This window comes from Vanellus vanellus, assembly GCF_965231255.1.
Source record: "Vanellus vanellus genome assembly, chromosome: 10".
Lineage (NCBI taxonomy): Eukaryota > Metazoa > Chordata > Aves > Charadriiformes > Charadriidae > Vanellus > Vanellus vanellus.
Window position 1 is genome coordinate 2,795,696 of NC_138915.1, and position 69,687 is coordinate 2,865,382.

At 55.0% G+C, this 69,687-nt stretch overlaps 2 protein-coding genes across 3 annotated transcripts in view; one reads left to right on the forward strand and one right to left on the reverse strand.

Moving 5' to 3' along the window:
• Nucleotides 1-12,784: 12,784 nt before the first annotated feature.
• On the forward strand, nucleotides 12,785-48,319 carry SLC16A2 (solute carrier family 16 member 2; the record flags this gene model as incomplete). Its single annotated transcript, XM_082488243.1, has 6 exons — nucleotides 12,785-13,106; nucleotides 39,988-40,132; nucleotides 43,980-44,442; nucleotides 44,907-45,050; nucleotides 45,580-45,808; nucleotides 47,575-48,319. The coding sequence occupies 6 exons, from the start codon at nucleotides 12,785-12,787 to the stop codon at nucleotides 47,793-47,795; spliced, it is 1,524 nt and encodes a 507-aa protein (XP_082344369.1). The 3' UTR covers nucleotides 47,796-48,319.
• Nucleotides 48,320-64,268: 15,949 nt separating this feature from the next.
• Nucleotides 64,269-69,687, reverse strand: part of RLIM (ring finger protein, LIM domain interacting) — a 16,328-nt gene continuing 10,909 nt past the window's right edge. The window contains exons 2-4 of one of the 2 annotated variants that reach the window (XM_082488011.1): nucleotides 69,608-69,687; nucleotides 68,672-68,755; nucleotides 64,269-67,365 (exon numbers count right to left, since the gene is read on the reverse strand). The exon at nucleotides 69,608-69,687 is cut by the window's right edge and continues 109 nt beyond it. In XM_082488011.1, coding sequence (XP_082344137.1) covers nucleotides 65,831-67,365; nucleotides 68,672-68,755; nucleotides 69,608-69,687 — 1,699 coding nt within the window. In that variant the 3' untranslated portion in view covers nucleotides 64,269-65,830. The remainder of the gene's footprint in view (nucleotides 67,366-68,671; nucleotides 68,756-69,607) is intronic. The other variant, XM_082488012.1, reaches the window with a different exon arrangement.

The following is a 69,687-nucleotide window of genomic DNA, read 5'->3' on the forward strand; positions in this document are numbered from 1 at the left end:
CCCCATCCCAAGCGAGAAGGGTCAGCGCGTCTCGGGGAAAAGCATCGAGTGGCAAAATGCCTTGGGGACTGAAATGCCCCAGGACGTGGGATGCTGTTTCTGGTCCCCCATCTGCAGGCTATGGGCTCGGGGGAGGCTGGAAGCCGGAGCTATGGACCCGCTGCTCCCGCAGCACACGTGAAATGAGTTGAGAGGTCTCAGCCCTGATCCTGGGCGGCACGGAGGGATATTTGCTGGCGGCAAGAACGGATTGGGGCTGAGCTGCAACAGCAGGGAAAGGGTCAGGCTCTCCAGCCAAAGGGAGGAGGGAGCGGGATGTCTGGTTGGCCCTGGGGTAGAGCTGCATCGTTCCCTGGGTTGGGGCCGAACTGGTGACCTGTGCCCCGCCGGGAAGGCGCATTGCCCGCCCCAGCCGGGAGCGCTGCCCGCACCTCTCCTCCGGTCCATCTGCAGCTCTCCTCCTCTGCTAACTCAGCCAAAGGCAGCTCCGCCACGGCGAACAACTGCCAGGAGGCTTCAGCAAGCGAACGCTTCACAGCAAAGTGCAACACAACGTCAAATCACAGCTAAAAATATTCCTAAAGAGTTTTATTAGTAAATGCCACAGTTTTTTGGTTTGGTGGTTGTTTTTTTTTTTTTTTTTTTCACCCCCTTCTACTGCAAAATGTTTCAGCTCTAGGAACAGCACTTGACTAAATTGCCTCTAAATCACAACCGCCTCTGAAGGCTGGGCTCCGCAACGCCAACCCTCACCAAAAAGCCTGCTTAGGAGGATGCCATAAATGCAACTGCCTCGCTGCCTTGGGGTTAGGATAAAGAGCTCGTCCCGCCGGGTGTCTGGTTTAAAACAAACAGGCTCCTTAACGCTTTTATCTAAACGGTGTTTCATTACAGGTACGCGACTAGCGAACGCTGCAAATTGGCAAGGGGGTTTGGGGGCAGTTGTGTCCCTTGGCTTTCAGTTGAGGCGGGTTTTGGTTCTGTCGTTTGGCAGAAACGGGGAGCCCTCGGTGCCCCCCGGCGCTGGTCAGGGAGCTGAGGGAGACGTCAGCGGGTCCTTCCCATCCCACAGAAGCTGCTGACAGCTCCCGGACGGCCCCGGCGGCACCACCACCACCTTTTGGCTTCATCTCTGCTTTGGGTACAAACTAAATCCATGCAGACGCACCACCTCAGATACTTCTAAATGCGGAAAGGAGAAAGGGGTGAAAAAAAAAAAAAGGTGGGGATGAAACTACGCGTGATCCTCCTCCGGCATCCTTCGGCTGCTCCCAGGACCGGGCAGCCGCGATCTTGATCTTCCCAGGAGGAGACAGGGGATGGGGCGGTGGGAAACAGCAGCACAGATCCCGGCTCTGTTTTGGCTGGCAAAGATCCCCTCTGGCCCAGGAATCATGTGTTGTTTTTAAGGATTCTTTATCACCAAAGGAAAATCTTCAATGACATTTTTTTTTCCCCCCGCTTTTGTGCTCAGCTCATTAACAGAAGGAACTCTCTCGCTGGCTGGCGGTTTGTGAGAGCGGGACGCTGCTGAACAAACCCGCCTTATTCTCCCCGATATAGAAGGCGCTTTGATAAACCCCGGAAACCCTCGGCGAGCAGCAAGGGTCTTTCTGGAAACCCGGCGCTCGCTGCCTTTGGGAACAGCCGCAGGACCGGCATCTCCAGCCCCAGAGCTCTCCCAGCCAGCTCAGACGTGGTTCCCTACCGGGGCTGCGCCGTGTGCCCGGGGGGGTCCCTCCCCAGGCTGCGTCACCGCTGGTGCTGTACGCGCAGCCCTGCAAAAATCCCGCTGGGACCTGGGGGAGCGGGGTCAGCTCCCGCCTGGGGAGCCGGTTGCGTCCCTTGCGCTCCGAGACCTGCAAACCGCTGCGGCTCTGGCCCGTGGGGCGCAGCTCAGAGGGTGGCATTTTGGATGAGCAGTTCTGCAAAAAAAAAAAAAAAAAAAAAAAAAATTCTTGCCTTTTTTTTTTTTTAAAATTTTAACACTTTTGGCTCGAGGGCTGTTTTTCGTAACTTGTCAAGATCTTGGCATCCGCGGCTGATTTGTCATCCACCATAAAATGGAGGATGAGCCTCTTCGGTTCAGAACTGGGCCAAGGGAGATGACAGCACGAAGCAAAATATGCTTCATCTCGAGTTTTCTCTGCGGGCTTCAGCTCCTCGGGAAAGGAGCGGACATTTGGGGACTAAGTTGCATCACAGGCATTCTGTGCAAGAGCCCTTAGCACGCTCTTACGTTAACCTTCTAGCTGCCAGATGAAGTTTTGCTGGACTGATGCTGACTTCAACCTCCCCTAATCACTGAGCTGCTCAACCTGTCATAGAGGATGCTATTGAGATACAGAGATGCCATCAAAATACCTCTCTTTTTTTTAAAAAAAAAAAAAAAAAATGAAACTAGCAACCTCTCTAAAATCCAGGCAACGAGATGCAGCAAATGAGGGGTGTGCCTTGGCACACCGAAGTTTTGAAGATGAATTATTAATTCGGCCATTGCCGATCCGCCCATACATCCAGGTCCTGCGTTCTCCTCCTCCGGCTCGTGTCCGGCAGCGTATCCGGCAGTTGGCCGCCGTGTGCCGGGCAGCTGCGGACAAAGCAGCCACCAACTACACTATAAAAGCATCTTAATCCATAGGTATTTTATGGCGCTGACACCACCACGAGGCAGCAAGAACTCGAGTTTTAAGCGATAAAATTAAAGCTTTCCTGCAAGTAGCTGAATCACCGAGCGTGGAGGCCCAGGCTCTGTGCCCGGCGGGGGGGTGTGCCTGCCTGCGGGGGTGCCCCGGGTTGGGGGGGACACCGCGGGGGGCTCCAAACCCCAGGGAGGGCTCTAGGCTGGGCAGGGGAGGGCAAGTGCATGGCAGGTGCCACCAGGCTTCTGCCCTGCTCGGCCCTGTCCCCTTGACTCCCCCAGCCTCACACCAGCCCCCCCCCCCATGTTCCCCGGACAGGGGGTGATGAGCCCTGCCCTATGCTGGCTATAGGTGTGTGTGTGTCCCGTCCCCCCACAAGCGACCGCGGGCCCAGCTTATCCTCCACACTGATGTACAGATGAAAAGCAGTGGTGGACCCTCCCTCCCCAAGATGGGAGGACGGAAAGTGATGTCGTGTCCCCCCCTCTCTAATGCAAGGGTGCAAAGCAGCTAGGTACCCCCCTCTCCATGCAGGAACGCAACATGACAGCATACACACACCCCCCACCACCACCATGCAAGGGTGCAAAGGGGCCTGGCACCCCCTCCCCCCTTGCAAGGTTGTAAAGCTGCTAGGATTGCCCCATAGGAGACGCAAAGTGACACCCCCCATTCCCCCCCTCCTCCCCCCATGCAAGGATGCAGAGAGGCCCAGAGCATCGTGATGCAAATGTGCTAGGTGGTCCGGGCTCCCCCCCACCCCCACCCCCGATGACAAGGTGCAAAGCAGCCTGACCCCCTCCCCTCCACGCAAAGGTATAAACCGGCAGAGAATCCCGTCCCCCGTGTCCCCCCCGTCCCCCCCCCCCGGATGAATAGATGCAAAGTGATGAGGGTCCCCCCCCACGCAAGGATGCAAAGCAGCTCGGACAACCGCCCTCCCAACGCAAGGATGCAAAACGACAGTACCCCCCCACGCCCCCCACCCCCCCACCTCCCCGGCAATGCAATGGGGGCCACCCCTGCAATACAGGGATGCAAAGCAGGCTGGACCACCCCCCCAGTGAAAGGATGCAAAACGCTGAAGACATCCCCCCCCCCCCCGCCCCTTCCCCCCCATGCAAGGATGCGAAGCGACCTGGACACCGACCCCCGCCCCGGCAAGGATGCCGAGAGGTGGGGGATCCCCTCCATGCAAGGATGCGCCCCCCCCTCCCCCAAAGGATGCAAAGCCATGGGGGATCCCAAAAAAAAGCCGGGGGGGTCCTCCAAAAAAGCCGGGGGGGGGCAATAAAAAGCCATGAGGGGCCCCAATAAAAGCCGGGGGGGGGGGGGCAATAAAAAGCCATGCCTCGCGATGGGGTACCCCCATGCGAGATCATACATGGGGGGGGAGAGACACCCCCCCACCTCCCCCGTGCCGCATCACTCCCGCATCCCTCCTCCGCTCACTCCCGCATCCCTCCTCCGCTCACCTCCGCCGGTTATTTTTTTTTTTTTGGGTGGGGGGGTGTCTCTCCCTCCGCGGCGGCCCCGCGGGGGCTGTGCAGGGCTGCGGCGGCCGCCGCCGCGCTCCCCGCTGCGCGCCTCTCTCCGCGCCTCTCTCCGCGCCGCTCCGCAGTGCGCGCAGGGCGCATGTGTGTGTGTCCCCCCCCACCGCCACCACCGCCACCGCCTCCGCCCCGCTCCGCCCCGCTCCGCACGGGCGGACCTGGAGCAGCTCCTGAGCTTCTCCTCAGGGATGTTCTTCATCCATTCTGGCCGAGGAGAGACACGAGTGGAGAAGAGAAGGCTCCAAGGGAGACCTTAGAGTCTCTTCCAGTACCTAAAGGGGTCCTACTGGAAAGGGGTCTTACTGGAAAGGGGTCTTACTGGAAGCATGGGGAGGGAACGTAGCGATAGGGCTACACCCCACCTTGGGCTCCTCTTGATCGGGGAGTGGAGGGGTAGGAGGAGAGGTAATGGTTTTAAACCGAAAGAGGGGAGATTTGGATTAGTTCTTTAGGTTGAGGGAGGGGATTCTTCCCCTCTGCTCCGCTCTGGGGAGACCCCCCCTGCAGCACTGCCCTCCAGCACTGGGGCCCCCAACAGAAGGAGGACATGAACCTGTTGGAGCGGGACCAGAGGAGGCCACAAAGGTGATCCGAGGGCTGGAGCCCCTCTGCTGGGAGGACAGGCTGGGAGAGTTGGGGTTGGTCAGCCTGGAGAAGAGAAGGCTCCGGGGAGACCTTAGAGCCCCTTCCAGTATCTAAAGGGGCTCCAGGAGAGCTGGGGAGGGACTCTTGATCAGGGAGTGGAGCCATAGGACGAAGGGGAAGGGTTTTAAAATGAAAGAGGGGAGATTTAAGTTAGATATTCGGAAGAAATTCTTTCCTGTGAGGGCGGTGAGCCCCTGGCGCAGGGTGCCCTGAGAAGCTGTGGCTGCCCCATCCCTGGGGGTGTTCAAGGCCAGGTTGGACGGGGCTTGGAGCAACCTGGGCTGGGGGGAGGTGTCCCTGCCCAGGGCAGGGGGGTTGGAACGAGATGATCTTCAAGGTCCCTTCCAACCCAAACCATTCTGTCATTCTACAAATGACTCGCTCAAGGATTGGGATTGCGGGAAAATTGTACGGCTCTGCCTGTGCCGGCTGCGTGTCCGTGCTAGGGATGGCAGCGGAGCCAGGGCAGGCTCTGGTGTCCCCCTGCCCCCTGCCCAAACCCCTGGCCGTGCCCCTGCCCTGCCGGGGTGGCCAAGGGGCAGCTCGGGGCTGGCGCTGCAGCGGAGCAAAGCACGGCACAGAATGAGTACATTGCTGTAAATCTCAGCCGCTACTAGAGGGCAGAGTGAGGCAGGCGAGACAGGTTTTTTTAGCTGTTGGAGGAGCTGGGATGTGGGAAAATGTGTTTGCTTCCCCTTTCCCCTTCCACTGAGGCATTTGGGGGAAGAGGGAGAACTTCAGCCGAGTGAGGGATGATCTGTGATATGGTTTGAGGTTTGGAGTGGGATGATTCATGCTTTGATTTTTCTTTTTTTTTTCTTTTTTTTTTTTTTTATTTTACAGAGCGCTCCAGGGCTGGATTAAGCCGTGTTTGTAAGGAAGGCACCGCGGCGAGCGCTGTGCAGGCAGCGGGGCCAAGCTCCCTGGTCCCCTGCACGTCAGGGTGCTGCACCCCCAGCCCTGAGCGCTGCTGCCACCGCTCCTGGTCCTCGTCAAGAAGAGAAAAAAAGAACGGATGCATGGCGGGGGCATCCTAAAAGGAACAGCTATCTCCTGCTAAGTCTAGACAAGTGGTCTGTGTGGTGGGTGGTAAATAGCTCTTTTTCAAACTGGCAACCTGTCACAAGTGGGGTCCCTCAGGGATCGATACTGGGGCCAACTTTAATGTCTTCAGAAGTGATCTGGATGATGGGATCAAGTGTACCCTGGCGAAGTTTGCGGATGACACCAAACTGAGTGGGAAAGTGGACACTTTAGAAGGGAGAGCCACCCTGCAGGAAGACTTGGACAGGTTGGGAGAATGGGCTAACGAACCTTACGAAGTTTAACAAGGGCAAGTGTAAGGTCTTGCACCTGGGAAAACATAATCCAGGAGTGCAGCACAGGCTGGGAGCTGCCTGGGGGGGGGGGAGCAGCTCTGTGGAAAGGGCCCTGGAGGTCCTGGTGGACGACGAGCTCAATATGAGTGAAGAGTGCGCTGCTGTGACAAAGCAAGCCGAGGGGATGCCGGGTTGCACCTGCAAGGGATGAAGCAGAGATAAAGAAGGCATTATCCCACTCTGCTCACCGCTTGTCAGGCCATACCTGGAATACTGTGTTCGGTTTTGGTCACTGCTATACAAAAAAGGTGTGGACAGGCTGGAGAAGGTCCAGAGAAGGGCCACCAAGATGATCAAAGGAGTGGGAAGCCTGCCGTACGAGGAAAGGCTGAGAGAACTGCGTTTCTTCAGCCTTGAGAAAAGAAGGCTTCGGGGAGACCTTGTCACCGTGTTCCAGTATTTAAAGGGTGGCTATGAAGATGGAGACTCCCTTTTTACATGGAGTCATGTGGAAAAGACGAGGGGTAATGGGTACAAGTTACTCCAGGGGACATTGTGATTAGACACAAGAGGACAATTTTTCCCAATGACAACAATCGGCCATTGGAATAATCTCCCCAGGGAAGTGGTGGATTCCCCAACGTGGGACGCTTAAGACTCAGCTGGACGTGGTGCTGGGCCGACCATGCTTTTGCGAAGAAAGGTTGGACCAGATGATGCTTGAGGTCCCTCCCGACCTGCTCTTCTAGGTTTTTATGATTCTACGAACTCTCTAGGCTGGACCTCGGGGTCTGGCACGAGACTGCGTCCCGTCCCAGTGCCCGTCTCTTTTGCAGGCAGTGGTGTAAGGGCAGCTTTGACATTCCTGGAGGTGCTCAGGCAGGTCCGCAGCCCTCACCAGCCCCGGCTGCTGTGGCCTCACACCAACCCCACCTGTGGGTGTCCCCAGGGACCACCCTCGGGTGGCCGGGGCAGCTTGGCCACTCAAGCCGGCTGCTTTGGATTCAGCCGGGACTTCCTTGGCGGGCTGCGCTGCCCCTGTGCTGCTGCACGAGCTGGTGCTACCGGAGGCGATTTTATCTCAAAAAAATGAAGTGAAAGTTTTCCCTGACCCTCACGAGGCCAGATGTGCAGCCGCTCGGGGCGAGACAGGCTGACGCTCCTCGCAGGACCGGCGCAGCCTGCGGCCGACACCACCTCGCTGTGGGGACAGGGGTTCGGAGAACTCACCTTCAGCCGGGAGATGTGAGCGGCCCCTCTGCCATGTCCCGTTGTGTCGGAGCCGAGAGCTCCCCGACCCTGCCTGGAGCTGTTGGTCGCATCCAGCCCTTGCTGGAAGCAGCTCCGAGGCTCTTTGCGCCGCCGGGGCTGGTAGGAGCAGGTCGGCACGTCAGGAACCCGCAAACTGCCAGGAGCAAATCCAATGGGTGTCACAACCACCTCGGGCCTCAGCCCCAGGAGACCCTGGACCACTTCCCCTATCCTCTGGGCAAGTGCGCTCGCAGCCCCCGCGCACGCCTGAGCTGGGAGGGCGCAGGCAGCGTGCCGGGGGTGCCCCACGCGGCTCGGCCATCTGGTCCACACGCTGCGGGGATGGGCAGAGAAAGGCCGTGTGCTGCTGCTGTCGCAGCCAGACGGAGAGCCGGGGAGCACCAGCTCCGCTCCTGCCTGCGGGGGGGGGACCTGTGTTGTCTCACCGCAGCCTCAGGTGGTGGCCAAGCCACCTGCTAGGGGACGTTTTGGCAGACGGTCTGTCAACAGGAGGTCCTTGAAGCTCTTCTCTGCCTCTTTACCGACTCTACAGATTAGGAAATTCTCTTTCCGTGGCCAGACCGGAGCGGTGGGAGGGGGTGCTCTGTGCCTGGTGTCTGCCAGTGCCGGGGGTGCTGCCACGGGGTTCGGGCAGGGTGCGGGCAGGGTGCAGGCAGGTGGCACCCGCGGAGCTGAGCAGCACACTCATCCCGGGCTCTTCCCAGCTCTGTGTAGCAGGCGTGGGGTTTTTACCCCAGCTTTTTTTCCTTTCCCACTTGCAGGTTGGGTCTCAGACTGGCGGTGCCCTCCTGCTGGAGCTCAGCTGCGCTGGTGCTCCTCTGCCGCCGGAGCAGCTCGCCCCGGAGATGTTTGTGCTGGCTTTGCTCTGGGCCATGGGGCAGGAGGAGGAGCAGGCAGCCCTCCTGGCCGTGCAGCTTACGGAGATGCTCCGGGCTTGCCACAAACAGTGTGGGGCCAACCTCGTGCCGTGCTGGAGCTGGGATGGTACCCCCAGCCTCCGAACTGGGGAGCTGATGGGGAATTCACTCTGTCCCCAGATAAACTATGCAATTATCCGTTACTACCGCTAATTAACGAATCACAGGAACAACTTATCCTGGGGGCACATCCACCAACTTCTCTGCTAGCGATGCCCTGAACACCTCGGGGTTTTAACCGACTTGGAGTCAACAATGGCTCCCACATCAGTGGCACCGGGCGCTGGCACGGCGGCGCCGGGGGAAGCACCCAGCCGAAAACTCCGCCACTCCAGCCCTCCATCACACCCAACTCAGCAAACCACGCGCCGTGCGTCTGGAGTTGGATGCCGGGAGGCTGCCAAAAGCCGGGGCCGCTCTTGGGTTTGGGTCGCAGACCCCCAGCCGGCGCAGGAGGAGGTGCCAGCTGCCGTGCCGCCGCCGCCGCACGTGCTCGCCTCCCGCACAGGCTGCTGCAAGGAGTGAGGTAATCCTGGGTAATTCCATGGAAATGCCTCCAGGCCGCGATGATTATCGCTGTAATTAGCCTCTCTGATTTTTCTTGGTGTTCTATAAAATATTAATTTACAGCTGGATCCTTGCCTCCTTTGTGTGCCGGCTTGAGCTCTTCCCGTCAGCAGAGCATCTCTGGCACCTTTTGCCGAGGTCCTGCGGGGTTACGTGGCAGAGCCGGGGTGGCCGCCGGCGGCTGGACGGTGGTTGGGGCTGGTGGCTCCGACCAGGAGCTTCCACTTCCCTGCAGGAACATGCCCGTGTAGCTCCTGTTTCAAAGGAAAGACGCAAAAACAGTGGAGGACTCTCAGAAAGTGCCCTTCACGCTTCTTCACCTGTGCAGTGAAGGTGAACGGGCAGCTAAACCACTCCAGAAGCCCTTTAATATGACGCAGAACCATCTCATTGCTCTGTTTGGGCCAGAAATAGCATTTTTGCTCAACTGCATGGTAAATCGGACAGGGCAGCGGCTGTGGCTGAGCCGGACCGCGGTCCCCATCCAGCTCGCAGCTGCTGGAGTGAACACAGTGCCGCGATTTCCACCACCAAAATGAAGCCAAACACGGAGCTCGATAGGACATGGTGCCCTGAAAACCCGCTGCTCCCACCCAGCACTTTTCAGTTGCCTCATTTTTTCAGCCGAACTAAGTAGAATCGGCTTTAATCTCGCTAACGAGGCAGAAAACTCCACCTCTAATATTTTGATCCCGACCATTGGGGAGGCCAGGCAGAGAAAGGATGCTCCGGCGTGCGTTTTGCCTTGGATGGGGCTGACAGGCGGCAGCCCCGCGGTGCTGCCCGTGGCCCCACTGCCCGCCGTCGGGGCTGCTTTCCTTTGAAGGCAGCGTGGGCATCACCGCGAGCCCCGGTACTCTGCCTGCCTTCTCAGCGTGACAAGCCTTGGGCACCGGACCCCGTGTCCCACCGACTTTGCCAGTGGGTGACCGCTGCCACGTCCCTTCAGGCTGCCCCGGCGTTGTTTATTCCTCTGGGATAATGGGTTTGGCGTCTTTGTCAGGCCAGATGTAATGGCTGTCTTAACCACGGCTGAAATCTAAAGAGCAAAGTGTGGATAACGACGAGCGTGCAGGGAAGGGGTCGCGCCCGGCATACGAATGTCTCTGCCCGGAGCTGCTCGCTACCGGAGTGGTTTTTCCCGGTGCTTTCGGCCAAGCACCAGCCGCTGTCAGCGATGTTTTGTCCTCAAGGGTTGCCCAGGACAGCCCTACATGTCCCTGCGCTCTGGGCCATGCCACTGTGCAATGCCTGCCAAAACAAAGCCCAGTTTCAAAGCTGCCGGTGATGAATTTGTGTTCTCCTCCGAGGCCACATCCTGCCACGACGCTTCCCAAGGTGTTTGCACGAGATATACTTCCATTCGGTCCCTCTTCCCCTTCTGCAAAACCGAACGGACACTTTTTGTAGCTGCCAATTCCTTCGGCAGAGGCTCTGGCACCACGTTTCGGAGACAAAGCAACACGCCACTGGCAGCGATGCTTTGCCTGGGCAACAGGAGACCCGGTGGCCGCAACACAAGGCACTGCCTGCCACCGCTCCAGGGACGTCATATGCGGGTCCCGGAGAGCCTGGCTCTCCCACAGCCATCCACCGCGTCCCTTTCAGAGCTTTCACACTCCTGGAGCTGAAGCCTCCTGAAGTCTCTACACACCGGTGCAACCCACCCAGCTCTTTAACCCCCCCTTCATTCCAAATCCCCTGGCGACTTTACCCCCGTCCTCCTGGTGTTGTCCAGCCCAAACCAGAAAGCTGCAGCGACACCTGGCACAGCCGGAGCCAGAAAACACTCCGTCAAGGTGCCCATGCAGCCAACATCCAGGAGAGATGGTTCTCAGTGGGTTTTGTGTCTGGCTCGAGGTCTGCAGTAATATTAACCCCCCGCTTCCCACTCCGCCAGAGCCTTCTGCAGCTCCGGAGGGGAGAAATCTCTGTGAGATGGTGTGTGCTATGGCAAAGGGCTCTCCCACCTCTATCTCTCTGCTCTTTTTAATCCAGCCCCAGCGCTGCTGCTGCTGCAGGAAATTAGCATTTTGGGGGGCAGCTCCCCCACGCACAGTCCAGGGTACCCCAAACCCTTTCCCTCTCAGGTTGCCGGGGTTTAACAAAATAAAATCAGCAGGCCAGCAGCCTCAGCCGGCCCTACGGCGAAATGGTTATTAAAATTCAGCACTGCGGCTGCTTGTGTCGGCAGAGGGCAGTGGAAGATGCTCCCAAACCTCCCAAGCCTGCAGAGATGGGGATCCGGGGAGGAGACTCCGCCGGGGAGGAAGGGAAATAAAAATGCAGTTCCTCCAGCGGCGAGGCTGACCCGAGCGCGGCGTTACCGCCGGGCACCCCGCCGGCTCGGGGGGATTTGGGCTCGGCGATCGGCATGGCGGCGAAGGGGGAAGGCGAGGGGAGGAGGTCGCGTCTCCCACCGTCACGCCCCACCGGCTCAGGTCTCGCCAGCACACACAAAAGGCTGCTGGGAGCCAGGGAGAACCACCGCTCATCCCCAGGGTGGGAGGAAGCGGATGGCGATGGAGTAGTCTCGGAGCCGACAGCGATTCCCGGCCGGGAGCGAGCAGGCAGGCAGGCAGGCCGAGGAGAGGTTTTTCTGGCTGTGGCAATGTCCCAGAGGGTCTTCGCCAAGCCTGGCGAGCCACAGCACGTAGGCAAATGCGTTCCCAGCCCGCAGCGTGCCCGCCCATGGCTGGGTGCTGCTCTCCGGTGGCGGGAGAAGCGGGGAGAGGGTGCCGGTGGCGCGGCCCTGCCTGCCGCCTGCCTGCCGGCTCCGCAGCCGGCCCTGCTGCCTCGCCAGGCGCTGGTAATTAATACCCCTGGAGGTAAAGAAAGAGCAGTGTGAGGTTGGGAGGTATTATTTTACTCTGATAGGAATCTGACACTGACACAGCCATTAGGGTAAAGAAAGAATAATAACTTAGACTTGGCATATATTAAAGTGTAAATACCTTCCGCGTGTGAAAAGACAGGCTTTAATATATTGGTGGGTTTGTAACTATTTATTGAAAGAAGACAAAAGGCAGAGCTTATTGCAAAACGAGGCAGAGGCGAGAGAGCAGCTCCCCGCTGGGTTTCTATCGCCTCCGCCAGCCCCTCCATCCTGGTCGGCGAACCCCAGCGCTGGGGTGACACGGGGTGACCTCCGGCCCCGGGGAACATCCTGCATCAAGCTGGGATCCAGCTGGGATCAAGCCGGGATCCTCGCCACGGCAGCGAGAAGCCGGCCTGCCTCCGCGTTGGTGTTCCAAAAACGCTCGCAAAACTTTTTTTTTTCCGGGGGTGGGGGATGCCGGCGAGCCCCAAACCCCACCGAAACGGACTAAATCCCTTCTCTGGGGCCGTATTTTGCCACCTGCACCCCGCTCCCGGGGCTCCGCGTACCTCGGCCGGGGGTAGCGGGGAGAGACAGCATCGGCCCTCCGCGGCCATCGAGGGGCCCCCATCGTCCCCCCCACCAGTTCCCCCCGCCCCGGCGGGATGCTCCCGGGGCCGGGGGGGGCAGCCGACGGCTCCTCTTCGCCCCGGCCGGGCCCCGCGGGGGCGGTGCTGGCGGCGGCCCGCCCCGGGGCTGCGCCCGCCCGCAGGATGCGGTGGGGGCGGCCCGACGGGCGATGCGGGGCCGCGGCCGCCTTTAAGCCCGGCGGGCGGGTGGCGAGCGCGGTCGACGTGGGGGAAGCCCCGCCTGCGGGGTGGGGGTGGGTGGGAGGGGGGGGTGCGGGCGGCCCCCGCCGCAGGTAGGGACCCGGCGGCCGAGCGGCGCGATGGAGGAGGAGGAGGAGGATGGAGGCGGCGGAGGGGAGGCGGGGAGTGAGGCTGCGGCAGGAGGGGGCGGGCGGGGGGGCCGGCCGGGGGGGGCGGCGGGCATGTGGGACCGGCTGCGGGGCAGTCGGGCGGCGGGCGGCGGCCGGAGCGCGGCCGCGATGGCGCAGCGCGGCGAGAAGGAGCCGGCGGCGGGCGAGGGAGAGCCGCGGGCCGGGGCCGGGAGCGGAGCCGAGCGGGGGCCGAACGGCGCCTCCGCCTCTTTCCAGCCCCCCGAGGGCGGCTTCGGGTGGGTGGTGGTCTTCGCCGCCGCTTGGTGCAACGGCTCCATCTTCGGCATCCACAACTCCTTCGGGATCCTCTACATGATGCTGCAGAGCGACCTGGGCGAGGGGGAGAAGGACCCCGCGTTGGAGTTTAAAACAGGTACGGGGCTCCCCCCGCTTCTTTCCCGAGGCGGGCAGGGCGAGTAAGGGGTATCCCCGGGTCGCCGCTCGGGGCTTGCGTGAGCGGAGGGGGCAACCCGGGCCGGGGGAGCCGGGGAGGGAGGGGGAAGGGAGAGGGGGGGAAGGTGCGGCGGTTCGGCCGGTTCTGCCTCCCGGAGCGCGGCGGGGAGGCGGCGGGGCTGGAAGCTCCCGCTCGGATGCGTTGAACCGCGATTGCTCCCTGCCCCCCCCTCCATCCTCGGTAGCCGTGGCTATATTTATCTCCCGACAGCATCATGTGTTTCTAAGTTGCCGTGTACTCAATTAAAAGTAATTCATCTGAAAAGCGTGCCCTGAGCTCGTCCCGCCTGGTGGGTTTTGGAGGAAGGAGAGCCACTGCGAATCAGCTGGTGTGTGTGAACCACCCCCTTTATTTTTTATTAGTATTGTTATTTTGTTACGGGTTTTTCAAGCTGGCTGGCTGGCTGCCTTATCTGCCGGGGGTGGCTGCAGGAGAGCATCTGCTTCGCCGACGCGATTCCTCGTATCCATTCAGTGGGAAACCCTACGCAGGGCAGGTCTGGCAGCGCCGCCCGCACCGTCCCACCGAGGGCGGTGCGGGGTCTCGAGTAGTTAACATCCTTTGGTAGCGAGACCCACAAATTGCACCCAGCTGTGTGTTTTGGTAGGACCTACTGGCTCAGCCGGGATCGAGGCTGCGTTGTGTTAACACGGAGAAGGGATGTTGCTTGCTGCAAAGACCCCACTGGTTAGGTAGACTTGGCTGAGGGCCACCACCTTGCCAGGGCGGTGGTCCCAGCAAGTCTGGGACAGACACCGGTGTCAGAAGGCCCGGCCTTGTCCCGGGTCTTGGTATCCTGCCCGAGAGCATCATGGCCATCCCCATGATGGATGCCCATGGCCCACTTTGCTTTTATCTGGAGGGTAGAGACGAACACTTGGCGTTGAGGGAACCTTCTTGTGGTGGTGTCCTGACTCTGGATGGGACCAGCAGTCAGAAACAGAAGTGGGAGTGTGCTGCGGAGAGAGGCAGTCCGGGAGGGGCACGTGAGGACCTGAAAGTCTTTTTTTGGGTGACCGGTGTTGCCCGCGCTCTGTCTGCTCAGCTGATGCATGACTGGTGATCGCGGCGATGCGTGCGCCAGGATGAAATCCGTTACGAGATACACCGCATCCACAGATCACAAATTAACTCTGTGATACTGTTACCGGAGAAACGATGTGATCGTGTAATTACGGGCAGTAACGGAGTGCTGCAGAGAGCTACGGACGTGTGGCCGGTTGTAATCAGGGTGATTGATGGGCTGTATGAGTGTGCGTGTGATCCCCAGGAAGCTCATCGCGTAGCTCTCTCTTTCCTGCTCCCTGTGATCGTATCTAGAAAGCCTAAGGCAGAGCTCTGAAGGTAGAAGCGGTAACAAAAGAAATTAAATACTGCAAGATCTGGTGGTTTAAAGGCTCCATGCCCAAGACGGAGGTTGTAGGAGTCAGCATCTGCCTCTTGCTCCTGCGATCTATTTATTTATGGCTATGACCGCACCGAGGCCTCGAAAAAGAAAGGCGTGTGGGTGTGCGAGGTGAACCCAGGCTCGGTAATTAAATTGCCTGGGTGACGAATATATGCATTTCGGTCCGGGTGCTTAATGAAGAGGCAGTTAATAACCCCCGCGCCGCGATGCAGCGACTGAGTGCTTCTTCCTCTGCCTGGGAGGCTGCGGTGCCGGGGCTCGGGCGGCCGCCGGCAGCGGCGGCGGGGAGAGGTGGCGGTGATGCAGCCCATCTGCGGCGGGGAGCGCGGTACCTTGGGGGCCGCAGCTGCGCTGGCTGGGGCCGAGGGCAGCGGGGTGCAGCGGTCCGTCCCCCCCCCCCCTCCAGCCCTTCTTCCCTCGCTCCCACCCCTCCCCGCTCAGGGTTGCATAATTTCCCCGCGGCGCTCGTTTGCGTGCAAACATAATCAGGAAAATATTGTAGCTCCTTTCCAAGCGCTAAGTGATATGGCCTTCCTGAAAAGACTGGTGCTGTCTGTCCTCCCGATGTCGGTCTGCTCCTGCCAGCTGCAAGCTACAGCCGCATCCCGGGGTCCCCCTGGTCCGCTGCCCACCGGGAGCAAGTTAGGGGGAACAAGGACCCGCTCCGTCACCGGCAGTCGGCACAGTCGTGGGCGCATCGCTTAGCCCTTTGGCTCCGCTGTTAAATCTCCCCTCGGTTCTCAGGAAGGTGGGTTTGTGTCAAAGAGGGGGTTTGGCGGCAGAATGGGGAGTAATGTTGCAAGGCGGTCAAGCATCCCTTTAAAAATAGGGTTATGTTTATGCTAAAGCGGGTACTAGTCTGCACTAAACAATAGCCGCCCCAGCACACGGCTATAATTATCAAGGTTTATTTCTTGTTTGCATTGGTCACGTTTTCTCGCGTTTGATCTTGAGAAACGCAGGATCCGCGGAGTTCAGATTGGGGGTCAGGCTTGGAAAACAAACCCTCTCGCAACAATGCATCGAATGCATAGGCTCCTTTGTTTAAAGAAATATACTGCGCCGCGTATGTCAACAAGCAGCGCCGGGCTGAGGCGGGCTGGCTGCTGGGACCACCGCGTGCCCCTTCGCCGCGGGACGCCAGAACTGGGACTTTTGTAAGGCACACTCTGTGCTTTCGGGTTTGTTTTCTTTCGGGGGGGAGCGGAGGACTTGCCGCGGGGGGAACGCTGAGACTGGAATTACAAAAAAAAAAAAAAAAAAAAAAAAAAAATATACATGTGAGCACTCAGCCAGGAAAAAAAATACTGGTCTCCTCTGCTGGAGAGGTGTTGAGTGATGCTTGAAAGAGTTCGCTGGGAGATGAATGGTGGCGTTTCCCTCCGGCTGTACAAGGCTCATTCCGGTGCCGAGGGATCCGCGGGGCACGGCCGCTCCGGTGCCGTCCCCGCCAGGCGTGGGCTGAGCCGAGCCGAGCCGAGGGACGCATGAGCCATCCCGGCGTGCTCATCTTCCCCAGCTCCAAAAGCCAATTTGAGTGGCAGAACGGTCCTGGTAAGCATTAACTGAGCATTGACCCTCTTAAATCTGTTAAGTTTGCTCTGCTGCTGCTTGGATGCTCTCCCAACCTTGGGAGAGGTGAGCGCAAGGTGAGTCTGGCCCCAGCCGGGGCTCTGCCCTCAGCCGAGGAGGTCCCGCTCGTGCCTGAGCCTCCCGGGGGTCCCGGTGGGCTGCTCCGGCTACCTGGGGAGAGCCAAGAGGGTGGCACTTCTTGGTGCATCTTGTTCCTCCAAATACATCCTTGGTGCCATCCTCGGAGGTCCGGCACGCACCGATGGCGCAGCCTGGAGAGGCGCATTGATTTTTTTTTTTCTTTTTTAAAAAAATCATGTTTATTTATCTTTTTCTTCTCCCTTCCTCCGCTTTGTGTCAATATCCCGGGTATAGATTAACCTCTTTGCTTAATATTTAATGTTTCCGTTGCTGGGAATGGGAGCTGCAAGCACTCAGGGAGATGGCCTGAGGAGCTGGTCTGGTTTGGCCATGGCTCCTCCGAGTGCGTCCGTGTGTCGGGCAGCATCCTCTGGTCTGTGCGTAGGAACTTGGGGAGCAGCTCTCCCCGCTTTAGCCCAGCCCCAACCGGGAACGGAGGCTGCCGGAGCGCCTCGTGCCCGGGGAAGCCAGGCTGCTGCGTGGACCGCAGCCCTGGGCTCATCGTGTCTCGTACCCACGAGGCCAAGACATAGCGGATGTCGGCCAAGACGTAGCTGATGTCATCTTTATTCCTGAATTCTCATCTGTCTCGGTGGGGAATTTCTTCGTGAGTGCTGATTTCACATCCGTAGGCCAGGCGAGCTTAGCTGGAAAAGGCTATTTTTACCCCACCATCGCATTGGATGCTTGGTAAGAAAGAGTGAGTTTGTTTCCTGGAGAAAATAAAGCATTTCAGTGCTAATAGTCATAGTGAAAGGTGGGGAGGAAAAGCCATGGACTCCTCTCCGGGCCGGAGAAGAGTCCCAGGGCAGGTGAGCGTGGCTGGAGCACCAGGAGCTGGGAAGGGACACCCCAAGGAGAGCGTAAGTGGCAGGAGGCAATTCTTGGGAAAGGTCCCAACTAAATTTCAGCGGTACTCCGCGGCCCGGCTGAGACCGAATAGGGATGGCCGCCATGAAACTGCACTTTATTTATCCCGCTGCAACGAAAGACACCTACCCCAGGTGTTCGGTGTGGGTTTGGGGACTCTCGTAATACAAATTACCGACCGGTGAGAGACCTGTGATGGGTGTCATTGCGCAGTGCTGCTGCCCGGGAGGCTCCTGTCTCCCGAAGCTGATACTGCGATTATCATCTTCTTACTCAAATCCACAGGATTTGGCACTTTTATTAATTGCCAGGACACTTTTATTAATTGCACTGGCCCCATTTCACAGATGCGTTGGTCGAGGACGCTGTGAACCTCGGCGTTCCCGGGGGCTTCCCCACATCCATCCATGTTTCCAGCCCCTCTCCGTGTGTCCTAACCCTGCGGAGGGATGTGCTGTCGTATTTACATAGCCTGGATGGGGATTTACATCCAGCAGGATGGGGATTTACATCCAGCATCCAACAAAAAGAGCCCCCAAAAAAGCCTTTTATCACCCAGCCCTGCTATCTGGGGAGTGCAAAGGGCACCGCGGAGCTTTCCCAGCTTTACTGGGGCGTTCCCTCGGCTCTTCCTCGGCTCTTCCTCGGCTCAGCTCCCACCGGTTTGGGAGCTGGAGCTTGTGATTGCGGCGGAACGGGGGCGAATTTCGGAGGAACTGGGTTTTCGTCGCCTGAGCTGAGTGCAAGGTGCCGCGTGAGATAAAGCAGCCCGAGAAGCCGACAAAACACAATCACGTCATTAAACCTGGTTCGTGGGGCCGTCGGGAGCGATTAAGGTTATCAGGAGGCCGGAGCACTCTTTCTAAGGGAGATCCTTGTTTTTAAGGACCGCAGGGGCCCTCTCAGCCAGCACACTTGTCATTTTAGTGGTTTTTAATTTATTTTTAAGTGTCCTCCGCCAGCCAGTCTCGGTTGTGTTTCCCAGTGGCCGTCATCCTGGAGTGGTGGCAGCTCCTGTGACTTCGCTGCGGTATATGAAGAAGCAGCGCGTGGGGTTGTGCGGTTGGTTTTGGGGGTTTTTTTTTTTTTTTGGTCCTTTCAGTTACAACAAAACAAAACCAAAAAAACCCAACCCACCCCGCCTTGCTGGGATTCGGTTGTCGTTTAAACTTTGAAGGCACCGGGTTTCAGCTCCATCGCTGAAGGGAGGAGAAGGGATGGACAGGCGAAGGGGGCGGATGCCGCAGAGTGCGGGGCCGGGATGGATGCGGAGGCGCGAGGTGAGATGGGGTGCGATGCGTTACAATGCCGTGGGGCTGAGGGATCAGCAGCAAAGGAGCAGTTTCATCTCCCCTTTTTTGGGGGAAAATCCAGGAGTTTGACAAGTCACCCTATAATCCCATTAAAAGCCCTCGGCAGCTGGAAGCCGACCATCAGCCGGGGCGGTTGACATCCAGCACCTTAAAATAGACCTCACCCATCAGGTTGGGTGAAACCCCGTAGCCGGGAGGCGCCGCTGACCTCGCTGGCAGCGCCCGTGGGGCCGGCTGCGCATAGCTGGCGTGGGAGTTGTCACCAGCATCTCGCCTCCTGTCCCCAGGGCAGCTCCTCCGGCTCCCTCCCTCCTTATCCCGCCTGTTACGGATACGGCTGTTCGTGGCGCTCATCCCACTTGCGGGGCTGCACCGTCAGGCACCCCGTCCCGCCATGGACCCGACGAGTGGTGGGAAAAGCCGTCTTCCCAAAAATCCAGTGGCGTGGTGGAGACCGCCAGGCGGGGTGGACGCGGAGCCGGGGCTGCCGGCTCCCCCGTGGGCTTTGTAGGGCTGCTTGGGGCAGGATGCGGTTCCCACCATCCCGAGGCTGGGCTTGTATCCCGTGGTGGGCGGCGGGAAAATCCCACCGGGGGCACGGGTGGCAGTAAACAAGCCCTGCTCCTGCCGTGCTAACGGGGAGCTAATCCCAGTGGGACGGTGGCACCGGTAGCCACTGCGCCGGAGCGGGGGGTGGGTGGGGGGATTTGGATCAGTCGGCACCGTCTCGATATAGGGCCCGGGTAACCTTTTGCTTTTTGATCTCGGTGACTCCTTGGGATCTCTGCCAAAGCAGCCCGGCGTGCGTGCCAGCAGTGGAGTGACAGTGCGGCTGGGCGAAGCGATGTGCGGGCTGACGGGGACCTCGGCGGCGTTTGGGCCGGTGCCACGTGCACTTGGCTCTCACCCCCTGTCCCAAAGAAATTCCGCCCCCCCCCCCCCGGAAACCGCTGGGGCTTCACCCCAGCTCAGTAATTGGGGTTTTGCCCACTTTTGGCTGGCGTCAGGGTGCCGTAGGGAATTTTCTGGCACGTCGCCAAATACCTCGGTCTCTGCCGCTCACTTTTTTTTTGGGGGGGATGGTGACCCCTCAGGGGTTTCCTATGAGCCAGGCAGGGCACGGAGGGGGATGCTGGCATTTGCCAACCGGAACGGTGGCCATGCACCCACCTCTTGCAGCCAGCGGTTTCCCTGGGGAATCACTTTTCCCCGGCTTTCCGCAACCACGAGCCTGTGTGTCCGTGGCGTAACCATACCCACTCTGGCCACGGGGGGCAAGAGGAGTGGGCACCCCCGCACCACTGTAAAAACGCTACTGCATCCACTGCAGAAGGGATTTGTTGGGTTTTCCCTTCCTCTTCCTCGAAAGGATTGATTATTCCCTATTGCAAGGGAAGGAGATGCTGCCTTTTGGCATTCATCCCTGCAGAAAATGGCCCGGTGGAGGACCACGTGCCGAGCCGGGCATCACCCGGGGACCCCGCGTGGCTCTCGCGCCGGGGTATTGCCCGTGCCCGCCGCGGGCGCTGGGGAGCTCGGTTCACTCCGGGCTCTTTCCGTTCACCCACCCCGAGACAGTTGGGGCGGTTGCAAAACCCCACATGACGTGTGCTGGGAATTGCTGCAACACGCTCGCTCGCGGGCGCCAGCCATTCCATTCTCTCCCAGGCACCTCGTACAACAGGTCCTGCAAGCCGCCGGGGCAGGCGGGATGCGGGGCTGCCCGCGGCGCCCTGCCTGCACCGCCGCCTGCCCGCGGCACGGACCAGCAAAGCTCCTACTTCTGCGTCACCCTCCGTCGAGCACACCCCGCGCGCGGGGCAGGGATGCAGCCGTGGAGGGTGGCACAGCCCTGAGTCCCATCAGTGCGTTTTCAGGCTTTCCCCTCCCTATTTTATTTGTAGATCCCTAAAAAAAAAAAAAAAAAAAAACAGAAAAGAAAAATAAAAATACCCGCTGTAAGATCTCCCCGCCGCCCCCAGCACATCCCTCGAGAGCCGGAGCGGGGCGAAGCGTGGGGGGAAGCCCTCGGGAATGGCTGCCAGGTCGCAGCCCTGCACCCCGTGGTGGTTTGCTTCGCCGGGACTCGTCTCGGGCATGCCGAGGAGCCGTGCCGTGCCACGCTGTGCCGTGCCGCCCTCCGCACGAGGAGCCGCTCGGGCTGCCCTGAGCAACCTCCCGGGCTCACCCGGGACCGGTGAGAGGATGGCGGTGGCAGCTCGGCCCCGTCACCCCTTTGCACCTTCGCTTTGCATCCCCCAGGGGAGCTCCAGCCTGGTGGAATCCCGCACCTCCATCCCTGCATCCCGCAGGGCGCAGGCAGAAGCGCGTTGCACCACGCCGCTGTAAAATAAGCTCCCGGCGCTGTGTCCCGGTGCAGGCACCTCCCTGTGAGGTGGAGACAGTATTTTGGGGTCGGCGCTGCCGGCAGCGCAGCTTCGGGAGCATCCGGTCTGCAAAACCCTACCGTGGCGGAGGCGAGCTCACCGGACCCGTTTTTTCCCCTATCTTTGGGGCTTTTTTTGGGGGTTTAGCAGCTGAGGGATGGCTTTTGGCTGATGCAGAGCAGAGAGCAGGGGAAGCCCCGTGTGCTGCCGGAGCGGAGCGGCGCGGGCGCTCGCTCGCTGCATGGGCTGACTTGTTGGGGTTCGCCCCGGGCCAAGGTCGGGGGCCCTCCTCGGGGAGGAGAAACAACCCTCCCGCGGCGCCTGCAGTGCAGGAACCTGCTTTGAGCACCCACCCATCGCCCCATCCCTGGGCACCAGCCGGGACAGGGACCCCTGGGGCACACGGCCTCCTCCCCCCCTCTGCGCCCAGCGGCACCCCCAAAAGCCCTTTTCTTGGCCATCTCGCGTTGGGCACCGAAACAAAGCGTTTGTTTCAGCCTCTTGGCCTCAATCTGTCCGCCCGCAGATCCTGCGCGTAAGAGGGAGATGAAATCCTTCCCTCTCGGGGGGGGGGGGGTGGGGGGGGGGCTGTTGCGCGAGCGGCTGTGTCGGCGCTTGCCAAGGAGTCAGGCGTTGCGGCCGGAGGGTGCGTACGAAAGCCGGAGCCCGCCGAGGTGGAAATCAAATCTCCTTAAAGTGAGGGTTGTGCCTCCCGTGCGCCGTCGGAATCGGGTCCGATGGGGAGCGAGAAAAAAAAAAAAAAAAAAAAACAACCAAAAAAACAACCAACCAACCAAAAACTCATCTGTGATTAAAGATTGACGGTAATTACATAATGGGTATTCACCAGATGATGCCCAGACAAGCTCCCTCCTGGGATTCCCCAACTTTTGGAGTGTTTTAACTTTGCAATCATCCTAAAGTGCTTCTACCGTGAGGGGGGTAATTATCGATATTGCGGCAGCACCCGGTGCGATTGCCCACGGCTCGGCAGCGGCCCCGCGGCCGCCGGAGCCGGGCTTGGGGGCGCACCCGCCTCCTCTGAAACCCGGGGCAGCTTTGGGGCACGCTCAGGCCCCAGAGATGGATGTCCCCGTTCCGTACCCGGCATTGCAATGGCAGAAACAAATCAAAAAACAAGAGAGAAAAGCTGCTTTTTGGGTCTATGGGCGAAGCGAGCGGGGGCAGCCGGGGCTGTGCGCTTGCCGCGCGGCCAGCCGGTGGCGAAGAGGCAACGTCACGACGTTCGTGACGGCGGGCCAGCGATTAATCCACGTATTTTAACAAAACCCCATTTATTGCTTCAGGTTCGCGCGAGCGATGGAAGCGGGGAGCGCTGGGGGGGGGGGGGGGGGGGGGAGCTCGTCTGGGATTAAACTCGCCTGAAAGCCAAGCACGCCAAGCTCGCGAGCCTGGGGAGAGCTTAATTAAAGTCAAAGGAGAAGCGTTTCCAAGAAAATCATACGGGGTATTTAAACGGGATATTTTTGTTCTGGGCCCAGAATGTCTCCTTTCCCCTCTTCGGTGTCAGCTTTAATAAAACAAAATGAGATCTCCAAGAAAAACAAATTGCAGCTCTTAAAAGGCGCTGCGGAGATAAAAATCAGTAACACTGTTGCTGGTAACACCTTGGGTTATTAAAACGGAAAGAATGCTAACGATGCGATTTGCATCGGCCTTTCTTGTGGCTGCGCCCCGGCAGGAGCCCGCTGGCCCTGGGAGGGGGGCGCGGGCACAGCCCCTCACCGTGGCCTCTGGGCTGGGGCATAGTGGAGGAGGGGGGGGGGCCACAAGTGGCTTCGCTGGCGGGGTGGATTTGGGAAACGGTCACGCGTGGGGGGATTTTGGAGGGCTTTGTTTTCCTTTCCCAAGGCGGGCGAATACCTCTCTGCCGACAGCTGGCGGGGTCGGGAGCGGCGCTGAGGTCAAATATTAAAAAACATTGAAAAAACGGCAAGAATCGGGATTCAGGGGACAGCAAACTTAAAAAAAAACAAAAACAAACAACAACAACAAAAAACAAAAACCAAAAAACAACCCCAACAACCCGCCAAAGCAAATTGGAAAGGATGCTACAGCCCACCAGAGCTCTTTCAGAGGTGTCGAGCGCGTGGGTGAAAATACTAAGCTGGAGTTATTATGGCCTGAGCGCCGCTGGGAACGGCTTTGCTCGGCACGCTGGTGGCGGGGGTTGGCACTTTGGTGCCTCGACCATCCGCCTCTACCTTCCCGCGGGAAGAGGGGATTAAAAGCCGCCCCTTTTTTTTTTCCTCCCGTGTGCTTCCATCCTCCCAGAGCTGACCGTCTCCCGGTGGGAAGCCGGCGGAGACCACCGCTGCCTTCCCTGGGTGCCCCCCCGAGGTCTGCGGGGACGGAAGCGGGGTGGCACGCAGGTATGGGGTAGGGGATGCTGCCCACCCAGGTTTCGGGATGAGGAAGCCCAGCGCTGCCGCGGGGTGCTGTCTGGCCATCCGTCTGCCAAGCAGGAGGATGCTTTTGGACAGGGTGGTTTTAAAATGCCCGGCGTGATGCCGTCCGCCCCGTAATCCCAACCCGCCCCTGCCCGCCAGCGGGATGGGGGTGCGGAGGCCAGCTCCTGCCTCGCTGCCGTGGCTCCGTCAGATAAGGCAATTATAGCTTTATCGCTTAATTGCAGGGTATAATAATAGCAGAGTGTTATTGAGATAGGACGTTGCCGAGGGGGGCAATATCGGCGTTGTTGGGTTTTTGTTTAGTTTTGGTTGGTTTTGTTTAGTTTAGTTTGGTTTTTTGGTTGGTTTTTTTTTTTTTTTTTTTAAATAAACTCGGCGGGGCTTTGGCGCTGCTGGAGGTGTGAGGTCTTCATGGGGCTCCTCCTGCCCGTACCCCGCCGCGTCCCCTGCCCGCGGGGAAATGCAGCATCAAATAAAAGCCGTGCCGACCGCCCCCGTGCCAGGGAAGCTCTCACCCGCAGTGGGTGAGAAACCAGCCTGGGAGGAGACGGGGCGAGGACTGACAGACACGTTGTCAACCGCTTTCTAGACGGCTTTCCCCTTACACCCTGGGAACGCGGTTTCCATCCCTCGCAGGTTTTTGCCGTCCCCGCTCGGCAGGTTGCGGGGTGCGTGCTCGGGGAGCCGGATGCCCTCGGGAGGGAGAGCCGGGTGCGCATCCCAAAGCCCTCGCTCCGAGCTTCTCCGCTCTCGGTGTCGCATGTGAAACGCTCCACCGGTGCGGTGCCCCTGCGCCGAGGTGGGCAGAGGAAAATTTCGTATTTGGCAACTCTTCCCCAGCTGGCGTGGGAGAGGTGAGCGGGGCATCGGACCCCATACCCAGAGCTCTGCTCGTCTCCCACCCACCGGTCCCAGTTTTCCGCTGTCCCCGTTGAACCCTGCGGCCATTGAGGTGGCTGTGTGCTCCCGGCGTCAGAATTTGGGGCATTTCCCTGCCCAGACTGGCCTAGCCGGGGATTTTCAAGACCCGTGTTGGTGCAAGGTGGGTTTTTCGCCAAGAACTGAAGTTTTGCCATGTTTGTCCCGACATCTGCAGGGTAGGGTGATAAAAACTCAGGACATCTGGGGACAAGGGATGGTGTCGTAGGCTTTTAGCTGGAAGAGCCTGGCCCTTGGGATCTGCGTTTTGGGAGAGGGCTTTTATTAATGGAGATTCATATAAAATTAAATGTGTTGCCCAAAGCTAAGAAACCGTGGCAGATTGGGTTTTGGGTTGTTTTTTTTTTTTTTTTTTGAGCTGTTAAACTCTGCCCTGCTTCAGTTCATCAACCAAAGCGTGAACCGAACAGTCCGGAGTGGAGGTACTTCAGGTCCTGATGTGACCTCTGGCTGGCTGTTAACCCTCGCTGGCCCATCCTAAAATAACCCGCAGATAAGATTAGCCCCAATCTGGATGTCGGAGCTTGTTTCCCTCCCTTGGGACAACATCCCCCTGACCCCAGGTTTCCCAGCCACCCCGTCTGCAGCCTCACACCCCCCCACCCCCCCCCACTCCCCGGCCACGCTTTGTGCCCCACTGGCCTCGTAAAACAAAACGCGCCGCAGGAAAAAAGCGGAAAGCGGTTTTTACGGCAGGGGGGCGGAGAGGTTTTCTGCTCAATGAAGGCGGTTGCTTAGATTTTTAGTGCGGGATGAAGGAGGAAGACAAAACCGAACGGAAAAGCTGTTGGGAAGATGATGCCAGGCAGGGCGGCATGAAAAGCAACGTCTTCGGGGGCTTTAGTGTCTCCTCTGCTTCCGAAGGAGGGATTAGGTGTTGCAAAACATCAGGTATTGCCGGGTGGTGTTGCCCCCCCGGCCACACACTGGCACTTTTTGCAGCAAATCGCCCTTTCTTTTGTCACCGGGCTGTGCCGGGGCAAAGCTCAGGCTTGGTCTGAGCATTTAAATTTGGGAAGATGATGAAGAGCCGAAAGAGCAGGATTCCGGGGCTGGTGTGCAAGCGGCAGGTTGTTGGCTGGTTTCCCCGTTAGTCAGGGCTGGTGACGAGTCAATCTCCTTTTCCATTTTCTTATGAATGAATCAGTTTTGGCTCAGCCCGATGGTCAGACTGGTTAAGCGAGAAGCGGCTGATATTAGTCTCATTAGCAATCGAGACAGAAGCGAGCCTCTCCCCGGCTCTGCAAACGCCGCCTGAGCCTCCGCTGGCCCACAGCAGCCGTCCCGGTGCCCGGCCGGACTGGCAGCAGTGCGGCACCCCCCCGAGCCCTGGGAATTCGGCTTCTCCATCACCCTGTTCCCCTACACCTCCGTGCGCCTCCCGGCCCCTCGACACACTGAAGCTTCGTGGCCAGGTTAAACCAAGCGGCGGATGCAAACAGGGATCTGCACCCCGTACCTTCTGCTGTCCTCGTGCATCTGTCCTTGGTCAGTGCCGCAGCACAAATTTTTTTGGGGGGGAGGAAATTTTGGCTTCAGGTCGCCCGTGGTTGCTGCTCAGCTGAAGCTGGGGAGCACAGCTCCGCTGCGTTTGCTGCTCCAGTCCCGAGGCGGCCCCAGTCCACAGTTGCTCCTTGGCCAGTAGAAAGGACTTGACAAAGAGTTGCGGTCAACAGCTCAGTGTCCAAGTGGAGACCAGTGACAAGTGGTGTTCCTCAGGAGTCGGTACTGGGACTGGCGCTGTTTAACATCTTTGTCGGCGACATGGACAGTGGGATCGAATGCACCCTCAGTGAGTTTGCCGATGACACCAAGCTGTGTGGAGCGGTCACCGCACCTGAGGGAAGGGATGCCATCCAGAGGGACCCGGACAGGCTTGAGAGGTGGGTCCGTGCAAACCTCCTGAAGTTCAACAAGGCCAAGTGAAGGTCCTGCACATGGGTTGAGGCAATCCCATGCACAACTCCAGGCTGGGTGGAGAACGGATTGAGAACAGCTCTCAGGAGAAGGACTTGGGGATGTTGGTTGATGAGAAGCTCAACGTGACCTGACAATGAGCGCTCGCAGACCTGAAAGCCCCCAGCACCTTGGGCTGCATCCCCAGCAGCGTGGCCAGCAGGGCAGGGGGCAGGATTCTGCCCCTCTGCTGTGCTCTGGGGAGACCCCCGTGCCATGCTGCCTCCGGCTTTGAGGCCCCCAACAGAAGAAGGACATGGATCTGTTGGAGCAGGACCAGAGGAGGCCACAAAGGTGATCCAAGGGCTGGAGCCCCTCTGCTGGGAGGACAGGCTGGAAGAGTTGGGGTTGGTCAGCCTGGAGAAGAGAAGGCTCCGGGGAGACCTTAGAGCCCCTTCCAGTATCTAAAGGGGCTCCAGGAGAGCTGGGGAGGGACTCTTGATCAGGGAGTGGAGCCATAGGATGAGGAAGAATGGTTTTAAAATGAAAGAGGGGAGATTTAGTTTGGATATTCGGAAGAAATTCTTTCCTGTGAGGGCGGTGAGCCCCTGGCGCAGGGTGCCCTGAGAAGCTGTGGCTGCCCCATCCCTGGAGGTGTTCAAGGCCAGGTTGGACGGGGCTGGGAGCAACCTGGGCTGGGGGGAGGTGTCCCTGCCCAGGGCAGGGGGGTTGGAACGAGATGACCATCAAGGTCCCTTCCAACCTAAGCCATTCTGTGATTCTATGATTTTGCCATGACTTCGGCTGTAGCAGTTGGGATTTGGGAGCCCTTCCTGCCTGGAGCAGTGCTATGTGACAGCTGTGGGCTGCGTCTGCTCGGTCCTGTGGTCTGGTGCTGGGGCGAGCGATGGGGTTAGATCCACCCCGCTCCGGGTGGATGCAACGCTCGGGGCTTTGCATCCCAGGGCCGCCCGTGGTCCCTCACATCCTTCCTTACCCCCAAATCCACAGGGGCTTCAGCTCTACGCCACTGAAGCCACTTCACCCCTGCTCTTCCCTTTGCCCCGGGCACGGGTGGGCTTCACAGGAGAAATTGGAGCTCGGGCACTTAAAAACAAGCCCGGGGATTGCGGTGTGTGTTACCTAAAGCAATCCCACGCCTGGTGCCTGCGGGAACAGGGTGGTTTTGATTCCTGCTCCTACCTTAAAATGCAGTATTTCCATGGGGAGGAAGAGGGGCCTCCCTGGCCACAGAAGTAGGACATACGGCTTTTAAACCTGAATCTCAGGAGGACCAAAACTTACCCAGTAACTGATAGAAACCTTCGTTAACCCGCCCTGTTATTTATTCCGATTTCAAAGCCCTTGATGCAGCAAAAAGCGAAGGCATTTCTCCGGGGAAGCGCATTAATGTTTCACCGGTCTTCGAAGCACTTTGCTGCCGAGGCACTTTAAATGGTACGGGCTGTCCCCGGTTCCCCTCGGCCTCGTTAAACATTGCGTGGCTCCGGGGAACCTGCGGCGCGGCTCTGCCCGCAGCCGTCGTGTGGGCTAAAGCCCTCGGGGAGTCGCTTTTTTAATATATATGTATATGTGTGCGTACACACATAGATGCGCACAGGCATATATATGCCCATATATGTGTGTATGTGTATCCCCATTCAAGGTGCATCAGGAGGAGCTGGAGGGCTCGGGGTTCCTGAGATGCTAATGGGGAACGCGGGGCTGGGTACCATCCCCCGTAGGAAACCCCGATGCCTCGGCCGTGGCTTTTTTCCACCGAGCATCAAAGGGCAGAGCCGGCCCTTCCCCGCACCGCGGGGCGGCTGCTGAAGCCGCCCGGCGTCTGAAAAACTTTCAAATGAGAGCAGGTCAGCCAAAAGTAACAGCCCATTGGCAAAGGGGTATAACCTGTTTCTTGTCGGGGGGGGACCAAACCAAGAAACAAACAAATTAATAAAGTATTGCTGTTCTTCAGTTTCCTTTAGCGATCGGATTTGCTTAATTACAGCACGGTCTATTTTTTCTGAGGTATCCCAGGTGTTCTCAAATATGCGCTTTAAAGTAAGGAAACTCCAAGAGATTAAAATCACATGGATATTTTACCCCTCTTTTGGCCTCCGGGTGTTCGGTTTAATGATGATGCGCAAGTTTTGCATCGTTTGGGGACTTTTTTTTCCCCATCAGTAGGCTTCAGGAGTGCTATCCGAAGTCATTAGTGTCTCCGTGCTGGAGACCCAGGGGAAGCTCTCCAGCACCGGAGGAGGAAATAAATTCCCCGATGGCCATCGGGAGAAGAGCCCGTATCTTCCACCACGGAGCGGTTTCGCCGCACGGACGTGGCTGGGGCAGCCGGGGATGCTGGGGCAGCCGGGGATGCTGCCCGCTCCAGGGCTCTGCTCAACCTGCTTGCAAACAGCTTTTCTTCGTTTATGTTGATTTTTAAAGATATTCGCCCAACGGAGGAGACTCCCTGATGGATCCCTCATTGCGGTCAGTCGTCACCTTGGTACCTTCATGCCGTGGGAGGGTTCGGGCTGGGGCTGAGCGCTGGGACCAGCCTGGGGAGCGGTGGTGGGAGAGCCCAGGTGGCCGAGGCCATTGCAGGGAGGCGTTATCGCCTCTGTGAACGAAGCTCGGGGGCAAAACAACTTGAAAGCCGACAGGAGGAACCTGGAGAGGGGCCTCCCTTCAGAAAGCACCCGCAGCAGCCGCCTAGATTTTCCCTTTCATATTTGTAGCCCCGTCTATAGTCTGGGATTGGGGCAGACTTTGTCTTCGGGGAAGCTGGGGCCTTGTTGGGTGTAAGCAAATAAGTAACATAACTGAAATATTTTGATAATATTTGAGCTCAGGTGCCGTGGGGGCGGCGGTGCTGCCGCCCCAGCGTTCTCCGTTTCGGGGTGCGTGCCCCAGGGGGTTCAGGCGGAGGTTGCCGCAGCATTTTTTCCCCCCCCTGGAGCTTGAGGAGGTCCGTGGGGTGGTTATGGGCTGGGGGCTGCCTGGGGGGGGAGGGTGCTGCGATGCAGCATCTCAGCGGGGCAGAACCAGCAGCAGCGGCAGCGCGTGTGGGTGCTGCTGGGAGGAACACAGGGGATGCTTTCTTCCAACCTCGGGGTACCCCAGCCTTGACCGAGGGACGTGGGAAGGTGTGTCCACTGAGGACCGCATGCCGGGAAAGGGTTGGGTCAACTGGGAGACGTGGAGGAGCGGAGGGGGAACGATGTCCAGGGCTGAACCTGGGCTGGGGTTGTTCCTGCTAGAGGAGGGAAGGTGCATCGCTGCCTTCAGCTCCCTAAAAACTTGCAAAAAAAGGTTCTTTCTGTCCAGCGAGGGACAGGTTGCAAAGCCATGCTGTGAAATTTTGCAGCAAGGAAGGTTTGGGTTGGGAGAAGTGCCTGGAGTGCAGGAAGACCAGCTCTTGCCTAGGGGAAGGTTGGAGATGCCCATCGCCGGAGGGTTTGGAGGAAAGGGAGGAGACCGTAGATGTCCTGCAACGGCACCTATTTGTCTGAAAAATGGTGGTTTAAGTGCCTGGGCTGGGCAGAGGAGCTGTGGCCAGGGCTCCTGGGTTTGGTCTCGAGCATGCCATGACTCTCTCCTTAATGATCAGGGCTGGCAAAGGGCTGGAAGTATTTTTCTTTCTGAGTATCCCTTAATTAACTGGAAGGGAAGGCTGTCAAGTACCCCATCGGGAGGGGAAAAAGAGCTTCGTGAGCCTGTGACCAGCCCAGCGTTTCGCCTCCATTTATTCTCCCCAGCCTCTTTGTTTTCCCTTTGAAAAAAGGGGTGTTTTTCTCTTTCCCTCCATTTAACTGCTATTTATTTGCTGGTAAGTGGAAGGAATTCAGCTGGGATCAGCCCGGCTCCTGCCAGCAACCGGAGTTGAAAAGTTTCCGTGGGGGAGATGTAAGAGCAGAGCAGGGGGGTTGTTTTCCACCCGCCGCCGATCCCTGCGTCACGGCCAGCCAGGTTGGGTGGGTTTAATTCTCCTTTTTTTACTGGGATGTTGACAAGTGGCCGTGGGAGTTGCAGTGGGAGGAGCACAGCCCCGGGCCGGAGGGTTTCTTCTCCCCGTTAATGGGAAACAGAAGATGGCTCGGGAGAAATTTGGCAAAGAGGGAAACTTTTCTGTCTCTTCCAGCTTGGAAAAAAGTCTCCTTTCTCACCCCAGCCTCCCCGCAGAAGGCGGAGGGTTCCCAAATGCAGTCCAGGCAGGGTTTGCTGGCAGGGGGGGAGAGGAGACAGAAAGCGCCCGGTGATTTCGCAAGGGATGGAGCAGTCTTGGGCCACCGGCCGCGTTTCGGGAGGGGTACCCAACCTGCCTCCCGCTGGGGGCCGGGAGCTGTCCCATCTTCTCCCTGAGGCATCAAGGGCTTGGGATGCCCCAGGTGTTTCACCCCGGAGTAATGTTGGGGATTGTGGGGGTCCTGCAGCCATGTCTTGGGTATGATATCGCCATGGAGATGGAGATGCGATGGCAGCTGCGGTGGTGGGTTTGCACTGGCCACAGGCACTCGTGTAGGCACACGGATGCTGTGCCTGGCCAGGAGATGAACCGCTGACCTTGGCACAGAGGGCTCCATTGGCCCCTGTTTGCAACCGTGGTGGTGTTGCCTTGGATGGACGAACACGTCTCGCAGAGTGGTCTCTTGGTGCTGGTGGTCTCCAAAGCGAGATAAAGTGGTGGGGTGAATTCCTGAAGCTCCACCACCCCCATCCCCCAGCTGCACTGTCCTTCCAGTTGTCTGTGTGCTGCAGGAACTGGTTCCCAGTATGACTCTGCCAGTTATAAGAAGCGGCCGTGGTGGGGATTTGGAGGAGATGACATGGTTTGGGGCTGGGGGAAGAGGAAGGGTGTCACCACCACCCTGTTGGGACGGGAGGATGGTTGTGGCAGGGCGTGAGTGCTGAGCTGTTCCCAAGCGAGCGCTTCGTGCGTTTGTACAAGCGACTGGAGGAGGTTAATCATAGTCAAAGCCCAGTGAAGTTTGGTCAGGTCACGGCTTTTCCGAAGGCTTAAAATTTCGGACGTGCAGCAGCCAGCGTCTGGGGCCACAGCTGACCCACACTGTCCCGCCGGAGTTAATCATTGCCGTCGGCTCAGGGACCCGCCTGGCTCCAGCAATGGGAGCCATTTCCCCAAAAACACAGGGTGAGGAGCCAGCACGTGGGGCCTGGAGGAACCCTCAACCTGCCAGGGTGCGTGGGGCTGGGGAGAGCTGGGTCTCCTGACCCTGACCCAAACCCTAACCCTGACCATGACCATGACTCTGACCATAACCCTGACCCAAGCGCTGACCATGACCCTGACCATAACCTTGACCCAAACCCTAATACTGACCCTGACCCAAACACTGTCTCTGACCTTGACCCAAACCCTAATCCCGACCCCGACCCTGACCCTGACCCTTTACTCTCCCTTTCATCAAGGTAGATACTGTGTTTATTGCCCTGCTGGAAGCAATGTGGTCACCCAGAGTGGGGCAACCTGGAGCAGCCGCTGGCAGCCAACCTGAGAGCCCCCCATTCTCCCCACTCGCCCCGACGGGCCCTGTGCTGCCATCTGCACTTGAGGCTGGATGGGGTGGGAAGGACCTTGTCCACTTCCGTCACCCTGTCTCAGCTGGGAGGTCCCTGGGGTCTGCTGGTCCAGCCTCGAGATGCTACACTAGATGTGGCCACTGCATGCCAGGAGCGTGTAAATCCCAAATCACTCCAAATTAAGCCCAGGAGTCATGAAACATGGGGTCTGTCCCCCATCTGCTTGCTTCGTTGGGTGTTGGTTGGGGCTGAGGGCTCTTGGTGGTTTCTCCACCGTGTTTTCCGCCCCTTCACGCTGCAGAGTGGCCAAATAAACACAGGGGCTCCTAGCCTTTGGGTGACTGCGTTGCGTTGCATTGCAGGGAGGACATCTGAGGAGCATCACAGCTGGGGAGAAAAGTTATATAAAAAAAAAAAAAAAAAAAAAAGAAAAGGAAAGATGGAAAAAAAACAAGAGGAAGATCTCCTGGGTTTGGCACCATGTGTTTGGGTGAGCGCCGGGAGCTGTGGGGGCAGCTGGACCCCGGGCTGGTGCCTGCAGCACTGCGCTCGCTGTTGGTGTTCCTGACACTGGAAAGGGGTTTTTTATATATATATATATATATATAAAAAAACTTTCTTCTCCCTGTGGGTGTGTTTTGAAAAGGGGCTTGGGAACAATGAGGATTAACAAGCAGATAGAGAATTAAATGCAGGGTTTGAGTCTTCAAATGTGTGCACATTTCAGAGCGCGTGTTTGTGCCAAGATAAACTCTGTCAGGAATAAACAACGTTTTACATGAAAGGCTAATTACAGATTGGCGCTCCGCGGGTGGGAGGAGGGAATTTGCACCAATTAAAATGGAACTTTTCTGTTTTTCATGAAATTGCTGGATTAAAACGCAGCCAGGGGCTGGTGAGGTGTTTGACAGCGCAGTTGAAGGGGAAGATGCTCACCCCTGGGACGTGCTTTTTCTTCCCCCAATACGGAAGAGGTTCTGCCAGTTCGTTTGGGCAGGAGCTGCATGAAGGCAGTGGTTTTGCCCCAGTGGTTGAACCCCAGGAGCTGCCATCCAGGCGTGCAGCCCTGGGCCCTCACCCAGGGTATCACAGAATCATAGAATGGTTTGGGTTGGAAGGGACCTTGATGATCATCTCGTTCCCACCCCCCTGCCCTGGGCAGGGACACCTCCCCCCAGCCCAGGTTGCTCCCAGCCCCGTCCAACCTGGCCTTGAACACCTCCAGGGATGGGGCAGACACAGCTTCTCTGGGCCACCTGTGCCAGGGGCTCACCACCCTCACAGGAAAGAATTTCTTCTGAATATCTAACCTAAATCTCCCCTCTTTCAATTTAAAACCATTCCCCCTCGTCCTATGGCTCCACTCCCTGATGAAGAGTCCCTCCCCAGCTCTCCTGGAGCCCCTTTAGATACTGGAAGGGGTTCTACGGTCTCCCCAGAGCCTTCTCTTCTCCAGGCTGAACCCCCCCAACTCTCCCAGCCTGTCCTCCCAGCAGAGGGGCTCCAGCCCTTGGATCACCTTTGTGGCCTCCTCTGGACTCTCTCTAACAGGTCCATGTCCTTCTTCTGTTGGGGGCCCCAAGGCTGGAGTCAGCATGGCAGGGAGGTCTCACCAGAGTGGAGTAGAGGGGCAAAATCCCCTCCCTCGCCCTGCTGGCCACGTTGCTTTTGATGCAACATGAGAGGTGGGACATGGGCAAACTTGGTCCAACTTGGAGTCTCCCAACATCAAGAGAGACTGGAGTAAGAAGACTCCAGCCTTCTTGAGGGTGTAGGTCACACAAAGATGTCTGGATGGGATGTGGTGGATGGGAGCTCGTGTTGAGATGAAGTTGTTGTGACTAGCTCCTATTTGTTGGGTAACTTTGGTGTGTGGTAGGTGAATCATCTCTCAAAAATTGTAAGCCAGAAGGCGATGCGGAGAAGAAAAACCTTCCTGGGGTAGTGCTGGTGAGAAAAATCCAGCCTGGGCACACGGGGGGTTTCAGCTGCAGAGCACATGCTGCCTTGTTGCTTTTGGATGGATTTCACAAGAATTTGCATTTCTCGACCGGCTCTGGAGCCTCCGAGACCGAGCGGGAGCTGGGCTGCGGACGGGGAGAACGTGATGCAGCTCGGACGTGAGCTCGAACACCATTTTGCTCGAACCGGGGTCGAATTTTATGGTTTTGGAATGAAACGATGCTAAATGTGGCTGGGGCTGAGTTTCTCTGCGACGTTCAGCGCACGAACCTCAGGCAAACACTCCGCGCCTGCTGCTTGCCAAGCGAAGCCACAGATCTCTACTTAACGTGGCCACAGGGCAGCTAATATTGGGATTTTTCTCTCCCATAAGCTGATATCTGTCACTTAGCGGTTACAGGAGGTGGCCTGGGCATCGTCTCTTAAATGTCCCCTGTGTCCTTGAGAGTGAGGGAAGGCAGAGAGGCCCAATCAGGAAAGATGTGGTGGGGTTTTTTTTAAAGGAAAGTACATTCCCAGCCTGCTCTGCTCCGTGTGCTCCTGAACCAGTTAAAAACTGACTTTCTATAAGGCTCCTATGGCAGAGACTGCGTGGACGCTTGCTGGGTCTGGTCTCTGAGAAGCTGTTGTGTTATCCATGGTCGTGGGACCATGCCACGGTGACGGTAGCTGTTACTTCTTCTACAGCATTCCCATTTTTCCTTGCTCTCTCCTACTACCACCACGAACGGGACGCTGAAAGGGTCTTTAGCCAGAGCTGGCTTTGAATAATTCCTCTGAATAATTCCATTTATTCCAATTTTCAGGCTGTTATGGAATTGTTTTCGAAAGAAGGGAGGGGGGAGAAGTCAGCCAAACCTGATAAAGGAGGACTTTGTTCTGAAGCTTTAGGGTATGGTACCAAGCGGGGCTTGCTATACAATCCATGAGTTTATCTGGCTTTTAGCTGCACGTGATGCACGGTGGCTGCCACCGCACCGCCCCCCCCCCACCTCCCATCCAGAGGAGCCTGGCTGCTCCTCAGCTTCGGCTTGCTGCTCCTCAGCTTCGGCTTGCTGCTCCTCAGCTTCGGTTGGGCTGCTCTTTAGCTTAGTTTCCCTTCCTGCCGTGCATCGCGGTGGCCTCCTCAGATGTGACTTTGCGTCTGCCTTTATTTAAGCCTTGACCGACCCTCCCCGGGATGGGCTCGGTCCGCGGGGGGGTGTTGAGCACATGGGGCCGAGTGGTCGGGAGCGTTTCAGGCTTTACTTTGAGCGAACAAGGGGATGACGCAAATTGCTTTTTAAGGGCACAAGATAAATCAGCTGCTTCGTTTGCACTGCAGATGTGCTGCGGCCGGTACGCATTAGCTCCGCAGAGCCGGGGTGGGGTGGGGGGAGGTTACAGCCGTCCGCTACCCCGTAGCGTCTGCGTGGGCAGAGCCACCAGTTTGCCTGGGCTCCCAGGCCACCCAAAAAGGGAGCCAGGTAGGGTTGGGAAGGGCTTTGAAGCTGTGTGATGAGGTTTGTCACGCCAGCAGAGCTTCCCTGTCCCCACAAAACACGCGTCAAGAAATGACTCGTTTCTTGGAGGAGCGGTGCAGACGGGGAGATGGAGGTGAATTACCTCCGGCTGCCCCATCTCTCCTCCGAGAAATGCCAGGTGACCCTCCGCGGCTCGTCCCCGTCCCCTCCAGCGGCCGCCCCGTCCCAGCCGCGCGGCGCGAGCGGGAGAAGCCGCGGGAAGCGAGGGAAGACACTTCCTCCAGCGGCGGATCTGAGGTCACCTCCTGGCCCTTGATCCCTCCAGCCCGATGTATTTGGGTCAGCGGGGAAGCACAGCTGAGAGCGATGTCCCTTCCTTCTCTCTCCCTGGAGATTCATTTATAAAGGAACAAATAGGCTCGGCCGCAAATACTACGCAGGATGATTTTTTAATGATGTTTTTTGGAACAATGAGCTAAATACCGGGGGGGTTTGGATCTGCGTCTCGGAGTGCTGATGTTTCTCCTGTTTTCCCCTGTTGTTTCTCACCTTCCTGCTCCCACCTTGCTCTGCTCCACCGTGTCCAGAAACCTTTTTCTGCTCAGGAAAATACCGGCAAGGAAGGAGTTTTTCATCCTTCTGGGATGGCCTTGCTGGAAAGAAAGCTGATCTGGTGTCTGGCACGTGGGACCCACCTGGACCAACCCTGGGGGCCCTACACACCTCTTGCTGCCATGAACATGCGGAGGTGGTGCTCACAGCCCTCCCTGGTCCCTCGGCATCACCAGCCCCGTTGCAGGTCCTCACCCCCCGCGTGCCAGCCCTCCTCTGCCATAGGGTCCCCAGCAGCATGGTCACCCACTGGTACGAGGGGGACCTGGTGGCTGAGGCACGTCTGGTCCCAGAGCTTCTCCATCGTGGGCACAGCTTGATGTTGTTGGGCTGGTGGGCAAATGGGTCACCTCCCTGGTTTTTACACTGTCTTGAGCCCAGAGTGAGTGGTGCCGGGCAGGACGGCTCGGCTTGGCCGCATCTCCTACACCACTGCATCACTGTTCCCCTTGGAGATCTTCAACCACTGTGTTCTTCTGTCTGTGTTGAAGGCCGTGTTGCTTTGGATCTGCCGTGGGCCAACAGTTTGGCTGTCTTCGTTAAGTCAAGGTGGGAAGGAGCAATTTGCAGAGCTTTAGCTGGAGCGTTAGCCTGTGGGATGCTCTCCTTGGTCAACCTCTCTGCTCCACCAAAGGGCCACCAGCCCCATGCTGGGCTCTTCCCATACCCCAGAGCATCCCCAGGGCCACCAGGAAGGTCCCATCAGCTCTGGAAGAAGCTGGGGCTGCTGGTGGCCTGGCCTTGGATGGCAGCTTGAGCTGCTGCTGTCCCCCAGCCCTCTGTCATCCCTGCTGGAGCAAACAACAAGGAGTGGGGTGGGTGCACCTGGGGGGTCACGGCTCCCCTGCTGCTCCCCAGCCTTCGGGCTGGGCTGCGGGTGGGAGCAAGGTGGCATGGACATGGCTGGTCTCGGCGTAACTCGCAGTGCCAAGCTGGGTCAGCAGAGAGGCGGCTGTTGGGGAGGGACAACATGCGTTGAGCCACCTCTAATATTGCCAGCCCCCAAATCAGAAGTCAGCTGCACTCCCGTTCACAAAAGGAGAGTACTTTAAATGCCTTTTTTTTTTCTTCTTTTTTTTTTTTTTAACTAAAAAAGTGGTTTCTGAAGCGTTTGGTGTTCCTATAAGGGCATCCCTTGGAGAGGGGGTTTCTTGGCTGTCACCAGCCGGGTCTCCCCCGTGGCACCCAGCCGGGCAGCTCCAAAGCCAGCCCCTTCGGCTGGCGCTCCCCAGAGCTGCTTGGACTCCCAACACCTTGAGACTCCATCAAGCCTTAACCCGACTCCTGTCCAAGTTCTGCACAGCTCTTGAGCTCCTTCCAGCCCCGTCCTCAGCTGGATTGGGTCCATGGTTTCTTGTAGGAGCTGCTTGATCGCACCGCGCCGCTGATAAGGCTTCGTGCCTCTTGTGGGAGCCTGTCTTTGTGTGTTTCAATATCTCACCCAGGTTATCAACCACAGAGGGTTGCGAGGTGTGGCCAGGCTAGGAATTAACTGTCTCATCCAAACCTTGTGGAAATCAGAAGGAAAGATTCCCTTCCCCCCCCCCTTTTTTTTTTTTCCCTGTGCCCTTTAAATCAAGTCGTAACTTCTCCAGCATCGGAGGAGCTGCTGAAGGGAAGCCCTGACTCAGGCTGGTTAAGCCCCGTTTGGTTTCCACCAAAGGAGAGGCTGCCTCTGCCCTTCGTGTCCAGGAAAGTCCAGGAGAAACTTCACTACCGCATCACACAGATTCCCCAAAATAAACCCTTCATTCCCTGAATCCAACGACTCCGTCTCCATGTCCGAAGCGGCAGGTTTGGGACTACACTTCACCCGAACCCTGGGGTTTTTTTTCCAAACCAGTGGTTTTCTGCCATGGCTTGCCACCAGCCTTGCCCTGACCAGGATGAAAGGAGATCGCCGCCGTCGACGCTGGGGCTAAACCGGGGGGGAGTGTGTGTGTGTAAATTGTGCAACGCACTGTCTGGGGGCTGTTTCGGTGTGAATCACGCCGGGGCCGAGGCAGATTTCTCCTGCCCCCAGATTTTTTGCCGAGGTTTCCTTCCAGCGCTGGAGCTCGCCCAGCCCTCCCGGCTTCCCGGGGCTTCGCTGGGAAGCGTTGGGAAGACAAAACCCCGCTCTGGAAGTGAGGCTATTGTTCTTACTAATTTTAACTTGATGTTCTTCCCCAAGCCTATTTTTATTCATTGCTTGTGGTAAGCCCTTTCTCTAAGGTAGAGCAATTTGCCACGGGACTCTTTTTTTTTCATGTGTGTGTGTGTGTGTGTGTTTACCAATTTTAATTGAGCGATAGCTCCTTTTTACATACCCAAAGCTGGAGGAGCTTTTAAGCGCCCGTTGCTGAGCCTCTCGCCCCGGGTTTGCTTTGATCTCCGCAGGTGAGTGTGCATTTTTGGGGCCAGAGATTGATACTGCTTATTTGCATGTAAATCTCTGGGTTATTAAGATCCGAATCTGGCCCTTTAAGTTTAATACTTTGCTTTATGCTTTTGTTTCCGCGTTTCTTAAAGTAATTTCCAAAAATAACAAACTTCAAACATGACGGGGCCATCTAACGTTTTACTGCCTTGGCTGGAGTAGAAGGAACATTTCTGGAAGTATATTATCCAATTTAACGAGCCTTTCCCATCTTGGCTTTGCTCCCACCCCTCACCCCCTCCTGGAGTTGTTTTGGACGGCGCTTTGGAGCCGTGCCACCTAATCCTATTAGAAGGACTTTCATTACACTGTGCCTTGTGTTTATAACCGAGAAAATCAGTCGGAGAGGGGGGGTCCTCTCCCTCGCCCTCTCCCTCGCCCTTTTGCGTTTCGCCTGGTGGCGAGACGAGAGCCCGGCGCGTCCCACGAGGTTCCCGCGCAGCCTCCGCTTTTCTTTTTCTATCGCTCCGCTCTGCATTTATTAAGGAACACTTGGGAGTAAATTGGGTCCTTGCGAACTTGTAATTAATTTGGAAGGGTCGGTTCTTCCCAGGCGAGCGAGGGCTTCTTTGTGTGGTCCTTTTTGAAAGGCGGAGGTTGGAGAGGCTGTTATATAGCCGGGATTTGCTTTTAATAGGGACCTGGCTATTTTCTGAAAATCTCACGGCTCTTGAAGGACGGGTTGTTTTTGTGCGGGGCTGTGCTAAAAGGGTTCGCAAGAGCACTTGGTTTGGGTGCAGAAAAAACCACAACCCAACACAACCCTCAAAAAAAAAAGGAATGAAAAAAGGAAGGAGCACACGTCCTGGGGTCTGTGCGGGGCAGGTGGTGCTCGGCAGCCCAGAGCCAGCGCCTGAAGCCGGGAGATGCTCCAGGAGGTTTTCCCGCTTGGGGGATGGCTAGGGCTGGGGGCCCCATGTCCGTCCGTCTGTCCTGCTCCGCCCCACACCATGCTGAAGGGACCTCTTGCTCCTCCTCAGAGCTGGTAGACTGAGGTGGTTTTTTTTCCTTACCGCATTGCTTTTCTTGAAAACCTGCCGTTCCTCCCCAAAATAGTCACAGAATCCATTAAAGAGAGAAGGTGGAGGGCAGGGAGAAGATGATGAACTGAAATAATCTGTGAATAATAAAAGTTTCTGAAAAAAGACAGACGGACAGACAGCGGGTTTCTCCAGAGGTGGGTTGGAAGGAGACGTGAGATCACAGTCGCGCGTGGGCATCGCCCGGCAGGGCCGGGGATGTAGTCTAAGCTGGCGCAGCGTGTCTCCCATCAGCTCGGCTGCCATGAGAAATCCCCGGTGAACGCGGGGCGAGGGGGAGGCGAGGCTGTCCCGGCTCCGTGGTGGGTGAGCGTGGGACCTGGAAACGCAGAGCTGTACCTCGAGATAGGGAACTCTTCATAGCCAAAGCCAGGGAGCTCTGAGGAGCTCGGGGGGCTTTTGGCCATGGAGATATCCCCTATGGAAGCGGCGTCTGTGGAGGCGGCATTACATGCACGGCAAGTGCCGTTAGGAAAAAGCCTTAAAAGCTCAGCGCCTTCCCCAGGACATGTACGAACCCAGTGGAAGGGAAGAAAAGGAAAACCTGGCCGTGCCTCCATCGCACAGGCAAAGGGTGAGATGCTCCAGATGCCAGGCTGGCTCGTGGGGCACCGTGATGCCAGCGGGCAGCGCGAGCGGTAACCATGTTATTTATGAGCTGCGCTGCTCATTAACAGCGTGATGGGGCTGCCGTTCTGCCGAGACCGCCTTCAAAGCTGGAGTCGGTCCCTGGTTGTCCTCCTTCTGGCACCCATTTGATGTCCCACCCTGACCGTCGCCTTTCTTCTCTCTCTCTCCCTAGCATGGGTCGGCTCCTTGGCCATGGGCATGATTTTTTTCTGCTCTCCCATCGTCAGCATCTTCACCGACCGCATCGGCTGCAGGACCACGGCAGCCTCGGGAGCTGCCATCGCCTTCATCGGACTCCTCTCCAGCTCCTTCACCAAGTAAGGCTGCAGAGGGGCCGTCCAGCTCCTCGGCGAGCTCCTCTTCGTCACTGTTCCCTGCAACACGTTGCTGCTGTCTTTGGGGGGGGGCAAAGCAGGTGGTTTCCATCCAGATGGGAGGTCTTCTGGCATCCCCACAGCCCACGTGCCGCCCACGTGCCCACAGCCCGTTTCTCTCCAAATTGAACCCAGTTGCTCTTTCGCCCTTGTATAACAAGAGAGCGAATTTCACCTGAGCGAGGGACTTTGTTTTATGGGATTCCAGCCCTCGGGTCCTTCATGTGATCTTTAAAACAGGCCGCCAGAAGTTGGGGCGCCTCTTGCGGGCAGCTCCAAAGAGACGCTCGTGGACAAAATCATTCTACTTTGCAACCAATTTTGCATTCGGTACTGAAAGCAAATGAATGCCTGAAATAATATTTGATGGGTTACACCTGGCAAGAGGGAGTTTCCGTGCGGTTCCCGTGGTGGCTCGGACGTTGGCGGCAGCGCGGGGCGATTGCTGCTCCTCGTTTTCCACGGCTGATCCCGCGCCATGAATTTCTGCTGGCAGGCGCTCGCCGATGTGCATTTGGATGGCGGGTCTACCTGTTTTGACGCGAGAGTCTTTCCAACCCAAGACATTGGCATCTTTGTGGGAGCAAAAAGGGGTCACCGCTGGGGTCCTTTATGCGGCGCTTGTTAAATGGAGTCTCAAAGGCGCCATGGAGACACCCTCCACAGCATCATCTGCCCCAGTTTTTCTGAATAAAAACATCGCTGTGGGTTGGATTTCAGTTAAAACCAATATTGTTTTAATTAAAATGCTTCAAGAAGTGGGTTTTGTTAACGCAAATACACTCTAGTTTCCCGGAGGGTGACTTGCCGGCGCTGTGCTCCACCCTGCCCGCCCCGGGCAGCGGGACGCCAGCTCCCTTTTACCCTGGTCAACGAGACCCTCCTGCTCGCCCCAGCCCTGCATCCCTGTGGATACGTGCCGTGTGACGAGCCACCAGCTGTGGGACCCCCCCCCCCATCACAGTGGGGCAGAGGGGGGGCAGCTTCTGAGCCTCCTGACGAAGCCCCGGGGACCGGCGCCGACTGCAGCCGCAGCACTTGGGATGCTAAAACCATCTCGGGCAGCGGCGTGGAAGGAACCACCCTCTGCGACTTCCTCCGCAGATGCCACCCCTTTGTATTCCAAAACAGAATAGTAATGGGAGAAAGTGCGGTCGGTCCTGAGGGACGGTGTGCCCGGGCTCCCGGCAGTGCAGATCACAGGCGCTTCCCGTCTAATCTCGCTTTCCTCCTAATCAACGGAGCTCGGACTCTTTTTTTCCTCTCCTCTATTGTAAAATGTTCGTGCAAAGAAAAAGAGCTCCTGGGACCACATCGCTGCCAGTGGCTTGTTGTGTTGGGCTTCAAAAAAAAAAAAAAAAAACCCAAAAAAATCAAACAGTACAGGCAGAGAAGAATATTATTTCCAGGAGAGCTCCAGAGCTGAAATCCCCATTTCCTGCCTTCTCGCTCTCGGTTCGCATTCCTTTGGCTGCCTTTTAAGGGAGAAAGGAGCCCCTTTGCAGCTGGAGCGCGGCGAGGGAAGCTGCCTTCGGCACGGCCGAGCCGGAGGAAGAGCAGCGGGGCTGCGGGATTTGGCAGAGCTCCACCTGAATGGTGAAAGCCCATCCCGAAATTTGAAGGTAGTGGCTCCTGCTCACCCAGAACAATGGAGAAGAAGGGTTTTTTTATTATTTTTCGTCCCCTCTTGTCAGTTCCCCGCAGCCGCAGCTGGAGATGACCCACCAAGCGCCGGCCAGGCTCCGGGCACTGGGACAAAGGGAGCTGCTGCTCTCCTGTAAAGGGAGACGCAGCCCGGGTTTGGCGGGCTGAGGCAGGGCTGGATCAGCCCTTTATCTCCTGATTTCTCTAAAATGGGTTTGCTTTGCCCAAACAAAAGGGATGGGGTCGAGGAAAGGGTTTTCCTCGCTTTGCTGCCTTGCACCGGGGCGTCTCCTGCGCTCGTTATCAGCTCGAGCCACCGCAGATCTTATGCACCCTCAAGAAGAGAGAAATCCCAGTTGTGTTGAGACTTCACCTTCCCTCCAGTTTTAAGGGGGATTTTTTTGGCGTGAGGAATGGGAGATGACGGTCAGTTCAGCAGGGCTGTCTTCACATGCCCCCCCCAGTGCCCCTCCAGTGCCCTCCCCTTCTGCACCATTAAGTGTTCTGTGGTGGGGTTTGAATCCTTGTTCATCTGCCTCTCCTTCCCCTCCACAATTTCTGCCCAGTTTCTCCTGCAGAGAGAAATCCCCCAAACCTCTGCCAGCGGGGCTGAACCAGGGCTGTTCCCGCTGCGAGCTGTACGTGAGAGGCAGCCGCTGGAGGGGGACCTCCTTGTCCCGGGAGATGTCATTATCCATGGAAGACCTCATTAACCAAGGGAGACGATGCTGCCCTTCCCACCGGAGAGCAGCTGGCCGATTCCCAGCGAGCGGGGTGGGAAATCCTGGCTAAGAAGCAAGGCTGAAAGAAGCCCTTGCTCGTGCAGGGGTGTCCTAGCGTCAACGGGGAGCAGATGGGAACCGCGGCATTTGTCTCCGCTTATCCAAGGCGGCAGCTTAGCGGCAGTACCAAAGCTGGTGCGACCCAGGCGAGCTGGCCAGGGCTGGTGCGTGGGAGACGGGAGACAGCCCGCGCAGCCCAGCTGCTTGCCTGGCTCCCGCCGAGGGGGTTTCTGATGTGGCTTCGTTCTGGAGTAGCTGGAAATTGCCTTTCATGACAGTCATTTGTCATTGAGCCGTTGGGTCCAGCAAGCGCGTTGTGCTTGGCTAGCTATAAAGAGACGAGCGTGTAACGGAAGAAATTATGCGCTTGTAAACGTTTTCGCAGCTACAAACTGCTACGTTCGCTCTGGGCTGCTGTCTTCTCGCTCGCTTCACGAGCAGCACGTAGTGTTTCGTGAGTTATTCGCAGGGTTGGAGTAAAGACCCCGTTCGCGCAGCATCGCTTGCCCAGTGAGCTGCCCAAACGTTTCCGTCGCGCCCTCCTCCCATGCCCTATTTCGTGGCAGACTTTTGCAGCTGAATGCATTGCGCGGAGGTGGAAGAAAAGAACCCTTCATCTGGAGAGAAACACAACCGGTTATTTGCACAGCCTCACTTTAGGCTCCTTTCTCAGGTGCTTCTGTTGGGAAAACCGGGCTGGCAATTGGGAAATGGCTCCTTCCAAAGGTTCTCAGGACTTTCCACTTGTTCTGTAGAGCAGCCACTTCACTCCCTCCTTGAGTGCAGCCACCAATGTAAGGTACAAATGAGATCTATTAACCGTCTAATTGAAGCTCCCAGAGGAGCTTAAAGAAGAACAACTTAATTAACCAGCCTGGAGCTTGGGCAGAAATGCAACGTTCCCTTCCTACGTGCCTAATAACCAGCAGGGTTGGTGCCTTCTGCTTTCAAACACTGGGTGCAGAATGTTTTCAATTTGTCCTTTCAGTGGAAAAAATAAATGGATTTCTAGCTAAAAATAACCCTCCCTGCCTACCTTAGAAAACCTTGTTTGCTGTAATTTAAAAACCATTCAAGTTAGGTCAACTTCCCAAGGAGGGCAGGTTGGCTGCTGCCTTCTCCTCTTTGCAGAAAGCACTCCCCAGCTAGACTTCATTTTCCCGAAGATTTAACGGGCCAGCTGCGAAATGAGGATAATCCTTGCTTTGGCTAGGGAATAAGCTCCTTGAGGTCAGACCGTCTGTGCAGCACCTGTGGTGTGTGAGACCTGGGTCCTGACTCCAGGTTTTGCAGGACCGCGGGGAAAAAGGCTTCCTTACCTCTGCGCAACGTAACCACCTCGCTGTGTTTTTTTTTCCCGCTAGGTCTCTGGAAGTCCGTTATTTCACGTATGGGATCCTCTTCGGCTGCGGCAGCTCCTTTGCCTTCCAGCCCTCGCTGGTCATCCTTGGTCACTACTTCAAGCGCCGCCTTGGCTTGGCCAACGGCATCGTGGCCGGCGGCAGCTGCCTCATCTCCGTGCCGCTCCCCTTCTTCCTGAAGATGGTCGGGAAGGCCATCGGGCTGGCGCACACTTTCCAAGTACTCAGTGCCTTAATGCTCATCCAGATATTCTTGTCCCTGACCTATCGGCCCATCTTGCCACCTTCTTGTGACTCTCAGCACGATGGGCAGGACAAGCTGGGCAGCCGGAGCGTGCGGCAGCAGTGCTGGTCCCAGACGCGCAAGTATTTCAGCTTGAGGGTTTTCCGGAGAAAGACCTATCGGATTTGGGCCTTTGGGATCGCTACTGCTGTCCTGGGATATCTCGTACCTTACATGAACCTGGTGAGAGCCTCGGCTGGGACTGGAAGGGGAGGGAGGTCCCTTCGCCCGGAGTGAAGGGGCTCCTCCGTGCAAGCGAGGAGGTGGTGGGAAGGTGGAGATGGGCAGTAGGGACAGAGCCACCAAAAGCCGCAAAGCTAAGAAACTGCTGCAGGCGCGTCCTGTAAACAGGAGTAGTGACAGGAGGAGACAGCTTTTTAATGGTCCTGTGTGTCCTCTGTGCCGAGGTGGGCAGAGCCGTTGCTTCCCGTGGCTCCTGGGGACAAGCGTTGGTAGCAGGAGAGGATGGAGCTGTCGGGTTTGGGGTGGGCAGAGGTGGTACGTGCAGATCAGTGTGGTGCGGACATGAGGGTCACACAACCACCCCCAAATCCACAAAGCCCTCCGCGGGAAGTCTTGTCCCTTTTTGCGAGATGAGGATTAACTTCCTGAGGATTCATGGCCTTGCGTCCCTCCCTCCATCCTAGGTAAAATACGTGGAGAAGCGATTTCAAGAAACCAAAAAGGATTGGATCCTCCCGGTTTGCCTCGGAGCCATGTCGGGGCTGGGGCGTTTGGTTTCGGGCCGCATTGGGGACTGCATTCCCGGGCTGAAGAAGATTTACCTGCAGGTACGTTGTGTCCGACCCTCCCACGCAGCTGCGGGCAAACCGCCGCGGGTCGGGGGATGGCATCTCTCCATGAGTATCGACACGCTGCCCAGTCGCTGTCAACCACAGATCGCAAATCCTTTACCGACCATTACCTAACGCTCTTGTCTGTTGTTAGGGAGGGAAATTTACTACAGAAAGGTGCACAGAGAAGTTGCGTGCTTGACCTGAGGCCTTGGTGTCTGTTCAGCAGCCAAAGTCGGTGGTCCCGACTCTTCCCAACCTGCTGGACACCCCCTCACCTTCTTGTGTTTTTTGAAAAACAAACTGCTGAAATCTAGCAGCTAATCCAGCAGATAATCCTTCCTAAAGCTTCTTAAAAGGTTATTCTTAAGGGTCTCTCAGAGACGAGCAGAGCATGGACGGTCTTGCTGGGTCCAGAGGAGGGGCTGATGTCGTTGACCTGTTCAGTGCCATCTTCGTGACACTTCCCGCGGCCCATCCCCACTCATCCTGCACCCCAGTGACGTGCCCACTTTTGTCTCCCCAGGTCGTGTCCTTTGTGCTGCTGGGCATCCTGTGCATGATGATCCCCCAGTGCCAAGGGTTCGAGGGCGTCATTGTCATCTGCCTCTTCCTGGGCCTTTGCGATGGCTGCTTCACCACCATCATGGCCCCCATCGCCTTCGAGCTGGTGGGGCCCATGCAGGCGTCCCAGGCCATAGGGTACCTCATGGGGCTGATGGCTGTGCCCATGACCGCGGGTACGCCGATAGCAGGTTGGTAGCGCCGCGGTGCCGGACCTGGACCCAGCTGCTGGGAGGGAGCAGATGCTTGTGGCAGCTTTCACCCGTGGTGATATTTTGGCGTGAGAACAGGCATACGGTTTTGGATTTTCTGGCTTATTGTGTCACGTGGGGGTTGAAATATGGGTGTAACATCACTTCGTGCTATGTCCTGTAGCATCTCAGGGCCTTTCTCTGGGCTGGTGAAAGGTGACCAGTGGGGGAACAGCGAGAGCAACCCAAGATCACACTAACTGATTTCTGTTTGAAGCTGAGCTAAAAATTGGCAGCTATTAGTTTTCTAGGAGGCCTTTTAGATACCTGGGGACTGATCGCTACTCCGTCAGTTCAGCCCCTGGATTACTGAATCAAAGTTACAAGTGGAGACACCTGAGCTTCTGTCTTCCCAAGACTTGGGTATGTGTTTAAGCACAGCAATAACCACCACATCCTAAACAGCGAGCGCTTTGCCAGAGCTGGCCCTTGAACAGCAGAAGGCCCGCATCAGCAATCGCTGAGCTAAAGCTGCATAAGCACCTCTGATCTTTCTGCGTCTGGCAGCCAAATTCAGTTGAACGCCCGCCTGAAGGACCGTGGGGGTTGCAGAGGTCTCGCTGTTCGGGTTCTGCTGTGGGATCCTCCTGCGTTGGGCTCGCTGGGCACAGGGAGGGACCTGGGAGTGCTGGTGGCCAACAGGATGCCCGTGAGCCAGCAATGTGCCCTGGTGGCCAAGAAGGCCAATGGCATCCTGGGGTGCATCAGGCAGCGTGTGGCCAGCAGGGCGAGGGAGGTCATCCTCCCCGCTCTGCTCTGCCCCGGTGAGGCCATATCTGGAGCGCTGTGTCCAGTTCGGGGCTTCCCGGGTCAAGAAGGACAGGGAACTGCTGGAGAGGGTCCAGCAAAGGGCTACAGAGATGATGAGGGGAGTGGAGCATCTCTCTGACGAGGAAAGGCTGAGGGACGCGGGGCTTTTCAGTCTGGAGAAGAGAAGGCTGAGGGGGGATCTTATCAACGCTTATCAATCCTTCAAGGGAGGGTGCCGGGGGGATGGGAACAGTCTTTTTCCAGTGGTGCCCAGTGACAGGACAAGAGGGAATGGGCACAAACGTGACCATGGGCAGTTCCATCTCAACCTGAGGAGGGACTTCTCTCCTGAGCGGGCGGCAGAGCACTGGCACAGCTGCCCAGAGAGGGGGGGAGTCTCCCCCTCTGGAGCCATTCCAAACCCGCCTGGAGGTGTCCTGTGCCACTGCTGGAGGTGCCCCTGCTCTGGCGGGGGGTGGGACGGGGGGAGCTCCAGAGGGCCCTTCCAGCCCTCACCAGTCTGGGATTCCGTAAGCAAAGCGGGGCTCCCAGATAGAGGCAACCTGCAGAGGAACAGCCCCTGCCCGCTTTTCCTGCGACGTCCCAGCCGACAAGGCGCTAGGAAGAGCCACCTGAAATGTTGGGTTGTTTAAGGCTGTCTCAGCTCGCATTTGGGATAGTTTGGGATGTGTCTGATTGTGTCCTGTTCTGGTTAAATAGCAAGGACGGCGGAGGCGTTCCTTCTTGGCTTCCTCGCTACACGATGTTGGCTGCGCACATCCTTTAATCCCAGGCATAAAAACTCCCAAGGAATGCAATGGAAAACAAGATTGTTTTAAAAACCCAAATCCCCCCAAATCCGATGCTTGAAGCAAGCTGCAGCTCTCACTTGAAGGAGGAGACAAGTCGGTCTTTAGACTGACATGGCTACAACCTCTCTTATTCTTCTCTTTCAGGATACCTCAATGATTATTTTGGGAATTACGACGCGGCCTTTTATTTTGCCGGAGTCCCCCCCATCATCGGCGGCTTGGTGCTCTCCGTCGTCCCGCTGGTCCATCAGAGGATGCTGAAGAAGCAGCGCCTGGATTCCGGCAAAGACAAGATGCTGGTCTCGGAGGCGGTGGTGAACGGGGAGCTGCTGCCGGGCTGCCCGGCCTCCGAAGCACACATCTAACGCCGCCGCTCACCGACGCGCACTGTCGCCACCAGCAGCCTCCCCGTAGCCCAAGCACAGGCCCTTTTCTAGACGGACCGTAATTCTCAATGATCGCAGATGCACTACGTTTGTAAAGGAAAAAACAAAACAAAACAAAACAAAACCACAAAAAAGTTCTGCTCGTTAAAGGCTTTTAACTGGCAGAAACGCTCATTTTCGGGACAGTTTTGATTTCAAAGCCGCCTTTTTTTTTCTTTTTTTTTTTTTCCTCTAACCATTTTTCTAAGAACTCTCACCAGGATTCAAACTTGATCGATCTCCCGCTCCTCTCCCCAGTTTTCTATATGTCACAACAGAGGTTTACAGCTAATAAATGCCTTTTTAAAGCAGGCCACAGATGCAGCTTGTTGAACCTTGCAGCTGTCCGTCCTCCTCCTCCGGCGGCACTCGGGTGTCACGTCCAAGCGAGACAACCCCGTCCCCGTCCAGCGCCGGAGGCTGTTTTGGAGCCAGCAGATCCGACGGAGGAAACGCTGCTTTAATCCGATGCACAAACCAAATAAATGGTCGTTGAGTCCCGCTTTAATCTTCTTCTCTCCTCCTTTTCCGCTGCTCTCCCGTGCACCCGGGCAGCTGCAGCCGGGATGATGGGGAGCTCGGCCGGCTCCGGTCCTGCCACCCTCCTCAGACGGAGCCCCGCAGGAGCACCCCCTTCCTGCTAATTATGCCTTAAAAACGCGGGGACGAGACCAGCAGGTCCCCCGGCCACTTTCTGCCTCCGTTTTCTCACCCGGCGACTAACGATTGGGCTTTTGAGCTGCAAAAGAGAGGGGCAGCTCCCAGCGCAGCCCACGGGCAGCCGGCTCTGCAAGGTTAAAACCGTGGGCAAAGCCGCCGAGACGGGCACTTCGGAGGCGCCAAGGTACGCAGGGTCGGGACGGAGCCCCGTGTGTGTGTCACGGGTGTGCTCTGTGCCGGGAGGCAGCTTCCCTGCGCCCACAGGGATGCGGGGATGCAGCCGGCTCGGGGCACCCAGGGATGCGGGGATGCAGCCGGCTCGGGACACAGGGTGCCACCGTTCTTTTTTGGGGCTGGTTTTGTATTACGCAGCAATAACGGCAAGTCGGTATGGGTGGGGGAAGCCCGGTGTTTCCGAAGGGTCTGAAAGCCCCGGCAGCGTTTAACGCGTAGCCCGTGCGTTGCTGTGCTCCGCGGGGAGAGGCAGAGAGGTCAAGGAAGTAGCCCAGCCCGTGGGTACCCACCACGCGGAGCGAAGGCAGAGCTCAGCCTTGCGTAGAAATTCGTCGTCTCCAGATACCGCTAACGAGCAGGGCACAGAGCAAGGGAAGTCCTCCTGCCCCGGTGGGTCCCCACATGAACGAGATGCTGGCTGGGACCGGGATACCTTTTCCTGGGAATAACAACCCAGGAGAGCATGAAACAAAGCTCGCATTTATCCTGGCTGCAAAACTATTCTTCACTGGATTTTCATTTTACTCACCTGCCATTAAAAAGAGGGACGTGTGCTGTGGGAGTCATCCCTCGCTCCCACGGGGGTTTGTAACACCGGGACAAACCTTTGCTGTGGAAACTTGGTTTCAGTGGAGACCCCCCTCCTGCGGGCAGCGGCGGGAGCTTTGTATATAGGCTCAGGGTCCTGCATGCCCCTCTTGGCCCTGTTTTTAATCCACGTTGGCTAATGCGTTATAAGGTCTTGTTGTCTTGTGGCCCTTCTGTCCCTGTACCAGCTGGAAAATTTAACTGGTGTGTTGTGACGTGTCTGTTTATGACTATAAACCGAGATGTCCGTTTGTCTCTTTTCTTCGATATGCTTTTCTGTGACTGTTATTACCCTTTACTGCCCGTCTTGTATCGTCTCCTACGGCTCTGCTGACCCATGGCTTGGTGTAGGAAGCCACAGGAGGCATCGGAAGGCAGCGCATGCGTACGCCCGTGCATCGGTGGGAGCTGAACCACGGTGCCCTTGCTCCGGCGGCGGCGGGATGTGCCAGGCTTAGCCTAGGGCAGGGCATTAAAGTGGTGCTTTCCAGGCGGGAGCATCGGCAGTGGGACATCGTCAAAGCCGTCTGACGGCGGAAGGAAAGAAATACATTGCATCGTTACTCCTTTTGTGAGGTTTTATTCACATCGGAGTTCGATGAAGTTCTTCAAATCATGTTTATGACCTTAATGCCCCCCGCAGGAGAGCTTATGAGGGATTTAAATTCAAGAAGTAGCTTCTCCAGACCAAGAAGAGGACGAGCAGAGCTGCCCCAAAGCCACGCCTGGCCCGAGCGAGCGGCCGCACAGCGGAGCCCGCCGGTGACTGCACCAGACTTCGCTGCGGTAAAACCTCTCCAGCTCATAAGGCGATTTATGGTTCAAATCCCAAATTTCTACAGATTTCCACTTGCCTTAAAGGCTCCGTCTGCCTACAAAGGTCTTTGCCCCGGGAGGAGCCCGCGTTGGGTGCAATGGGTGCTTCAAGCTGCAGCGGCATCAGACCAGCTCTGTGTGTGACCGGGAGCCAGTGCTCTTCCCAGGAGGGGTGGTGGTACCCACGTTCATCCCTCCTAAATTTTGGTCTTTGCCCACGGCTCTTATTCTCTGTCCTCTAGGAGATTTTGAATGATGAGGTCTATTCATGGGCCACCCGACTTTGGTCGAAAGCATCCACCCTTCATCCTATCCCAGACCGATGGCTGGTACCAACCTCCCAAAACCGCTCTCAGCATTTTCCTCTGGTCGAGATCCTGCCCGTGGTCAAGACGAGGGCAAATTCCGCAGCGGGGATGGCATGTTTGAGCAACAGCAATGAAAGGTTCGCCTCGTCTGCAAACACAGATGGGAACGGGAAGGGCAAAGGTTGGGGTAGTCTGTCAACATAAAGGGGAGTATTTGGGGGTCTGTCTGTCCACTGGATGCGGCCGCTGCGCGTCTAGTTTGTCCCTTGAGTGTCGGGCAACTTGCAAGAGTATTTGCAGACTTGTGGCATGTGTGAGGTGGGATTGTGGTGATCTGAGCGTCTACAAACAGGGAGAAATCGCATTGGCCTCCGAAACGTCCTTTTAGCCTGCTGTAGTCTGGTGCTGTGACGCCAAACAGGTCCCTACCTCTTGCAAAAAGCTTCGTCCTAAAACCCCTCCTATTTCTTCCCATCGGGATCCGCTCCTCCTGGCCCAGCACATCCATGGCCTCTTCTGGGCAGGTGAGGGCTGAACGGGAGGCAGCGCTCATGGCAAAAACTACCTTTTACTCAGTTTTCGAATTAAAAAAAAAAACAACCCAAACTTCTCCCTCCCCTGCGAGTGCCGGGCTGTGATTCCTTGCTCCGGGAGGCGAAGGTGGAGTCCGACGCTGCGGGCTCGGCCGTTTTTGGGAGCCAGCGAGAGCACGGGAGCGGGTTGAGTCCCTCGGGGATGGGAAAGGGTGGAAGGGAGCGGGGAGGGAGCAGCTTCGCTCCGTGCCCCGGGTGTTTGGAGAGCTGCGGGCGCCCGCGTAGCTTTATGTAAGTGTACAGCAAGCGCAGGACATGTCCCAGCAGCGCCCTGCTCGGGGCTTGGCTGGGGCTGCTTTTCTAAATCTTTAGCTTGAGGGTGTTCAAAAACAAGTTGTGGTCTTTTTTTTTTTTTTTTGTCTTTTTTTTTTTTTTTTTTTTGCTGCTGCAGAGCGAGGCACCGGGTTTAACTCCTCTGGCTGAGGGATGGAGCGGGACGGCCGAGCTGGAAGGGGCTCAGCGGGGGTGGGGTGGGGGTGGGGGTTGGGTTTTCAGCCTTGCGGGGCTGCCGGGGCGATGGGAAGGTTGGCAGGGCAGCGGCTGCCCGGGAAGTGCCATGATTCACGGCTTAGAGCTTTTTCGAGTTCTGAAACAAAGCTGGAACCATCTGCAGGAGCCGCTTCATCGCAGCGTGCCCTGCCCTGGCGTCCTGCAGCCGGGGGAATACACGTTTTTAAGTCGCATAGCTTAAATTTAATAAATTCTGGCTACTCGTTGGCTGGGGTTGAGGTTTCCTAACGTTTCCCTGCTGTGGGAGCTGTGGGAAGGCCACGTCCTAATTGCCATCAAAGCTTGAGGGCTTTTGCAGGTCTGCTGCGGTACCGTGGGGTTTGGGGGGACACCCCCCCAGTTTCAAGACGGTTTGGCTCTGCCTCCCACCGTCAGGGGTGGTTGGGGGCTGCCAGTTTGGCCACGCCGGCGGTCGAGGAGCTTCGTCACCCTCCAGGCTGAGCTGCCTGCTCCGGAGGAGCCGGGAGAGGGAGGTGGACTGCAGCTGGCCAAGGACATTCCTGCCCTTCCCCGCATGTGACAGTGCCACAGGAGCATTTTGCACGGCGACGGAGGGTCTCTTTTGGCGTTGGTACGTTTGTGCTAAGAACGATTTGCTGTGGGCAGGCTGATTTGGTGCCGAGCATCTCGTCTGCGCTTGCTCAGATCACTCCGGTTCAGCATCTCGGGAGGCTTAGGGTGGATTTTAACCCTGGCTGACATCTGCATCTATATGCGGCCATACAGTCCGCAGAGTAACCAGGTGAACTTGGGCCAAATCCTCCGGACGGAGAGAGGGACAGATCCAGCTGACGCCCTTGCCGTCCCTCCATCCTTCACCGTTACCAGCTTTCACGTGTCTCCGTACCCAATGAAGTTTTGTTTGGGGGGTTACCTTGGTTATTTGAGCTTCGGTAATTTTCTCGCTGGCAGGGTTTGCCTCTCCTTATCCAGCTGGAAGAAGAAAACCGGAATGACTTTGACAGGCCCGGCTCCTTTGCCAAGGCGAGCGGGGCAGCCCCCTCCCGCCGCCGGAGCTGCTGCCTTTCTGCCGCAAAAAACCCACACTTGGGCAGCTCTTTCCGGCATTTTCGTCTAAATCCCAGCCGCCCTTGTAACCTTTGGGGAGAATGATGGGATTAACAAGTGCTCCTTAAGTACTCTGCGTAACGTCGGTCAGGGATGGAGCCGGTACCATGTAGAGGGGCTCCACTGGCAAATGACGAACCAAAATAAAGCCGTTTCCCTTCTTTTTGGAAGGAAAACAGACATAGGGATGGATGGAGCTGCCATCCCCATGCAGCTCCGAGCGGGCTTTGCGGCTGCAGGGGTGACCCTCCCCGTGGCCAGGGGGTGAGCGTGGCTCCGGGCGCTTTATCAGCTTGGCACAGCGGCTCCGCGGACTTTAGTCCTGGTGACAGCGAGGTTATCGCTGGGCTTTGGCGGGCTCCCCCTGCGCAACCCCTTTCGGGGGTGTTCTGTTGATTTATTTTTGCAAATGTTGCAACGCCCTTAGTGCTCCCACCAAGGACGGATGCTGCGAGTGCCACCGCGTCTCCTTTTCCCACCGCAGCCGTGGTGAGAAAACACCGGCGCGGCTGATGGCGGGCACGGGGCTTGCGTCCCCGCTCCCGGCAGAGGCGAGGCAGGAGAAGGCAGACACACAGCCCCTCCTGTGTTTCTGCAAAACATGGCTTTGGAAGGAGCTTTCATACTTCCAAAGTTTATTAGGAAGAAATTCTTGGCTGTGAGGGCTGTGAGCCCCTGGCGCAGGTTGCCCCAAGAAGCTGTGGCTGCCCCATCCCTGGAGGTGTTCAAGGCCAGGTTGGACGGGGCTGGGAGCAACCTGGGCTGGGGGGAGGTGTCCCTGCCCAGGGCAGGGGGGTGGCACTGGATGGGCTTTAAGGTCCCTTCCAACCCAAACCATTCTATGATTCTATGATTCTATGAAAGTTTCTTCTCTTTTTTGTAACATACTTCCCAACACTCACCTTGCACCACCTCCAACTGGCACGGCAAGCGTAGCTCTTAACTGTAGCGTTAGAGGCAAGACTTAGTGTCTATTCTACTAAGGAATGAAGCTTTTTTTTCTTTGTTTTTTTTTTTTTTTTTTTTTCTTTTGTACATTTTTAACCGTGGCATGTAAGATGAGTTGTTTACCGGAGCAGGTTTTTGTGTAGCGTTGATGCTCCGCTTCTGGTCGGTGAGGGCCGGATTGCCTGAATGCAGTTGGGTTTTGGGCTGCCAAGTGCATTCAATCCAATCATTTCGGGAAAGAACACGACTTCTCAAGGCCTGAACTTTCCCAGCATATCCTGTTTCAGCCATTTGATCCCGTTTAAGCCAGAGACAGGACTTTTCTGGGGAGGCGGAGGGCAATTAGGAAATTACCCCGCTCTCCCTCCCCTGCCCTGAAATCCAGTAGGGTGAAGCCAAATATTTGCTTTCGGATGGGTGGATTTTGGAGCCGACCCCGCATAAGAGCACCAGGGTGGAGGCTTGAATTTTGACCATTTTGGGTAATTCATGAGACGGCTTGTTTCTAAAGCAGGACCTCCACGCCTGCTGCCACCACCCCCCAGTTAGTGGGTCCCGATGCCGTGCCGTTCTCCAGCCCTGCTGCTGTCGGGGGCTGTCACAGTCGGCATTAGCTCTGTCGCCATGGAAAAAATCCTTCCCACGGCTTTTTGGGGCGGGATGCATTGCTTCGCCCCGCCGATGTGCTCGTAACGCTCACCCTCGCGACGTCTGTACCCGCTAGAATGACTCGGTGAAAGGCCGCAAGCACCGTCGGTAGCTTTGCAACCTCTTTTTTTTTTCACTCTGCTCCGGGCTCTGGCTCAGCAGGAGCCGTGCGTGGCTCCAGCCCGGGTCCTGCGAGGTGCCCGGGGCTGCTGGGCACCCTGGGCAGAGCGGCAGAGCCAACGGCTCGACAGCAGCCGCTCAATTCCATGCAGAAGTCAGACCCTGAAAGTGTAAAATTATTCCTTTTTTTTAATTATTATTATTATTATTTTGGGACATCTGCTCTTTGTAAGTGATTTATATTCCCTTAAAAAAAAATTTGTATCTGGAAGTATTTGAACGTGTGTCTTAAAAGTCTGACTATCCTTTCAAAATGTGAATTTCTGATTGTTGGTATACAAAAAAAAAAAAACAAACAACCCAAACCTATCCCATGTTAGCACATTTTTGTAATTAATGTTTTATGAATGTCGTTTAAAAAAAAAAGTAATGTGTAGAATAAAACCAGTTTAAAAAGAAAAGGGGGTCTGTGCCTGTGTCTCGCCAGGTTTCCTCTCCCCGTAGCCGGTCGTGGGCACTGGTCCCCCCAGCAGCTTTCCCGGCTGCTGCTGACCCTCCACCCGGCGCCTGCCCGGGATGTCAAAAGAAAAGGGGCTGGAGAGGTGGCAGTTTAACACAGGAATTATTTCTATGGAGTCTTTCATACAGCCCGAGGAAAGGCTGTGCCGAGGTCCCGGTACCTGGCGGGGGAGAAGAGGTTCCTGATGCGCCGCAGAGGGGTGAAAGCTGGAGGTGGTGTTGGCGGGTGGAGGACGGTCCTTGTCCCACCCGAAGCATCGAAAACTAAAAATAATAAAGAAAGAAATCCCTGAGAACATCTCGGTGCCCCAAAGGGGTGTCAGTGCTCGGGGGGAGAGCCGCACAGGTTTCCCCTCCGTCCCCCTGGGCAGCTTTTGTCTCGGCTCGGGGGGGCTGTGGCTCCCCCGGGGGCTCTCGCGCAGGGACAGCACCGGGGGTGGGGTTGGTTTTTTTTTTTTAATTATTCTTAGCAGTAGTATTTCTTCCTTTTGGCAGCGGTTCAGGGGCACGGTGAGGCCTCCTGGGTATTAGCGCTGGTCACGGGAGAGCTAATCTTTTTTGTCAATAAGAGCAGTTATGGGAGAGTTGAGGGCGGGAAATGATTATTCATAAGTGAGGTTACTGTGGCTGTGAAAGACCGAAAACAAGGCTTTTATCGAGGACTTCATATTAATGATTTGTTTACGCTAGGCGCTTTAATCGACATTAGATGAAAGCTGACATATGCATTAATTTGATATAGCGCGGGCTTTCTTTTTAATGTGCATCGCAATCCTTTTTCAAGTTGGGGATATTTACTGCAAATAGTATTTAAAAAAAAAAAAAACAAAAAACAAAAAACAAACACCACCACCATGCACCAGGAGGTAAGAGATGGTAAATAAAGATTCAAAGGGAACGAGAGGTGGGCAAGGAGCTCCTCCGGAGGACTTGGTGCCGTGCGTGCAGGGACAGAGCGAGGGGAGGAAACGCCGCATCCATTCCTGGGAGCGGAAAGCACCGTGCGCGCACGCGGAGCTGCACGGCGCTTCGTTTACAGCGGGCGAAAAAAGCAACGCCAGCCCAATCCAATATTGCAACAATATTCTTGGGACGGCTGCAATTTTTTTTTTCTTTTTTTTTTTTTTGGGGGGGGAGGAGTGTCTTGGGGTGTGTGATAACAGCGGGTTGCACACCCGTGGGGACCCCCAGAGAGGCAGCGGGGGGGTTGGGGGGGGGAGCGCCTGCCTGGCTGCTCCCACAGCCCCCCGGGAGCATCAGCTCAACACAGCCCATCTCCAAAACCTCCTTAGAAATAAATAAATATTTACATATACATATATATATATATCTCCATAGGTGTGTTTGTGTATGTGCCCACCGGGAATCCCCACTCAGCCTCACTGCGGGCTGAGCCCAGGGCACGGAGCAACAGCACCGCCCCCCCCCCCCCATTCCCCCCATCCAGGCTTCTGCCTCTGGCCCTAATACATGGAAAGGTGAAGACGTGGGGAAAAAAGGTACTTCGGCTCAAAGCAAACCCCTGAGGTTTTCAATAAAAAGGCACCAAACCAGAAAAGACCAAACCAAACATCAACAGCGGCAAAGGGGCGTTTTCATTGCTGTAATACAACAGTTAAGTATCTGTACGTCTATTCGTACATTAAAAACGAAATATCATGGGTGAAAACAAGCTGATTGTACACAGCAGTTTGCATTTGTACTTACGACATTCAAAATTTACGTGTATGTTTTATATATTGAATACGAACCGCACGTCAAGAGTTTTACTTTCGTTTAATGGTTTTATAAATTACATATACGTTTTAGGTATAGATACGGATGGCATATGTGACACCTATAGTTACACTTAGTTGTTGGTTTTTTTTTTTAATTTATACATATATACACAGACACATATAGATATATATTTATGGGGAGCGTTGGGTGCTGCCGTTGGGTGAGGCGGACACCTGCCAGTGGCTACCGGGCATTCGGAGGCCGCGGGCGCGTGCTGTGCGCAGCCGCTCCTCTCCCCACGGGCTCCGGGCTGGGCTTGTTTTCTTTCATTGTCTTCTTCTTCCATCTGTTTTCTTTTTACAGGACTTTAATATTCTAATCCTTCCAAAAAAAAAAAAAAAACACCCAACCAAAAAAACCCCAAACCAATAAAAAGCACCGAAGGAAAAAATATCCCGTCTCCGAGCGCCTTTGAAGGATGCACCGACCGAGCGGCGGGAGCTTATTTTTAATCATCTCTGCCTCGAAATGCAAATCTGCCGTTGCTTTGCCGTCGTTATTCGGAGCGATAATTTGGAAAAGCCGCCCTCCCGGGGCCGTTTGGCTGCACCCGCGCTGGGCAGGGCTGTCGCTGGGGCGGCTGCGGGAGGAGGGCAGCGAGATGGGGCGCCGCGGGACCCCCGGCGCCGAGAGCGGGGTGCCCGCCGCCCGTGCCCCAGTGCCGGGGTGCGACACCGAAGGGGAAAGGAGAACACACTGCCGGGAGGGGGGGGAGAAGCGCTGGGGTGAGCTCAGGATGCGCTCCTTTTCCGTCAGGTTGGGTTTTAGGGGCTTTTTAAAATGCAATATGGGAAACTGCTTAATACTGGAAGCGGGGCAAAGCAAGGGAGGGAAATTAATACATATATATGCTTAGATCTAAGGCAAACACAGGATGGGGAGGGGGGAAAACAGAGCAAGAAGGGGTGTGTGGCTGGGAGGGTGCTGGTGAGCCTCTTTTTTGGCACAAGAGCGGCACTAAACAAGTTTCTCCCAGTGCCCCGCAGCCCTGCTCCACTCCATCCCACACTGGAAACACAAGCAGCGTTTGGGGGCTTTTTCGGCGGGGTTGTGTAAACAGCGGGGCCGCGGGGTGGGGTGCGAGCGGGGCCCGTGGGTGTCACCCCCCCCCCTGCCCCCCCCAACCCCCCTCCCCGCCTGCGCAGGCTCCAGCTATTGTTCTGGCACGCACCTTTTCCGCCCAGGATCGGGATTTTATGGTTATAAATCTGTTGTCGTCTCATCTGGAGCATTGTTCAGGCCAGGACAGCCCCGGCGTACGTGGCCAACATCGCATCGCCCCCCGCAGCACCTGCCCCCCCACTCCCCCCCCCCCACCCCACCAGGGCTCCAGAGCGCGGTCCCCAGGTCCCTTCTTCTGGGCCTGCTCTGTGTCCTCGCTGCCAGCCCCCGAGGGTCCCGTGGTTTTGCTCCCACCCATATTCTTCTTGCACCTGTGTTGATGGTTTTACCAGTCCCACTCAGCCGAGCACAGTTCAAAAGTCTTTTTTTTTTACCCTTCCTTAGTTTTCCTTCAGTTTAATTCACCTCCCCATTCCCTTCCCCTCCTCTGTCCTTCATCCCTTCATCCGTCCCCATCATTTCCCGGCCCCTTCTTTCCCTCCTGGCCATGCCACACGTGCGGGGAAGACGGACGAGCAGCACTGCCGGACTCCAGCCGACAGCGATCAGCTTCCAGGGCATTTCCCAACCTCCCCCTTCCACAACTACTTCAGTTTATTTAACTCCACCTTTCCAAATTAAAGCAAGATCATCCCAATGGTGCCAGCAGCAAAGGCCGAGTCATTTCCCAGTTTATTTAGGATTTATTTAGAAGCCAGCAGCACCTACGGAGATTAAACTACTTCTTCCACTGCGTATTTTCCTGCCTTTCACCTGCCCGGGGCGAGCGACGCTCACGGCTGGCACGCAGCGGTCCCACCTCTCTTCATATCTGGGCACGGATCCCTGCTCCGGGGTCAGGAGGTGAACCCCGTGGGCTCCTGAAATACCTTCGTTTCAAGAGCTTTCGCACCCGTAACGCCCTCCAGCATCAGCAAACCCCCCAGCCAGCCTGCGGGCACGGTCCGGCTCTGCAGACACGGCAAATCGTGGGGTTTCGGTGTGGGGTGGTGTCGTCGGGGGTGTTTCACTGCGGTGAAAGGAGACCAGAGCGGGTATTAAAGCCGAGAAACGTTTTGCTTCATGGCGTTTCCTACAGGACCCAACGCAACCAGCAGAGCCGCTGCTCCAGAGCAAAGAAACCACCGGCCTCAAGCTTTCAGCCCGGAGAAATCGCGTTCTGCAAATCCATCCTGAGAAATCAAACCAGTGGGGGAAAATAAATAAATAAATAAATACATAAAAATCACCTCTGCTGGCAAGGAGGAGCCCATCCGCGCCCCTCCTGGCGCTACTCGAGGCATCGCTCTGCCGGAGCTGCGGGGAACCTGCCGCGGTCCCCGTCCAGCTCCGGTGATGCTGTCACAAGGATGCTGCCTCGAAAGCTTTTTCCTTGAAAAGCCAGGACGCTGATGACGGAGGGTGCCGAAACTCAAGAAGCCCTCAGCAAATGTGAGTTGACTCCTATTTTATGAAGTAATCATTGTTGAGGGGACTTGACGCCTGGATTTTCACATGCTCGGCTTAACAGGGGATTTATTCAGGGCAACAGTTGGAGCATGCAGCGTCAGCATCTCATTAGCGTCAGAGACAATGCCCCTCCAGTTTAAGACCAAAAAGTGGGTTTCGTTTTCCCTATATAAATTTATTGTAAGGGTTTAGGGAGCCCCAACACAGCTGAGTTTAGATTCGTTATATTAAAAGCCTTGAAAGGGGTTCAATCCCACTTAAAACAGCTGGGAAGAGCATGCGAGCAGCCGACGGCCTTTGCTTTTCTCCCCGCCTCTCTGTTCCCAAACACTCCATCCCACCCAGGAGGGGGTCAGAAGAGCCCTTTGGGAGACGAGGAGCCCCCCCCCCCCCCCCTGCGCACGGTTATTCCCGCACCCCCATGGCTCCGGGGTGGACAGGTTCGCCAAACACAACCTCTCTCCTCCCACCCAGCGGCAGGACCAGCAAAGCAGCCACACGCGTTCCCCTGTGAAGGTCTGGATCCGCCAGGGAAATATTCCCCGGAGGGAGGAGTAGGACAACGTAAAAGGTTACAGGGTTTAAGCACGGGGAGGGAGGAACAAGGTTATATAAAGTTTTACAGGCCAGTACAAAGACTTCGAATATATTAAAGAAAACAAACATAGGGATGAAGTCAGCCACACACGCGCTCCAAGGTTAGTTTGGACTCTTCTAGGAATTTTGAGGGTCGATCGACAGTTTTTAAGGAAGAAATAAACTCAGGGCTATCCGAACCGAAGGAGTTCCGACGGGGAGATGCCGGGCTGGAGTCGGCGACCCGGTGAAGAGCCTCTGGTGCGGAAAGCGTGGGAACCGCTTTGCGAATGAAGCCACCGAAATAAAAGTTAACGCCGATGTTAAAGACTCGATTTCAGACTGAACTGTCCACTTGCAGAGCAAGACAGAGCACCGAGCTCAAGGCAAAGCATGTGGGAATGGAGGGGGGAAAACCACCCTTATCCAAGAGCTCTCCCCATGGAGAGTGAAGCTGGAGCGAAATTAACTCAACGCATCGCTGGAGAAGCCCGCGACTTTGCCCCTTACTGAACAAGAGCATCGCTCGCCGTGCTGTCAGACGTCAGCCCAGCTGCGACACCGCTGCCCACCGCCGTGGCACCCAAAGCACCGGGCGCTGCGTGTTTTCAGGCCACACGTCACCTTCCCACCCCTTCTTTTGTCCCAATGTCATCACACCCCTCTCGGGGAGCGGCTCCCGCTTCCTACTTGAGGGACGGAGTTGAGGTGAGGGAAGCGCTGATAATAAAAGAGAGCTTCCCACGCCCTAAAAAATTTCCTTCCCACTCAAGTAAGCATTTGCACGTACATCAGCTACTAATTTTAGGATGAAGCTTTTAGCCACGTGTGAGAGCTCCTCCTGAAAGCCGCTGAACACTGCAGAGCCTATTTCTAGGGAGACTCAGCCCTGACGGCCCCCACCACCGGGCCCTGGTCCTGACGAGCACCCGTAAAAATCACAGCGACTACTTGAAAGACAACTTGCAGACACCGCTCCGGTATCCCACATTATCCACTGACAGATTTACAGAAGTCTGGGACACGGTGAGATTTATTGCTTCAGTTTTATGTACTAAGGAGCCATAAATTCTTCTGAGAAGATAACTTTATACCATTCCGGCTCTCTCCTTTCTGCCCGGCCTCAAGGGAAAAGGTGTCCGGAGGAAATACATTCCTACCACATCCACCATCATTTACTCCAGCGCATTCCCACCGCCAGAAGAATAAACCCAAGGAGTGATGCTCAAGCACAAAATGAACACTTCATGCATTTTATTGAGTCTATTTAAATTTGCATTATGACATCTTACATAGGGAACAAACTCCTCCTAATGGTTAGCTATCAAATCGGGTCAAACCGTAGTCCGATGACCTCAGAGTACCGTTTTGTATTAAACAAGTCCAGTATAAACAGATGTAAAGCACTGTAAAAAAAAAAAAAAAAAAAAGGAAAAAAAAAAAAAGGCAAAAAAGAACCCTGTTACATTCTCAGCTGAATTCAGGGCTTCCCAACCAAGAGCCTTACCAGCAGATAGTGAAACTCCGGAAGGGGTCTCGGGTATTTTAGCTTAAGGGAACAAAACCAGATAAAACAATCAAAAATGAATCCAATGGTATGCTTCCCCTTAAGAAAAAGAAGAAAAAAAAAAGAGAGACCTCATACCAAAAAGAGGTTGGGAAGCCCTGGTATAACAGATGCAAACTCCTTTTCTTTATTAACACAACACGGCTTTTAGTTACTTTGGGCAAGTTACCATTGATTCCCCCTCTTCACCCTCCTTCTCCCTCCCTAGTCAAGGAGAAACGAACAAAAAGGCCTGGCGTACGTAAAGGTTGGAAATATTCCTGAACTGGTTCTAAATTCCCTTGCCGTGGCTGCAAGCCAGCCCTCCTCCGAAGCACCTCCTCCTGGGAGAAGGCAGAGGAGCAGGCAGACATTGCCACCGGCTCCACGCTTGCCTACGTGCCCCTGCTCAAGCAACGCCAGCCCCCGCGGTAGGAGCAAGGACGAGAAAACTGAGACAGCAGACAGTTCCACGAAGGTCCACGTTTCTGAAAAGGCTCCCAAACTAAAGCCAAGGCCGCGGGTAAGCCGAGGGGATGAAGCTTTGTGCTGCAGTGTGATGGTGAAGATCACGCTGGGAGACTCAGAAAACCCCTCATCGCACCGCTACAAGCCAGAGCGCCACCGACAGCCTGAACTGCAGTTCTTTGCTCATCTCAGATCCTCGTTATTATGAGACCACTGGGAAACCTCTTTGTGTAGGCAACCGTTTCAAACCAAACACGGCCTGCAGATACACCAGGGAAAGAATGCTTTGGACTCTCCGCATTTGCATAATCCAGACAAGAGACAGGAAAGGGGAATGACAGTCATTACGGTCCATTGTGCCAACTTTGGTGGGAAATCCATTCGTTTGCAAGTTGACACAATGGACAATTACGGCTCCTTCAAAACTGGTCCGGTATCATGTCAGTGCAGCTGCTGTGCCTGCACATCAATACTTCCTACAAAGCCCCTTTAAACTTCTAATGAGTAATTTCTATGCATGCAGTACCTACACTAATCAAATAATCTTTAAAACAAGTCAATTAACTGCCTACAAGTTTTTTGCAAAAAACCCAACTCGTTCAAAGAAATAAAAAAGCGCACGTGAAAGGGGAAACGAACAAACCCCAGGAATAACTTTCCACAGCCTTTTACCGGATAAAGCCCCAATTAAAAAACAAAAAAAAAGTCAGCACCAGCAACTCCCTATGGGTCCACAATCTGAGTTAAACTATCAAACGCACTCTTGAACACAAAATACTGTGCGTTCTTCTAGGTTTTGGCCTCATGACTACTTTAATTGCTGCGTATGGAGGTGCCGCAGGTACCGGTCTGTCCTGTCAGAAAAGGAATGAAGCTCACACAGATATTCCCAGCAGGAGCTCGGGCGTTTGCAGTTCGAAAAACCCATCGTGGTAACTACCGAGGCCGGCAGTAACGGGGAACCGCCTTCAAAAAGAAAATAAAGCACCAGTCTTCGATGCAAAAGCACCCACGGCTGCTGCAAGGGAGAGGGGGTTGGAGAGGCTCCCACACGGTGGCACTGTGAGCCAGGCAAGAGGGCTGTCCCTGCCTCTGCAGGGCCACCAGCTCCCTACCATCCCTTTGAAAAGGGCTAAATTAGTCATTTTAACCCGTCCGTGGCTCCACGCGTGAGTTAAGTGGCTGTATCCCTCCTGTAATACCAACAAAGCCTGAACTGAGGGAAGCAATAAGTACAAAACACCAAAATGATTCATAAACTGTATGTTAGGCTAATTGTGAACCTTGTTAAGAGTGCCTTTCATACTTTGTTAGCAACTGAAGGGTTAATGTTGGCTTTCCCTAACTCCAATCTAACTTTAAAAGAACAGAAATTGAATTACCCGAGAGGCTGACAGATACATAGGGGTCTTTGCTGTATCAGCAATTTCACCTCTGCCACCTCCTCCGGCCATCAGGCAACACACCCCCAGCGCCTTCAGCAAGCTCAGCGGTGGAAACGGCGTACAAAACATCGAAAACATTCAAGGTCTCCTGATCTGAGGTTAAATTCTTTGTTCTTGGTACCATTCAGGAAACCTCCAACATTTTATTAGTTGCTATTGTTACAGAAAGATAAAACGTTAAGGCATGCCACCGGTAAGCTATAACAAAACTGTAAAGTTGATTCTACCAACGTGAACAGTTACTGGAAACTCAGAACATTGAAAAAAAGCTATGTTGAGTGACACCTATCACAGCCGTGCTTCACACCCATTAGCACTAGTGGGCTCCTTTCTTTCTGGTCACCAGCTTTAGTCCTCAGAGATGGATGGCAGACTTTCTAAATATAACGTGGTATTCACGTAGAGAGGGGTTTTTTTCCTCCTAATTCTATGCTCCAGTAAGCCAGTAAAGCCACTGGAAACTGCAACTTCCACTGCGTCTGCAATGGGAATGCTACTGGCAGAAAGTCAGAAGCGTTATTTTGCTGAGGAAATTTTGGCATAGCGAGTCCAGCACCTGAAATTAATAGCTAACTTCCAATTTTACAGTGATGCATGTCAGAGGGAACAATTCAAAAACACGAGCTTATTTATTCTTCTGTTCAAAAAGAATATGCGTATCCCCTCTGCCACGATGGTGCGTCCCACCAGGAGGAAAGTGAGCTCAGCAGCCAGTCAGGGTTTCCCACTGAGCCAAACACCACAAAATGCACGCGGGGGGCGGGGGAAAATCAGAATTTTGGGACATTGTGGAATCCTGAACTAGCCGCTGAGACGCTAAAATGGCTTAGAGCAGAGACTATAGTTTATGTAACCACCACTATAAAACACCAGAAATGTGTTTTAATTAGGAAAAAGAGATAGGCCAGCTTTGGTTTTGGCATCTGAGGAACAAGTAAGATTTCCCACATAGCCAGCAAGAGCAGTTCATATCCCTTCATAACTACTGCCCTAGAGTTGAAATAAATATTGCCTTCCCTGGTGCACATGTAAGCTAGAAAAAATAAATCATTAGAGAATAAAACAAAGAACGGGCCATTGAGGGGGAAGGTTGTTTTCCCCTGACACCGATGAGAGCTGAGGTACATTCTCCAATTCTCCATTTCAATATGCCACGTACATAAAGTAAATTCAATTCATTTTAATCTGTCCAACAGGAGTATAAAGAGTTATTCTTAGAATCAGCTACACATTTAAGTGTACCCCCATAATCAATTACATTTTTCAAATTTAGCCTAACACTCTAATAATCTGTTTTCCACTTAATACTTAATGTATTTTTCTGTGGCACCTGAGTCACAGGCTACCGACGCTGGATGTCTCAGCATGCTCACTCAATGGATGCAGAGGTTACTACTACAGTTGAAGCTGGTGGGGAAGGACAAAAAAAACCACCTGTCAATACTTGTCTGCTGAATAGTTCCACAGAGTTGCCTCAAAACCAGAAAGTAAAAGTTGATAGAAAAATTGGGCATAAACCCCACTGAATGAACTGGTACATACCGGTTTGTATTATTACGTATCAGTAACCACACCAAGAAATAACCAGCCATTAGAACAGTTTCTAATTTTCATCGCCTTTTTTGGTGGCATTACTGAGCCAAAACACTGCAATTATAACATTTAATTTCCATTTTTTTTAATGCAATTAAGATGTCTAATTCAACTGTTTTTATATTACAGTAGCTGTTCACATAAATAGTACAGATATGCACTGCTCTTGACAGGTACACAGATACAAAAGCAGCTCTCTTGGATTTAGTTTGCTCTGTGTGGTGGGTTTTGTATGAAAAGCATCCTTGATTTCTAAGCATGGTACAATTTTAATTCTTAATGCGTTAGTACAACAGTGCATTGGAAAAGTACTGAGCTTCTACAAAAAAGCTTTACAATTTTAAAACAGATTTTTTTTTTTTATTTAAACAAGCATAGGCAATTCTTATATTTCCACAACAAGATAAATATCCCAATTAAGCTAACAGCTCATCCTACAGCGTGCCATAGTGATGGGGAAAGGGCTAACATTAGTGTTATTTACACAGGCATGTCCAATATTAACCCAGTATGAAAATTAAAAGTATGTTCAAGTGTGCAATTAAATTTGTATTATTTTTTTCAGATAGTTGGATTTCTTGCAAAAATTCCTCTACGACTCATGTACATTTAGCTGGGATGACTTCTCAAAGAACTCCTCGTAAGCACAATTTTGAGGACAAAACGTTTATTAGACTGGGATGGCAGGGACTGGGTGGGGGAAAAGAACTTAATACTCTTCACAAAGCAAAAAATATTTTGAAGTGGGTAGATGTCTTTGGACAAGAGAAATTTAACACCCAAACTGACTAGATCTTGAAAACCCTAATTAAAGAAATTTTCCAATTTTAAAAGCTTGAATTCAGGGAAAATGCTTTCATGAGGGAAGATTCGCTCCAAGTCATTACTATACATTGAGGTACCACTCAAAAAGTGGCCATAAAGGAAGTGACTTCTTTGCCCATCACTATCACACTAGCTGCTCGGCCATAAATTCAGATCTCATTTAGACAACACTCTCTCTGTTACCAGAAGCTAAGACGGCTCTGCGACAAATGGGACAAGTGGAATTTTCTGATAACCAGCGATCAATGCAGTGGACATGATACTCGTGCGAACAAGGCAATTTACGGAGCTTGTTGCCTTCCGTGTACTCTGTAATACACACACTACAGGTTTTCAGAGCATCGCTCTCACCAAAATTCCTCATCGCTAGGTTGTCAATTTGTTCTTTGGTGAGTCCTCTTGGTTGGTCATCGTCATCTTCATTTAGTAGGAAAAATTGTGCTAGGCTAAGGAATGGTAGAGAACCACTTTCTTCAAATGTGACTGATCCCCTCGTATTCCGACCTTCCCGTCTGGCACCAGATGTTGAACCACCTTCGTTACCACCTTCATACACCTCCCCTGAGCTAACATCCGTACCTTCATTGCTTGAAGTACCGCCACCTCCGTTCTGTGGCTCAGAAGCATCCACGTTCTGATTTGGAGTTGGGCCACTAGGATCTGCATCGCTATCACTATACATAAAGTAACTCAGCTCTCCGAAGCCTGTCATTATCTGCCTTAGCATAGTCTGAATAGCAACTGATGTAGTCTCACTCAAGCCTGTGTTTAAGATCCTACGGATAGGAATCCTAATGGTACTGACGTAAGTTCTCACTCCAGCCCGTTCTGAACGTGAAAACGTGCGCCTAAACCCTCCCCGTTCGCTTTCGTAAGTGACTGTGTTGTTAGGTGTCTGGGACCTGGACCGAGTTCTGTTGGCTATGCTGTCTCTTTGCCGATATTCTCCTGGACGAACTCTTCTCACCTGAAGATCAAGTACTATGGTAGGAGGCCTCTGCCCAGGAGTTGCGGACTCACTGGTGCCATTAGTTTCCGAAGAACCTGCTGCTTGAGGAACAGGTCTTGTTTCAGGGGCTGAAAACAGAACTGCATTTTCACTTGGCATCTCAGTCCCCACCGTATGCTGCCTTAACGTCACATGCTGCCTAGTTCTAGAGCTTCCCTCGGCTTCATTCACTGAGGAGTGGTCAAGTGTTTGAGATGATGTATTGTGATGAGATCTGCGAGGAATCTCACTCACTGGATTAATAGGCGACCTACTTCTATCAGTCCTAGCCCGTGTTCTCCGCTGTTCTGGACTCCTACTTCTTGCTCTCCTCTGCCCTCTAGGAGGGGAAGCTTCCTCAGTTGTTAGCGCCTCCGAAGTGCTCCTTTCTGATCCAGGCTGCCTTACAGATGGTGATTCAGACCTCGGAATTTCAGAGTCACTTTGGCTGTTTTCCAAATCCTCCCCACTGGAAGGCTCTACAGATGGCTCATTCTCAGTTTCTGGATTTGTGTTCCCATTATTACGGTTGACATTTATTTCCAAACTGAATCTGAAGTCACCACTATTTGGATTAGTCCGGCTCACTGCTCTCCAAGACTGGTTTCCTCGTTGCCCGCTTCGTGTTGTATTTCCAGTCTGTCGGACTGAATTAAGCCAGTCTATTATAGAATCTCCATTTGAAACATCTTCTGCGGACTCTGCACCTGTGAAAAAGACAGGGAACTACCAAAATTAGAGTACTGAGCTAGTTTTGAGTGATCTTTTCCAAGAACATAATTGCTTAGTTTAACAAGTGACAACTTAGAAGTGCTTAATCCTACCAACTGCTATCGTGGTTTCACATGTAGCATCACAATTCTTATCTACCAGAGCTCTTTTAAGGGAGCAGGAGTGGACATTTTTCTAATACGTAGATAGGCTGCAGCCATCGCATAACAAACAAGTCATCAAAATAATACATGTTTTTTATCGTAAGTAAATAGAAAGTCACATTTCAGGTGTCATAACATATCAATATTCTGCGTTTTCCTTTCAAACAATTAAGGGACCTATCGACTGCTAAATCATAGAATCCTTATGGCTGGAAAAGACCTTTAAGATCATCAAGTCCAACCGTTACCTAATTCTACCAGGCCCACTTCTAAAACCATGTCCCTGAGCACCATATCTAGATGGCTTTTAAACACATCCAAGGATGGCGATTCAACCACTTCCCCAGGCAGCCTGTTCCAGTCTTTGATAACCCTTTTAGTGTAGTTTTCCCTAATGTCTAACCTAAACCTCCCTTGGCACAACTTGACGCCATTTCCTCTTGTCCTATCGGTTGTAACTTGTAAGAAGAGACCAATGCCCACCTCTCTACACCCTCCTTTCAGATAGTTGTAGAGAGTGATAAGGTCTCCCCTCAGCCTACTTTTCTTCAGACTAAACAAGCCCAAGTCCCTCAGCCACTCCTCATAAGACTCATTCTCAAGACCCTTCACCAGCTTTGTTGCCCTTCTCTGCTCTCCAGCTAATACTGCACCGCCCAAAATTGAACACAGAGAACTAAGTTTTTCCTGACCCTTCACTTTAAGAATGGCTTTATAGCAAATCTATCTCACTAAAGAATGAACCCCAACAATAAGCTCCGAGCGTCCTCCACCGATCTCTATAGAAGGGTGACAACAAAAGCAACATAGCATCTTTGGAAGGAAAGAACGGTGAATTCAAAAGAGGGATCGCCAAAAAGCACCCAAGAAGGGAGCAGACAGGAAGGCAATCTTAAATAAATTAAAAAAAAACCAACAAACCTAAATGAAGCTTTATCTTGATGTAAATAACAGATGCATTATGAGTGAAATCTGTCCCAAACTGACCTCTGCAGCAGGTATCAGACATAATGTTCACTTAGTTTTAAAACAAAGCTCACCTTGCACCTGCCTAGGCTTAACTTGTTCCACTCCTGCACTCAAGTTAAGGTCCGTATGGGGTGCTAAAGTTAAGAGTTTTCACAAATACTGTATATACCTCTATTCTCATCACTGTTTTGCTGTGGCGGACCTTCTTTAACTTGGTGTAGCCTTCTCAGCAACTCTTCTTCAGTAATTTCACCTTAGAAAATAAGCAAAATTTTCCAAAAATATTTCCAAATCATATGTATGGCAAGCATTATCAAAAGCTTCTAAAGAAGGTACAAGCCACTGCTTGTCTTTTTTTTTTTTCTAATTAAATCCTGCCATAATGACACTGCCAAACAGGTTGCTAAGGGGAAGTTCAGACACTTCAGCACCATTGTCCCAACTAAGTTTTGCAGAAGCTGAAAGATCCAACAATTTCAACCTAGTCAAGACAGATGTGCTTTCTGGTTCTGTAACCTCTACAACTTATCAGCAATTTTCATCATCCTATGCCAATTAAATGGCTGTCCAGAGTAAAATATTTAAGATAACACCTTCACAAGCACAAAAAATGGTTTAAATTAACTGAAGTCAAGTTTTAAATTAGAAATGCTTTGAATTAGGTATCATCCTATAAAGAGTCAATTTAAAGGAATAAATCAATTGAAAACTGACAGAAAAAAGCCCATGCAGAATCTCACACCAGACTGCTTATCCTAGTTAAGAACTCTTAACCTCACCAGCACAAAGTTTTCACACAGATGCTTAAGGGAGATACGTGTAAGGATACATAACTGGAACTTGGTGAACTCTGTGTTTTCCCGCCAAGTTGTGTAAACACTAGACTTTTGTATCTGATGAATCCACATCATCCTAACTACCCCTCCGCTAGTCAGGGGATCACTCAAATTTGAGTATGCACAAATTAGCAAGAAGCTACTTCCTACTATGGAACACAACCGCAGCAAACAAACTAAATGGGTGAAACATTTTCAGGAAAACAGAAAATGACACAAATTGCCTACAAGCAATTCTAGCAAGATGTACATACACAAGCATTACCTACCTGGTGTTCCTAGCAAATTGTTATCTCTCATAAGCCTGTAGTCCTCTTCACTCAGGTTGTTTACAAACTGATAGAAAGCT